At 46.1% G+C, this 72,089-nt stretch overlaps 1 protein-coding gene across 2 annotated transcripts; it reads right to left on the reverse strand.

The window, feature by feature from the left end:
• Window positions 1-19,121: 19,121 nt before the first annotated feature.
• On the reverse strand, window positions 19,122-51,904 carry PTHLH (parathyroid hormone like hormone). 2 transcript variants are annotated; one of them, XM_085652329.1, is made up of 4 exons: window positions 51,580-51,904; window positions 43,651-43,986; window positions 28,176-28,604; window positions 19,122-19,833 (listed from the first exon to the last, which is right to left on the reverse strand). In XM_085652329.1, the coding sequence occupies exons 2-4, from the start codon at window positions 43,749-43,751 to the stop codon at window positions 19,824-19,826; spliced, it is 540 nt and encodes a 179-aa protein (XP_085508455.1). In that variant the 5' UTR covers window positions 43,752-43,986; window positions 51,580-51,904; the 3' UTR covers window positions 19,122-19,823. The 2 variants fall into 2 exon arrangements, with proteins under 2 accessions (XP_085508455.1, XP_085508456.1); XM_085652330.1 differs by lacking the exon at window positions 51,580-51,904 and adding an exon at window positions 44,396-44,682.
• Between the last annotated feature and the right edge of the window lie 20,185 nt (window positions 51,905-72,089).

Here is a 72,089-nt window from a genome sequence, read left to right on the forward strand (position 1 = left end):
GCCACGGGAGGTGCAAGCAATACTTTTACGCCACCTAGAATAAATAAACTTGTTTTTCAAGAATCAGCGCATTCACGTACACCCAAATTCGTAAGTGAACGTACGCTTAAGGAACTCCTTATAGATTGTAGATATGACCCGGTGGTCGGTAAAGAGGACGAAATGGTCCTGGCATCATTACGTATCAGACGAGCCGCAGAGTATTTAGCGAGGTTACCAGGAATGACTACGCATCTAGATAACATATATCATTTTGTCCAAACAGGGCGAGACCCAGAATGTATTAACAGAGCTATGGAATTCCAGAAAGTAGAGATACAGGGGGAACTGTTACGTTTCCTCATAAACTGCGTGATCAGAAATCAAGACCGTCCGGGGGTAGACCCGAATACAATGCTTATTCTTACAAGATGGAGCCAGAATATATCAGAAGGGAGACACGATAAGAAAAACTGTATAATAGCCATGTGCCGAAAAATCCGTAGAGAAATAGAACGCATTCACGAAGAAAGATTGGAAACAGACGAGTTCGAGCAAGATGAAGTCTCCGAATCAGGGAATTCCGCAAGACAGTCAGAAACCATAGCATACGTAGGCAGAGGAAGATCCTGTGATAATACTAGATGCTTTTCTGATCCCATACACTCTGTATGTCCAAATAATAGCAGAACGTATCCGACGCCTGTAATAAATTTAAAGTCTCCTGAACATCTGTTCCAAGCCGCAGATAAACTACTACGAGAACGAAGGGGTTACCACCTCCTCGATTCCATGGATGAGCAAGAATTGGCCAGATCAGCCGTTCACTGGATTGACAGTCCTGAAAAATACGGTGATGAGACCGTAGCACACACGTTTTTTAACCTTAGTGCAGATGAACAACGTTTAGCTGGAATCTATATGATTCAGCAACTCCTTATATTATATAAGAGCCAACATGCTGACCCTGGTCCTTTACCTGATATATTAACGGAACTACTCACGAACAGATGGAGAGGTTCTAGTAACAAGTTGATTAAAGAAATATTAGTGTCACGTAAACAGTATGTCCTTTTTGTAAATCCGGATTCTTTCCCGCTGCCCCGCAGAGAAAGAACGCCGTATTATATGGATAGACAAAATCCCTTACGAGAAGTGCACCCAATAAAAGGCGAAGACAATGAGTTTCACCGTGTATTTGTATACACACCCATATCAAAAATTGAATTGTTAGAAATGAAGAAAATAGTACCAAGTCATGACAAAGACCCAGCGGGTTTCCACCGAGAAATTAAGGACATGTTGCTGATGGGAGAGTATACCTACCCTGATATTATGACGATATTAAAGGTGCTCTTACCTGCTGGTATTTATGAAAAACTGAAAGAAAAAGAGTGGGAAGTGGGAGACCAAAAGATAGATTGGACAGCATTAGAAACGGAAGAAAAGGCCCGAGCTGCAGGTTCAGGGCTCGGGGATAAAGTCAAAGCATTACCAGGTTTACTAGTACAAGTACTGCCACGTTTGTTAACTACGAAAAAGGAAGATTGGGGTGCAATCACGGCCTGTAAACAAAAGCATGATGAAGACACAAGTGACTATTATGCCCGATTTGAAAAATGTTTTGGAATAAATAGTGGTATAAAAACAAGTAGTGAGTCGTATCCACATTTATTTGTGACAAAATTAGTAGAAAATGCTTTACCTCCAGTAAAGAATAGAATATTGAAATTCGAGAGTACCTGGCAAAGTAACACTCCGTCACAAATGCTACAAATGTTACAGTATCATCACAATAGAATTAGAGATGAACAAGAACACGAACAAAGACGTATGAAAGATACAAAAATGAAAATGCTAGTGTCTCAGACAGTACCGGCTGAAGGACATAAAAAGGGTATGACACAGTCCGATTCAGCAGGACCGGTAAAAGGGACATGCAATTATTGCAAAAAGCCAGGTCATTACGTACACGATTGTCCAGTTTTAAAACACAATATCGCCATAGGTAAAACACAAGAAAGATCACGGCCACTCAGACAAGATCAGAATGAACAAGGAGCTATGCCACATTCCCAGGCCATGCCAGCCGCACAACAGCCAATACAGTTTGTGCCAGCTGCACCACCGTTGCCTGTTACTGCCACACAAACCACCACACGACAAATGTATCAGACTGCACAGTATGAATATCCTGAGTATCAGCGTTACGCATGAACCAGCCTAGAGAGGGAAGTTGACTTACCGCTTATCGAGATTCCTGTAGATCAAGAAGGACCTTATGTACATAGTGAATTATTAGGTCAAGATAGAAAATTCTTACTCGATACAGGGGCAAGTCGTACAACTATAAAACGTAGTGAAGTTCCAGGGGCACCCCTCTCAGGCTCTCAAAATGTTTCCCTTGGTTTTTCAGGAAAACCTATTGTTAACGAAGTATCACAGCCTCTTCCACTTACGATAGGACCTTTGACACGAACTACAGATTTATTGCTTACTAAATCATGCCCAGAAAATTTGTTAGGAATTAAAACTCTGAAAGCCCTAGGAGCCATAATATGTTGTTCTCCGGGAGGAATAAGGTTGTTTTTACGTGATTTTAAAGGTCACTATGTGTCTAGAGACATGGATCCCCGACTACAGACTTTACCAGCACATCTATGGGCACAAGGCCCTACTGATGTTGGTTGCATGAACATTACGCCATACCGAGTTACACTCAAGGCAGGAGTGGTATTACCACGAATGCGACAATACAAGTTACCGCAAGATGCTGTAGTGGCTTTGTTGAAAATCATTGATGAGCTAATTGCCCAAGGAGTAGTTGTAGAAACAGACTCCAATGTATGTAATTCGCCGATAATTCCGATTCTTAAACGAACTGACCCTACTGCTCCGCCAGTATACCGATTGGTTATTGATTTGCGTGAACTAAACAAGTGCATTGTGCCACAATTTCCTGTGGTCCCCGATATATCATCATTATTGACAGCAATTGATTCCGAAGCAACATTCTTTACTGTAATTGATCTCAAGAATGCCTTTTTTAGCGTCCCAATAGATCCGGAAAGCCAATATTTGTTCGGATTCAGTTTAAATGGGCGCAGCTTTAAATTCTCACGCGCTCCCCAAGGATTCACAGAAAGCCCCAGCATCTACAGCCAAGCACTGAAACGAGAACTTGACAGTATCCACATGCCAGTCAATACTGCACTGCTTCAATATGTCGATGATCTGCTGATCACCGCGAGAAGCGAACCTGAATGTGAAAAGGCTTCTCTGACAGTTTTACATTTTCTAGCCGACAAGGGGCACAAAGTGTCTCCCTCTAAGCTGCAATTCTGTGCCCAGCGAGTTATTTATCTTGGTCACTCGCTGTCCAAGGAGGGAAGGCAGCTTACACCAGATCGCATCCAGTTAATTGCTAACATGTCAATACCCCAGACACAAAAGGAGGTGCGGGCTTTCATAGGCCTCACTTCATATTGTAGGCAGTGGATCCCTCAGTACGCATTTCTAGCAAAACCACTCATTCAGTTAACCACACAGGAGGCAGCCACATCGACTGTTCTCCCTTGGACTCAGGAACATACACAAGCTTTTGAAAGCTTAAAGGAAGCTTTATGTCAAGCACCTGTTTTAGCAACACCATGTTATAGCAAACATTTTACACTCTTTGTCACAGAACGCGAAGGTACTGCTTTGTCAGTACTCACACAGGAACAAGCAGGATCACGCAAGCCATGTGCTTATTTTTCCAGTACATTAGATCCCGTAGCTCAGGCTTTGCCCGCATGCCTGAAATCAGTGGCAGCAACAGCTTTAACAATCAGACAAAGCGATGCCATAGTGTTAGGACATCCATTGACAGTACAAGTACCACATGCAGTAGAAGTTCTTGTGAACCGAACACAAACACAACACTTGACCATAGCAAGACTTACCGGTTATGAACTGACATTGTTTCAGCCACACATAGAGATCCGACGGTGTAATACATTGAATCCTGCTACACTATTACCCGTAATTGGAACAGACCCACTAGCTCATGATTGTGTTGAAATTATTGAAATAAAGACGAAACCTAGACAAGACTTGACAGACGTTCCATTGTTAGATCCAGACCTGACGTTGTATGTAGATGGATCGTGCATGAGAGCAAGTACAGGAGACTTAGTGGCCGCGTATGCAGTCACAACAGACACTGAAGTTATTGAGACAAATTGTATAGATACTTTGTCAGCCCAAGCAGCAGAACTTATTGCTCTAACACAAGCCTGTATTCAAGCCACAAATAAGAAAGTTAATGTATACACTGACTCACGTTATGCATTCGGAGTTGTACACGACTTCGGCGTGCTGTGGCGAGAGAGAGGTTATTTAACCTCCCATGGTGCCCACATTCAGCACGGAACCCTCATTCATGCCTTGTTAGACGCAATACATCTACCAACTGCCATATCGATTATGAAATGTAAAGCACACACGAAGGTTACTGATATCATTTCTCAAGGCAATGATTTAGCTGACAGAACAGCTAAACAGACTGCTCAGAATCGCACATTAGACATGACAAAGCCAATAGTTCAGACACCAACACAGTGTATGACAATTAAGGATCCCGCACTTGACGTAATTGACATACAGACACATGCTACTGCAGAGGAATTAAAGAAATGGACTGAACTAGGAGGGATCCAGACAGATCAGGGATGGATGACGAAGGAGAAATCTGTATGGTTTCTTCCTGACTCTATGGTCCAGGCCATTATAGCTACAATTCACAGCCCAGCGCATTTAGGAGAGAAAGCTATGCTAGATAGCATTCAACACATTTGGTTCAACAAACATTTACGAGCAGCAGCTAAACAAAAAGTCCGTACCTGTATGATATGTTGTCAGTTCAACCCAGGAAAAAGTGTTCCCGTAGAGCAGGGTGGATTCCAGACTCCTGATCATCCTTTTGAAGTGCTCCAAATGGATTATATCCAGATGGAACGATGTCGAGGATTCAAATATGTTCTGGTAGTTGTCTGCGCTCTCTCCCGATGGACTGAGGCGTACCCAGTATCAGATTACACGGCCCCGACTACTGCCAAACAGTTAGTTCGAGAATTCTTCCCGCGGTACGGTTTACCACGTGTTGTATATTCAGATAACGGCCAGCCTTTCTCATCCGAATTAATGAAACATGTCTCACTTTTGTTGGGATATCAGTGGAAATTCCACTGTGTCCGACACCCCGAGGCAGCAGGTCTCGTGGAACGACATAATCAAATTTTGAAAATCAGATTGTCTAAAATATGTAAGGAGAAAGGTGTTGACTGGATAGTAGCATTACCAGTTGCACTATTTTACATAAGAATGGTAGCACACTCTCGAACAGGGCTATCCCCGTATGAGGTGATCTTCGGAAGACCACCAAATATGTGGGGGACGCCTATACCACGTAAAATAACTGATGTTAATTTTAATATGCTGACAGATTACTTGGCTTCCTTGATGTCTGCACTACAATCTTGTCGTTCACAGGTAACTGCAGCTTTTCCTGACAACACTGAGGTGAAACCCCATGACGTTGCTCCGGGGGATCTGGTGTTTGTGAGAAATTTTGATCGGAAGACCCAGTTGGAGCCCAGGTGGAAAGCACCGAAGCTAGTCCTGCTGACCACAAGAACAGCCGTGAAAGTTGAGGGCCGCAAGGGCTGGATACATTCCAGCCACATTAAGAAATTTCATGGACTATCCTCGGATATAGACACTGTGCCCTGCACTCCCTCACAGACTGATTCAAAACTTCCTTTTGTTGAACAGAATGACTCTCAGTGCTATAAATTAAAGCTTAGGCCCAAATAGTCGAACAATTTGATTGTTTAAGTCCTCTCCAAGGTGAAGCGGTTGAATTGTCTCCGACATGTATCCCTTGGACCTGAGTAGAGAAAATACCCGAGAAATGTTGAAACGACAGGCGTATTGTAAATCACTGCGTAGCTACTGTATGAGGACATTATTAATTTTGTTTTTATTGAGTGTTTTAATAATTATTACGAGTGTGATTTTGCACATATATCATCCTATTTCTAGACATGTTTATAATGTTGCTGCTGAACATTCTTTTAGCGACCTACCGCCACATGAATTATCTTATAGACTTGCGCTGCGCAATAACACTTTCATTAGTATGTTACATCATTCCCATCAGACTAGTAATGCCACCAATTGTTGGGTGTTTGGCCGACTCCCTCCCTATCAGAATAACAAAGGAGTTCTGCCTTTCTTTCCACATCCGTTCACACACAATGGCTCCTGTGGAGCATGGCTTAGTTTACTAAATTCCATAGACCCAGACACAGCAGTTTATCAACAACATTGGATATGGGGAAATCTGAATCTAGTTTTATTCAAAGTCTGTCATCCTAATAAGGAGGGTCGCCCCAGTAGAACAGGAACTGATCTAGAAAATGAAGTGTATAAATTAGGTAATTTTACACCTAATCTTATGATTCTGAATGTCAAATCCGAAGTTGAACTAATTCTGCCCACTATGTCAGTATTTTCAGTTAAGGGTGAATTATGTGTAAGAAAAGTTGGTTCCATACATATGGGCCATAGCCAATGCGTTACTACAGTAGAATATAGTGATCAAGGTAAATCTTCATTTAGAGCTTCTCGCCATTCTTACTTTATATGTGGTCAGACGGCATATATGCGTCTGCCTCTAGATTGGGATGGTACCTGTTACATAGCATTCCTTCTGCCACCTGTTTTCCTAGCTCCACCTGATTATTATCGGAATGTTCATTTAGTACACAATAGAGAGCGAAGAGATCTCCCAGTTGTCGATTATACTGAGACGGCATGGGACAAGTATGTAGATTTCAATAAAGGTATCTTTCCCTATATAGGTACAATATCAAATAGTAAGCTGATACGTAAACTAACCAAGACTCTCGAAGCTGTAGTAAACGAGACTATAGCCGCCCTAGGCAATCTGACAGAGGAACAATCAGTGATGAGAATTGTTATTCTCCAGAATCGTCTTGTCCTTGACGTCATCCTGGCCGATAGGGGCGGAGCTTGCAGGGTCATCGGATCCAGCTGCTGCATATTCATACCAGAAAATTCGCCATCTCTATATAAAGCTATAACACGCCTTCATAAGATTGTGAGCCAGATACACGAGAATCCAGGCACTTGGACGTGGTCCGGGTGGTTTTGGAGTGTGATATCAGCCTGGGGATGGAGAGTTCTATCCTTCCTAGGTATTGGCCTTCTTATGCTCTTCAGTTGTTGTTTATGCCTGCAATGTGGACCAGCGATTTGTGGTCTGTGTGCCACATCATGCATCCCATATCAAAGTTCTCGTTCAGAATGCCGGAAGAAGAAGGAAGAAGAAATGATGCTCCATGAGCAAATCGATGGAATGATGAAGATTGATATCTCTTGAAGGGCAAGTAGGGGACAAGGAGGGAATGTGGAAATGTGGATTTTCCTGATCAGTTATGTCCCCTATCTTGGACCCCAACGGCTCTATGTGCATGTCACAAGTACATGTATGTTCCCTCCAGTTCCAGTTTCCAAAACGCAAACATATGTGCGTCCACCGTCAACATGTTCTCTGTCAGATCCGCCATCAATGGGCTGGATATTCGATTCCGAAGTATGAAAGGCCACCGACTTTATATGGCTAAGTTACTCCATTTTTACAGTTCAGGCAAGTAGGCCCGATTCTGTCCTCAAAGCCTTTCCCTGCTCTCTGTCTCTGACAGCTTCAGCTTGAACTCGCATCTGTATCCATGAACTTTGTCCTACTCCCTGTGCGGCTAACGGTGCCTGCCTCGGCCAGTTTCGCCTGCCTGCCAAGAAGCTGTATTTCACCTTCGAATTATCTGCTTCCCCCTCAGCCGATGCATTCCTGCCTAGTAGTTTAAGTAAACATTCTTCCAGTTGCCAAGCAAAAGGCCCGGCTTCTCCGTCCTCCTGCAAGTAATTCATAGCCCTGTTGCCATGGAAAGTTTTCTGCCCCTCACATCTCATATAGACACTTAGACGCTTGTACACGCACACAGTCAGTATAGAATAGATTCTGTCCGAGAGTCTTTTCTTGTGGATAACATAGTTCTCTAAACATAGGATGTTAGATATGATTTGGGATTAGGTTGACCTGACCCCCCAGACTTCTCGTCTCCACATGTAGAGCTAAATGTCAAGTCCCCTTCACCCCCTAGTTGCACGTCAATCACACGTCATGCTGCTGCGCGCGCATCTATGTTAAGTATTATCTTATAGATCCACCTATGCATGATAATCAGAGCCAATCATGTTTCTTTCTGCTCCTTATTACGCCTAGTTTCGATTACGTACCACTATGTCATTTCTCTTATCAATTGTTACGCCTTTTGCATTCATTTCATTGTAATGTATGAGCTATAAAAGATACTTCTTGTCAATAAAGTATTGTACTTCACTTCCTGAACCCTCGTGGTGACGGAACCTGAAGGCCGCCACTCGAGTCGGCCATTTTGGAATAAAGCCCATTCAGAAAATCTCTTATACCACGGATTCTGCCTCTTGTTATTCTGAGCTATTTTACTTTATTTTAGATTCCGCATGAAATTCAGTCAAGGTAAAAAGAATATTTACCACAGCAGGCTTATCAAGGGCAAGGCGGGCAGCTGTATTTTGCACCACCTGCAATCGAGAAAAGAGATCTTCCCTGATTCCGACCAGTAGGGAATTTCCATAATCCAGGCGACTCAATAACAGGGCCTGGATAAGAGTTTTTCTGGCACTCAGCGGGATCCAAGGGAAAATCTTCCTTAACATCCGCATAGTACCAAAACACGAAGAAGCCAAGGTTTTAACTTGGGTCTCCATTGAGAGCTGGTTGTCTAGAAAGATGCCCAGGTTTCTCGCACAACTTCTAGGAATGGGAGCTGGGCCCAATTTTAATGGCCACCAGTCGGGAGTCCAGAAGTCCGCAGCTTTGCCGAACAGGAGAATCTCAGTCTTAGATGAGTTCAGTTGTAAAAAATTACTTCTCATCCAGTCGGCGATGTTGATCATACAAGCTGCAAACTTGACTTTCGTAGCTGCGGGATCCTTTCCGAGGTTTACAATCAGCTGCGTGTCATCAGCGTAGGAGATGGCCTCAAAGCCACAGTTTCTAATGACAGACGCTAGGGGGGCCACATATAGATTGAATAATGTGGGGCTCAAAATAGAGCCCTGTGGAACCCCCTTGTCAACCCCTACTGAAGATGACACGCAGGACCCCAATTGGATAGATTGAGATCTATCGGATAGGTAGCTCTGAAACCACCTAAGAGCTAGGCCGCCGACCCCCACCTCCCGCAATATACTTAACAGTATAGAGTGGGAGATGGTGTCGAAAGCTGCAGACAGATCTAATAACACCAACATAACCGGAGAATCCTCATCGAGCAACAGCCTGATGGAGTCAGTGACTTCAAGCAGAGCAGCCTCGGTGCTATGGGATGTACGGAACCCTGACTACGTAGAATCCAAACACTTATTTTCTTCTAGGTAGTTGTACAAGTGACCATTTATGATGGATTCCATAACTTTAGACCAACCAGGAAGAAGAGAGATGGGTCTATAGTTAAGAACTTCCGTAGGGTCCGCTGATACCTTCTTAAGTAGCGGCTTGACACGAGATACCTTCTATTTTTTCGGGAAGGTGGCTGTCACTAGCGACAGGTTACAGATGGCAGCCAAGGAATCTGCAAGGATAGGAGACAACTCCTTCATAATCCTAGGTGGCATCGGATCCAGAGGGGATCCCGACTTGATTTTAGCCAACCGAGCCTCAACCTGGGCAGCTGTAATGATAGGAAAAACATCTAAACCAGATGAACATAATACTGGTCTAGGGACCTTGCTGTTATTTAAATTGTTATTCTCCTCAAAGGTACGATAAATCATGGAGATTTTGTCAGTGAAATGTGTCGCTAATGCGTTGCAGAAATCCTGAGTGGCTGGCGGGAGCACCTCATTATTCCGAGGGCATGTAAATTCTCTCAGAATCTTGAAGAGCTCCTGCGAGGAGTCCTTTGCCTCCAAGATCCGCGTACCCAGATGGGTTCTCCTAGCCATTTTACAGTTGTTTAGATAGATTCTGTGAGCTGCCCGACACCTATCTCTATCTGCCACTGCTTTTGTTTTCCTCCATCTTCTTTTCAAAGCTCTAATGCCGGTTTTCTCCTTTTTTAAGGCCTCAGTGAACCATAGCGCTGGAGCTATTCTTGGTGCGATTTGCATCAACCTTAATGGAGCAATCACATCGAGCGCCTCCATGATGGCGGCCTCGACTCTCTCTAAGGTGGCATCGCAATCAATCTCCCCAAAGCAAGGAGGAGAGTAGTTACGGCTGAAGGAGGCGGCCGTCACTCTTTTCCATGCTCTACGGGGTTCAATATGATGCTTAGGTCGTTTGGGGCACCCCAATGTATTCCAAGAAAAGCAAAGTGCGAAATGATCTGTCCAGTCCACCTCCATCGGAGTCTCTACTTTCAAATCCAACATATTAGAGAAAATAGTATCCAAAGTATGGCCAGCACGGTGAGTGGAGACGGTCACTCTGGAGGTAAGCTCTAACGATTTCATACTTGCGTGCAGACTTGCTGAATCCCTATTTGAGAGGACTTCCAAATGATAATTAAAGTCCCCCACCAATAGGAATCTAGTTGACCGCAGTATGAAAGGGGCCAATCTTTCAGAAAGATCAGTGCAGAAGCTATGTTTTTCACTATTTGGAGGATGGTATACTAAGGCTCCTGTCAGCTCTATAGTGTGAGCTTGTTGTATTCGAAAGATCAGTAACTCAAGGGAAGGGGAGGAAACCCTATCCAAAATAGTTATATGATAATGACAGCGAATTGCAATAGCCAGGCCTCCACCCCTTTTTCCAACTCTGTCCAGACGTGTGACAGAGTATTCATCTGGGAAAGCCGTTTTTAAAGTAGAAGTATTTTCGTCGTTAAGCCAAGTTTCTGTAAATAAACACAAATCCGGCTTGACGCTATCTAACAGGTCCCATATTTCCGTAGCATGTTTTGATAATGAACGTACATTTAGATAGAGGGCTTGAATGGCAGAGAATTCCCCCCCGGCTGCTTTTCCTCCGCCTCCCCCACAGAGGGTTCCATCCGCCGATCTAGCCGATCTATTTTAGGCGTACTGACATCTGGGAGAACAACGGTAGAGAGCCGGCTATAGCTCGTTAGGTCACTCTTCTGAGTGAGTATGGCTGTGCCATTTATAGATTTATCCCCCCGCCAATTCAGAACCCTCTTACCCAGGCGCAGCAGGTTTTCTCGAGAATAGACTAACCTCCGGACGGAAGATCCCTGAGCAGCAGTAACCTCCATACTTCCGGCAGCCGGCAGCGTACGAGGCGCGGACGAGCGCAGACGAGCTTGCCTTGGGCGCGCCTTTGGCGCGCCCGCTGTGCGGCCGCTTCTGCTCTAAGCTTTATAGCCCCCGAAAGCTGCACCGCTAACCGCAGTAATGGCGGTCTATCCTTTGCTGAAACGGCAATAAAGGGTTCCCCGCAAATAAGACAATGCGGCCGAAGGAATGACCCAAGTAAGCGCCGGATTGTTTGTTGTTTATTTTTGACGTTTTAGGGAAATAAAGCACCAGTTTCTGCAATTTACCCCTTCCCTCAATTCCCACAGTCAATTATACTTTCCAGTTAATTTGCACCATGTAGAATAGACACATCAGACAAAGGAAAGCAAAGTAAAAGAAATAATCAATTTTAAAAACAAAGTTCAGCATAAAACGGCAGAGGAGTGCTTTGCCTTTCTCTGACACTCTGATAGAAATGTTACCGCTGCGCCGCCGCTTCCGCTCTAAGCTTTATAGCCCCGGAAAGCTGCACCGCTAACCGCAGTAATGGCGGTCTATCCTTTGCCGAAACGGCAATAAAGGGTTCTCCGCAAATAAGACAATGCGGCCGAAGGAATGACCCAAGTAAGCGCCGGATTGTTTGTTTTTTATTTTTGACGTTTTAGGGAAATAAAGCACCAGTTTCTGCAATTTACCCCTTCCCTCAATTCCCACAGTCAATTATGCTTTCCAGTTAATTTGCACCATGTAGAATAGACACATCAGACAAAGGAAAGCAAAGTACAGTACAGTTATAAAGACAAACGAAATGAGGTAGTATACACGCATTTGATATTCGTCATTACTTAAAAAAGAGGTAAAAGGTATAAGATAACATAGGTATAGGATAACATAGGTGACCAGTGGACGAAAACATGATGATCCCAGAGGGCAACATCATATTACAGTCAATACAGTTATTGAGCCTTAGGTCTGAATTGTGGATATAAACCAACCTATAGTGTTCTCTTTCAATCCACACGAGGTAGCCAGTGATATGAGGATTGGATCGGTGACTCGATGCCAGCATAGGGTCGGGTCTTAGGATGTGAATTTGTTCATTAGGAGTATCTTTACCTCTTTTTTGAAGGCGGTAAAGGAGGAGATTCCCCGAACCACTGGAGGTAAGGAGTTCCAGATCTTTGGAGCGATCCCTTAAAAGGCTCTGCAACCAGTTCTCTTTTTATGAAAGGGTTGTTGTTTCAGAAGTAGAGAACTCGCGCTTTGTAATTGTCTGCATCCTCCGGATCATTCTAGCTTTAGAGCTAGGTAACTGGGTGTGTTGTTGTGAAGTGCTTTATGGGTCATGCAGGCAACCTTTAGTTGAATTCTTGCCTCATATGGCAGCCAGTTCAGCGTTTTCAAGGTCGGAGAAATGTAGCTATCTCTTTTAGCTCCTGATACCAATCTTGCTGCAGCATTAAGTGAAGCCCTCAGCGGACCCAGCTTGTATCTGGGGAGACCGCAGAGAGTGGTGCTTCCATAGTCTAATCTTGATAGCACGAAGGCTTGCACTTCCATTTTTAAGTCGCTCTGAGGTAGGAAGGGTTTAAGTTTCCTTAGTAAACTCATCTAGTGATTGGCTCCCTTGGTGGCCTTCCTGATGTGCGACTTCATATTCAGGTGTTTGTCTATGGTGACTCCCAGGGATTTCGCAGAATCGATGATGAGGGGAGCACAGTCAATGACGGTTAGGTGTTTCAACAATTGCTCTATCTTTGGAGTGTGATTAGGTGGGGAGATGAGAATGAATTCTGGTTTTTTTTGTATTGAGCATGAGGTGGTTGTTCGTGAGCCAGCTTTGCGTGTTCTGTAGAATGGCGTTGAGGGAGATGAAGTCTTCTGGCATGGAGATTTTCAAATATAGTTGGGAGTCGTCCGCATATAGGTAGTACAGGATATTCACTGATTTCAATGCGTTTGCTAGGGGTTCCATTAGTAAGTTGAAAAGGTGACAGGGCTGAGCTCTGGGGAACGCCTATGTCGACCATGGATGGTTAAGAGAATGTATTCTTCATCTTGATTCTTTGTGTCCTGTTATTAAGGAAGGAGGAGAACCATTGTAATACTGTGCCCGAGAGGCCCATCCTGCCTTCCAATAGGGACAGTAGGTTGTCATGTTTAACCGTGTCAAAGGCGAAGGATAGGTCAAGCAGTATCATTAGGCAAGATTTGTTGCGGTCAAGCATTTTTAGAATGTCATCAAATATGTGTATGAGTGCAGATTCTGTGCTGTGACCTTGACGGAAACCAGATTGGTGATTGTCTAGGAGGTTGTAGTTCTCAATATGGTTGCATAATTGTATTTGTACACATTTCTCCAGCAGTTTAGCCAAGGTGGGGATGTTATATATAGGGTGGTAATTGTTGAGATCTGATGGGATGGCGTCCGATTTATTTAGTATAGGCGTAACCTGCCCAATTTTAAGACAGTCTGGTATGGAGCCTTGCCTCAGAGAGGCGTTTACAATTTTTGCCCATAATGGAAGGATGGATGTTTTTATCATTTTGAATAGGGCAGGAGGAAGGGGGTCAGAGAAGTGATTGGAGGGATTGATTGCTAGAAGAGTGTTATAGATTTTTTGTTCAAATATTAGCTCGAAGGTGTTCCATGAGGCATTGTTTTATGTGACTTCCCCTGGAGAACTGAAAAGGTCCTTGAATTGTGAATAAGCTTTAGCATCCTGGGCAACAGGTTGTGGGAGAGCCTTCTTAGATTGGATGTCGAGTTCGATGGCCTTTTTCTTTTCATGGAAGAAGTTGGCAAGCTCATCGCAGGAAGGTGTAGCCAGGTCGTTTAGATCCGTAGAGTTAGCCGTGTTGCGAGCTTGTTGCTTGACGATTTCGAAGAGTTTTTTTGGACGGTTGATTTCTTGGTTCAGCTGGGTTCTGAAAAAGTCTGCCTTGGCCTTAAGAATCTTCCTGTTGTATGAGTTCCTTAACGTTAAAAGGGGATGCAGGTGAACGTCGGAGGGTGCAGATTTCAATAGTCGTTCAGCAGCTCTTAGTTTGCGTCGCTCCGAGTTCACGGAGTCATTGAACCACGTTTGGAAATTTTGATGGTAACATTGTTTTCTTGCAGGGGTGCTGTAGATTCCAAGATTTCAAGCATCGTGGAACTGTAAAAGGTTGTAAGGTCATGGACGTCCTCCATGTCCGTTGTGGGGGTCAGGGCGGAGTTGCATCGGTTTACCAGGGTGATGGGGTTGATATTCTGTAAGTTCCTTTTCTATTGTTTTGTCTTTGAAGGTTGACTCCTTTTTGGAATTACTTCGATATTGATGGAGAAGAAAATGCTGTGATGGTCAGTCCAGTCGCAAGGGGTGATGGATTCTAATGAGATGATGCTTGATTTATCTATGATGAGGTCCAGTGTCTCTCCCTTGTTGTGTGTTGGACTGTCACAGAATTGGGATAAGTCCTGGTCTGCGAGAAACATTTTAAGACATCCTACACCATGATCGTTTGCATTGTTCCAGTGGAGATTAAGTCACCCAGGAACATTTGTGATACTGGTGAATTGACATTTGAAGAAATGACTTCTATTAACTCGTCGATGAAAGTCAGATTATCCCTCGGGGATGGTAAAATAAATTAAGCTTGCTGGCGAGGCGCTTATCATCAGAGATATTGATACATAGATATTCGCAGGAGGTTAGATCGATGGCGTCTACTTGCTTGACTGAGATTGTGTTACGATAAATGCAGGCGGATTAGATCGTGACTAGGAGGAACCAATAGATCAAAGATGAGAGAGGAGGAACTGTTTAACCATGTTTCGGTGAGGAAGATAATGTCTAAATCATTCTCTATAATAAGGTCGAATATGTCGGGTGCATGTTTACTAGCGATCTGCAATTAGTGAGAGCACACTTCATCTTGTTAATAGAATGGGTTAGGGTAGTGTGCTCTATGTTGATATTAGTGAGATTATCTCTATTTACGAATCTGTTGTTGTGGGTAGTTCCCCTGAAGGGGTTGGTTTGAATGGATTGGATAGTGCCACATTGTGACTTTTATCTATTGCTAAGAGGAGGTCGTCTATGTCGCTGTCGGATAGTTCAATGTTCGTCCTCCTAGGCCAAGAGGGGGAAGGTAAGTTAATTTGAGTATTGTTGTCAGGGTTTAAGATCTTGGGGATGAAACTATTTTGCATACTTCCTCCCCAATTCAACATACTGAGGAAGGTTGGCTTATTCTCTCTAAGAATTCTTCAGACATTTTGACACTATTTACAGATAAGAATACACACGCCCATTAGAGAAATACAACATTCAGAGAAAGAATATTGTGTTAATGTGGGTTTCTCATTAGTCACTCAGAATGAGCTCTACGAGTCACATATACATTCATCCTACACTGAATATATTTAACCTAAGATATATACAAATATGCGTTTTCACATAGGTGCAATACATTTTACACAATTAAAAAAATATTAAATATAGCCGTATATATTTGACAACTGATTGAGATCTTTGTTTACCGTGAAGGGCTATTTGGCATGTGGGTCCACAATATTGAATGAACAAGATCCACTCTAAAGTTCCAATTAGAAGTCTTCTTCCATGATGTAATCTCAGGGGTGAAGGATGTGCACTGCACTGAAAGGACATCTTTGTTGGCATCATCCACGAAAGACCGTGGGTGAGCTGGTATTGGTCATTTCCATTACGATCTTTAATTATTTATGTTTTCACAGATCAAATGCTTCTATTGCTCTACTTTTTATTGTAATCTTTGATTATATCCTTTTGAATTCATTTATAGAACAACGGTTGTTAAATAGATTCAGTGACGTCATTTCACCACAATCATTCGGGTAGCTGGAGTGATATCAAATCCCACAGACACCGTAAGAAGTCACATCACAGAACTTTTAACCCATGAATGACAAAGTCGAAGCTAAAAAAAGGTTAGAAAATGTGATAAATGTTAGGCAGCGGCATCTGCGGTCCAAGTCCAGAAAATGCAAAGGGGCCTCTTTTAAAATATCAAGAGATTATATTATATAGTGCTTGGCTGGTATTCATGCATTAGTACTATAAAGGCACTGTTTAGACATAGAGCAGCATATTGCTGACCTGCTTTTGGACAGAGTTGATGGGTCCAAATTTATCATTCGAATGTTGTTGTCCAAGCGTCACACATAGTGTCGCAAGGGCAACACAATCTTTAGGTCAGATTTACCAAGCAACACAAGGCCACCTTGCACAGCCCTGCACGGCTTGGTAAATCTCTTAATTGGGAAAGCATTCCATCGGTGTAGCGTGGGTGTTCCCACGCATCCACCCATGGATTTTAGTACAGTCCCGGATTTACCAAAACTGGTAAACCTGTAAACATGTCAAAGTGATACGCATTCATAGTAGAGGCGCAACGAGGAGAGATGTCTTTATTTCGCCTTGTCATTTCCTCTTTCTAAGCGTGTTGCATTCAGCAGCACACTTAAAAAGAGGGAAAAGCCTCTAAGGATTATTTTTTAAAGGTGTCCCTTCTTGAACAAAAACAATCCTGCCTGCAAAGCAGGCACCCTTGCACCATGGCGCAAGGGTGCCTGCATTGGTGCTAGGCCGCACTGAGTGCGCCGGTGCAAGGCGAGAGCAGGAATGCACCACATCTTGACAGATAAGGAGCATTCCTGCAACCTACACTTGATGCAGCACAGCAAGTTGTCTTGCTGCATTGTTCTGCATCAAGGTTTAATAAATCTGCCCCTTGGTGGCCTTCTCGTATCTCAGAAAGCCCTGGGCATGTCCCTGCCCACGCTCGTGGAGGGCGCCTTCATCCATCTAGTGAGGTAGTTTTCATTTTACTGGAGTCCCGGGTCCATGTCACATGGCGAGTAGAAGAACTGCCCACCACAGCTGTGCTCTCTGAAGAGGAGATCTTTTGGGTTCTTAGACTCCTCTCTGGGCTGCAGCCATCAGGTTGTATTGAGTATGCATGGACAGACAATATATTATTGGTTAATTACAGTCTAGTAGTCAGATCGCACAAGTTGCAAAGAGACAATATTCACCATTAGCAACACCTTCATGATGCCCACATGCATAGTTATTCCTGTTTTGTAGGGCATCTCAAGTCTGTACAGCTGCTGATGTGCAGTAGTGCACAACATGAACCTCAATGAACTAAATTAAAAATGTGCAGATCATCCTACAGAGAAACTATATTTATCTAGGGGAAATAATGCTGTTACGTATCTGCTTGTGTTATTTGTGTAGCACAAATCTAGCCAAGAGCAGTGGAGCGCTGTGCAGAGTCTAAGGCAAGAATACAGTCAACGAGGGATTAAAGAGGAAGCTGGCTTCTGTGAGCAGAAGTGTATGTTACTGCATCATGAATGATATTGTGGGGGATATGTACAAGGAAGTGGCGGAGCGCAACGTTAGCCTCCTTGGCTCAACGCCGCGCTCAGCCACTTCTGAATCACAAGGCTGCACCATATTTACAAAAATGTGGGGCAGCCTTGAGTTTCCCCCTGCGATGGCGCTAAGTTTAGCAACTTAGGGCCAACGCAGGCACCCTTGCACCATAGTGCAAGGGTGTCTGCGTGCAGGGGAGATTGTTTATGTGTAGGAAGGTGTCCCTTCCTGCACATAAACAGTCCTAACATGGCATTCTGTCACTTTCATGTGTGCTGGCTCATGCTGCACACATTAAAGTGACAAAATAGCATTTTTTTAAAATGTTTGTTTATGTACAGGAAGGGCACCTTCCTGTACATAAACAATCCATGGCATTTTGCTTTTTCCATGGGTGCTGCACAAGGCAGCACAAATGGAAAAAGCTAAAATGAGGAGAAATAATGCATTTCTCCTCGTTTCGCCAACTTAAGACCAGGATTTTCCTGGCCTCAATTTTTGGCGCTTCCTCCTATGTACACCACCCTTACATAGGGGGCAGTGTCAAAATGAATGAGTGTTGCGGTGGAACAGCCACCGCAACACCCACTGACCACCCCTTTCACGCTAACCATAGCGTGAAAGGGGGCCCCATGTTAAGTGGCTTAACTCTGCCTTGTACATAAGAGGCGCAGCCCCTATCACAACCACGTTGGTAAAAGTGACATTGTGGCAGCGATAGAGGCTTGTACTTATGCCCCTGTGTTCTTTAAAAAGGCGAGTCTTCAAATCTATCCTAAACTGAAGCCAGGTAGCTGTGGTCCTGATGGATACAGGGATGTTGCTTCAGAACCTGGGTACTTAGGCAGCCGCGGCTCGTGCAGGTATGAGTGGTGGGGTGGTAGGGCGGGTGGGGGGTAATTTCGACAGGAAAATTAAGTAAATAATTAATTTTCCCTCGACGTCTGACGAAATCCCCCCTCACACACCCCGCCTCACTTGGCCCCACCGCCCCACCGCTCTTACCTGCACGAGCCACGGCTGTGTTTAGGTAAAATAGGCATCCTACCTTTTTTCCCTCTTTTTTACACATTTTGTCACATTGTACATGATATTATTAACCAGGGAGGAAATTTTCTTCCAGAGCACCATGCATTAATTTCAATTTTGTTGAGATTTAAGATGTCCGTTATTATTAATGCCACTGTATTTCTGCTCGTCGTTTAATCATGGTAGACTCTGTGAACATTCAGACATGTGGCTCGAACCCACACTGCCTCCTTCCCAGGCAATAATGCAACACATAGCCTCGTTTGTATTCCTGTTACATACTCAGCACTCTGAATGTTCGAATAATGAAATAAGTACAACAGGCAACGTATATATTCTAAAGGACTTTTAATATAAAGCTCAGTTGATCATGTTATAGTCCTGACCAATATTAACATTTTTTTCAATTTATAAACTTTTTTTCCAAATGCAGTAACAAAAAATACATAGCGTTCCATCTCCATGAAATCCTGAAGACAAATTTCTCGTACAGGGAGATGTCATCTAACAAGATTATACTTATCTGAACAATTCTTTACAAAAATTAAAATACTGCCATTTTTACAAGCACAGAGAGAAATTCAGTTGCACTGATGTATTAATTAAAAACCACAAAATAAGAACAAGGTATTCTGTCATCTGTCAAAAGGTACTTGATTGATATGTATATCTAAAGTGCATTATTTTACAACAAATTAACAAAAATAAAAATACAGACAAGTCAGCAGCACCAAGATACATTTACAAAATAAATACACCATCCAACAAAATAAATTATGGTAAAATGCAACAATAATAATTGGCTTAGCCTTTAGCAAAAAAATATTCACAATGACCAATGTGCAGTTTCATAGAGCAATTTACGGGTCCCGGGGAATGGGGCGATAGGGAATGAGAGCTGGGGCTGGGGAACAGGGTTCATTCTATTGCGTTTACAATATTTACAGACAATAAATATTTCTAATACTTTTCCATATGTTCACCATTCCAGAATATTGCAAGGCGTTTTTTTTGCCAGGTCTTGGCTGAGAAGTATCAACGCCTTCTGGAACGAGAAAGGAAAAAATGGAGAAAAACGTTAATACTTGTTTTCTTGGAGTTCGGGTGCATTTCAATTCATTTCACTCACTTCACGTTCTTTCTTTTATGATGTTTCGACATGAAATTAAAGCATTTTTAAAACAATCGAATACAACCTGCGGCCCATATAGTTGCAGAAGGCCTCTCTGAGACAGAGAATGCCATTGGTGCGTTTCTAGAAGTGTCTTAATGACGTCACACGGGGTCTGAAACCCAACTAAACCTCCTCCAAGGAAGGGACATTCTGAAGTTCGCAGCTGATTGTAATAATGGATACCAAGGACTGCCCGCTAAATGACCCCTTTTCAAATGTACATTGATTACTGTAAAAGAAAGGTACGTAGCACCAAATAGCGGATGTAATCAGCATTACAATAACTTCTTCACAGGCTCCTAAAAGGTGTACTGTTTTGCTCTTAATAGTTGAGATCAAAGATTGATGCATGGAGTATGTCTCTAAGAAATATTTGTTTGTCTGTCTGTCTTCAGTTCACACTCATGCCAACGATTTGTTATACCCTGTGCTATCGAAAAGCTGCCAGTTGTGATGAAAGTGGGCAATGATATACACCTCAGGGAGCACATTTTCCTAAATTCCACCAATTTAATAAAGAGCGCCAGAGGAAAAAAACCTAAAAAATACTCCAAATTACACTAAATACCATCGGTCACAGTATATTTAAAACTGAGAAATTGCACTAAGGCCTCATAGAGCAAACCAAGGCTCTATCATTACGCCAGTGTTTGGTGGCCACATATAATCCAAGATTCCCCGTGCAGCAGCAGCTTGAGTTGTTTTGGGGAAATAGAATGACTAACAATTACTGCAGATCACACAGTCAAGGATATTCTCTTCCACACAGTGGTGACCTGCCTTGAAGCAGAAGGGAGGAGGCATGGTTTGTGTTGGTGAGGAAGCGAAGATCTCATGGGATCTTGAGGTAAATGAATGAATGAATGAATAAATGAATGTTGGTTTTATACAGCGCAAACTTTGCCCAAAGGTGTCAAGGCGCTAGGAAGAGAACCAACGTTCGTAGGAAACAAGAAAAAGAGTTTAGATGTTAAAGAGCCATGTTTTTAAGGTCTGATGAAAATGAAGGTGAGAGTCTTGACCAGAGATTAATAGAGGGAGAGAATTCCAGAGCTTAGAGGCAGCAACAGAAAATGCTCTTTTCCCTCCACCTGGCCATCCTGAACCTGGGAACTACCAATCAGTTTTTGCTGGCAAACCGCAGTTGTTTAGTAGGGACATACCGTTGGAAGAGTCTTTTAATATCTTCGGAACCCTAATTATGAAGAGCCTTATGGACAAGGCATATGGCCTTGAACAGAATTCTCTTATCTAGAGGAAGCCAGTGCAGCTTGCAAATAGATTCCAAAACCGGGTGGAATTTAGGAAGATCCATTACAAGTCTTGCCACTGCATTCTGTACTAGCTGCAGTTTATGGATGGATCCCTTATTAATGTCCAAGTAAAGAACATTACAATAATCCAATCTGGACAGAACCAGAGCTTGCTTTCGAGAGGAGAGAGAAAGACACGGAAAGATCTTCCTCAGGATCCTGATAATACCAAAACAGGTGCAAACTGTTCTGTTGATCTGAGGGTCAAAAGAGAGAGCTATCAACTATGACACCAAGAGTCTTAGTTGATACGGCTGGATAGGGGCATGGGCAGAGGTGCATTTGTATCCCAACCTTGAAACTGATTGATCCACGTAAAAGATGTGATGAACATATTTCTAGTCCATCCTTGGTCTCTGAGACTGATGTATAACTTTCTAAGTGAGGGAACCTGTGCCTCACGAGGGTGGGGGATCTCCCTCAACTTCATGTCAGTAACGAGTGATTACGTATCGGTAATCACTAATCGGGATAGTTGAAAAGAGTGCCTATCTGCTAGTAAATACCCACTCTACGCGAATCAACAGCTAGATACAGGAGGAACAACCTGGATGGGGTTTAAACCCAAATCCTGGTGAAAATGTTCCGTGAATTAAAGTAAAGACATTCATAAATTTCTGGGCAATAAGTGCAACTTGAACGAATCAGTGTTTTACAAATAAACATACATGAGCACAATTTGTGCAAAAATGTGTGTATAATATATCATACTTATAAGAAGCTTTGGTAATCGCATATAGTGTTTGTTTATAACCATTTTCCTAACATTTTGATCATGTATGGTTGTGGAAATATGAAACATGTCCACAAGTATTTGATTTTTCTGAATTATGTGCACAGTATGCACTTGGCCTGCATGGTATGCTTCCTTGGGCACAACTTTCTGTTCAAAACTAGCTGCAGAGCAGATGTCTCATTTGGATTGGTGAGAGCTCAAAACCTATTGACTAATCGTGTTTTCTGGCACGGTGTCATCACCAGTCCTAAATCTCCCGCACATTGGGGAATTGAGGGGTTTGTTTTTGGCTTAAGGAAAATAATACTCATTTTGCTTCTATCTTGATTTTGAATTTCCTGGCGCAAGGTCTAACCTTGGTGTCCCATAGAGCCCCATCTCTTTGATTGAAACATTTCATTTTTTTGGTGGAGGAGGGGCGCAAAGTCTGCAGTTTTGTATTTTGCACCATTGGTTCTGAAAGTGGCCCAACTCTTAGGTTCAACCACTGCTTAAGGCGAATTGTAAGGGGGCTGGATGGGAAACTGCTGCCAGCGACATAACGCAACGTGTTTACTATCCAGCTCCGCGCAGGTTATCAGCACATCAAAGCGCTAGCATGAAGGAGATCTGGATCCCAACAACAGAAGAAAGGAACCTCAGCTGCACTTGATTGGCAAGGGAGCGCTCTCACTCAGGCTGCGAGACCGGAGGCGCGTCCCCTGCCCTGGCTTGCAGGAGAGATAAAAGAGGAACTGCACATAATTCATTTCATACACAACCTGCTGGAAGTGTCAACCATTTCGTAAAAGTTCAAAATCAGAAAAAAAGTGTCTAATGTTCTTTCCGCTGGCTGCTTTTGGCAGGAACATTGGCTTGGACGTGCCATCTAAACTCTTGGGGGAATGATTATAATCCTGGAGTTTGGGCTCTATTCCAGCCATTTTAGCATCAACATAGCACCACTGGCATGGAGCAGTGGGATGAACCGGTCATTCATACCTACTGAGGAGGCCAATAAACAATCAGAGTCAAAGCCCCAGCCAATCATTAGCGATATCAATAAACCAAGTGGGCTCTGAATGGCCTTTACACAATTTGTTTTTTTCTGGGCAAAACTTTAACCAATGAAGAAAGGGACAAAGTTACTTTTTTCCAAGTTCAATGGCAGAAAAGATCTTGTAGAAGGTTCTACAGATTTATAGGTTTCTGAAAATAAATCATGCGCTCGATACTGAAAAGACAAGAAGCTGTCAAACTCCTGCAGAGAAGAATAGGATTGCAGCAAAAGAGTACTAGGACCTCATGAAATGTTAGTATGGCAGCACTACAAGAGTTTTAAAAAACAGGAACACCATAAAAACCGAGCATGGCAAAACCACAAGAGTCAAATATAGGAAAACTAGGAAAAGAGTATGGCAGCGACAAAAGAATCAAATAAAGGAACACCAAAAAACCTGAGTATAGCAGCACCACATGAATCAAATAAAGGCACGCCATAACACCTGAGTGTGGCAATGCATAAGAATCAAACACTGGAACACCATGAAAACTAAGTACGGGAGTACCCCAAGAGTCAAACACAGGAACACCATAAACACTGAGAATGGCCGCGCCACAGGAGTCAAATACAGGAAAACCAGGAACAGAGCATATGGCAGCAACAAAAGAGTCAAATAAAGGAACACCATAAAACCTGAGTATAGCAGCACCACAAGAATCAAATAAAGGCGCGCCATAAAACCTGAGTATGGCAACGCACAAGAATCAAACACTGGAACACCATGAAAACTAAGTACGGGAGTACCCCAAGAGTCAAACACAGGAACACCATAAACACTGAGAATGGCCGCGCCACAGGAGTCAAATACAGGAAAACCAGGAACAGAGCATATGGCAGCAACAAAAGAGTCAAATAAAGGAACACCATAAAACCTGAGTATAGCAGCACCACAAGAATCAAATAAAGGCGCACCATAAAACCTGAGTATGGCAGCACCACAAGAATCGAATAAAGGAGCACCATAAAACCTGAGTATGGCAGCACCACAAGAATCAAATAAAGGAGCACCATAAAACCTGAGTATGGCAGCACCACAAGAATCGAATAAAGGAGCACCATAAAACCTGAGTATGGCAGCACCACAAGAATCAAATAAAGGAACACCATAAAACCTGAGTATGGCAGCACCACAAGAATCAAATAAAGGAGCACCATAAAACCTGAGTATAGCAGCACCACAAGAATCAAATAAAGGCACACCATAACAACTGAGTACTGCAGCACCACAAGAGTCACATACTGGACACCATGAAAGTGAAGCACAGCAACACCCAAGACTCAGTACTGGAACACCATGAAAGCAGAATACTGCAGCCCCAGAAGAGTGAAATACTGGAGCACCATCAAGACTGAGTATGGTCACACCTCAAGAGTCACATATGGGAACATTTGGAATATGGAGGATGGCGGACCTTCGAGACTCAAATACTGGGAAACCATGAAAGTGGCGCACGGCAGCACCACAGACGTCAAATACTGGAGCACCATCAAGACTGAGTATGGTCACACCACAAGAGTCACATACGGGAACATTTGGAATATGGAGGATGGCGGACCTTCGAGACTCAAATACTGGAGAATCATGAAAGTGGCGCACGGCAGCACCACAGACGTCAAATACTGGAGCACCATCAAGACTGAGTATGGTCACACCACAAGAGTCACATACGGGAACATTTGGAATATGGAGGATGGCGGACCTTCGAGACTCAAATACTGGAGAACCATGAAAGTGGCGCACGGCAACACCACAGACGTCAAATACTGGAGCACCATCAAGACTGAGTATGGTCTCACCACAAGAGTCACATACGGGAACATTTGGAATATGGAGGATGGCGGACCTTCGAGACTCAAATACTGGGAAACCATGAAAGTGGCGCACGGCAGCACCACAGACGTCAAATACTGGAGCACCATCAAGACTGAGTATGGTCTCACCACAAGAGTCACATACGGGAACATTTGGAATATGGAGGATGGCGGACCTTCGAGACTCAAATACTCGAGAACCATGAAAGTGGCGCACGGCAGCACCACAGACGTCAAATAATGGAGCACTATGAAAACTGACTACTGCAACAACACAAGAGTCAAATACTGGAGCACAATTGACAACAATGATAGTGAAGTATGGGTGCACCGCTAGAGACAAATGCCGGAAGACCACAATAGCCAAGCATGCTGACACCTGAACAGATGAACTTTCGAAGAGCGCAAATGCTGCGTCTGGAGAACCCACTGGAGCCAAGAAGACTATGTAAGATGAGCAAGTGCACACAGGAGAGCCAAATGTTGGAAATGAGTGACTGCTAGCTATGGTGACATCACAAGAGCTGAGACTCTAGAAGACCATTACAGCAGAATACAGTGGCAGCTCAGAGGCAGCGTTTTGGAATACTAGAATCCCGCGTGAGTGTGTATCGGACCTTGACAGGAGCGAATGAAAGCGCATTAGAACCATGAGCTTTGGAATTAGGGTGACCACCTCACTCCAGGCCATTGCGGACGCTGTTTCCAGTTTCTAAACTTCTTCTACAAATCATTGATTCCAGGTGTGTCCGTTTAATTAGTTCAATGAAGCAAGACAGGACTACAACTCCCAGAATGCATTACGCTGTCACATAACAGTCCAGGACCTGAAACAGTGTCCATAGTGACCCAGGGGAAGGTAGTCATTCAGATTGGAACACCACAATAGATGTTTATATTATCATCACCTCAATAATAGTTTATAAATGACAGTACGGGTGGTATATAAAAACAACAATCTCCATGGTTAGGCAGGTCATACAGACCAAAATGGGAACGAACTAAAAAGACATCTCAATTGCTACGTGTGGGGGAACCTCCATACAAGAGCATTACAGCCACTGGAGCGGTGCATTGGTTTGTGAATGAAAGTCGCCCCCATCACTGCCATGAAACGTGTTCTACCAGTGTGAAGTTCTAAATTCATGTCAGTGGCTGTCAGAATAGAACCGTCGCGCGCAGGAGGCGCATAGTGAAACCGGAGCAGGCCAAAGCCGCGACAGCGAGGCCTCCTTTTCCTGAATGTGTGTGTGAACATGTAATATATATAAATACAACTCCTAAAATACTCTGGAGATGTGAGCTGTCGTTCAGACGCCCGAGTGCTTTGTGGCAATCCCCGCCGCCGCTAGAGGTCTGAAGCATGTGATGACAGACGGCCTGGAGCAGGCCCTGGCGGGGCTACCGAGCCAGACACCGTGAAACCGGCTTCTGTGCCTTGTCAGAACCACGGCGTCCAGAGCAGAAGGGAAACCCCCTTTCGGGACGAGGCGCGAAATAATGGTATACCCCAGTGCTGGTGGTGGGCCGGAAGGAAATGACGGAGTTGTGTCAGCGCTTCCATCCAGACACCTCGGATTTCGGGTGGAATCGGCAAACAGATGCGTTTTGAAAACGTGGACTTCCTGATTGGATGAACAGTCTAGACGAGCACTTTCCATAATAAACTTGGAGATATAGGCCAGTAAACTACCTCAATGGGTTGAGCTGGCGCTGCTAATTTACAGTTCCCATGTTTCAGCCCCAGCAAATCACACTCTTTTTTTAAGTTGATTAATGGGTAGAAAAGTGAACTATATTTAAGCACCCAAGAGACAAATGTGTTTACGGTGTTGAATATTTTTAAGAATTAAAAATATAATCGTGGAATCTTTCAGAGAAGTTTATAACAGTGCTGCTGTCCGGGCATTACTATGGGAGTTTGGGAACAATCTTGTAAGTTCATTGTCACAAGATGTTCTGATATTGGCTGATAGCTCACTTTGGCTTGTCAAGCGGGGAAATCTTACAGTATATGTTAAAACAGCCTCGCCCGAATCCGTCCTTTCACACACCAGTTTATCTCAGGGTCACTTTGTGAGCTTGCCCTGGGATCCGCTGCAGTCGGTCCATAATGCCCAGCTTCCTTTACATGAGGTCATTTGTCACGAGGCATGAAGGACAGGGTCACGAAAGCATACTCTGGTTGGACAGGTAACCTTGGTGGAAATTCCAGCTGCAAGTTGCTGTTAAATATATATATATAGATCTACTGTGTAGAACATGTGATTCCACTTCCATGCTGGGACAAGTGCATTGTGTTTGATCATATCTTTTGGCTGCAGGTGGTATTTTTTTATTTAACCATAGAACTTTCCTTGTTTTTTTTCTCACGGTCGTATGGTGAACATATGATGTCCAGTGTAGAAAAAAACTCACATGCTGCATCTAGATCCATTAGAAACCATGTGTAATTAGTCATGTGGAATTTCTACCAATGAATGCACATGTTGGAGTGTACCTCCGTGTAAATCTACGTTGCACATCAATGGCCACCCATCACTTGTTTTTAAATTAGAGGTCATGAGGAGCCCAATATTCCTATCCTAGACTTTCCTTTCCAAGCATATGTTAAGATGAGTTAGTCTGATGGGGCTAATTAAATTGAACCAAGACTACAACTCCCATAATGCTCTGGATGTTAAATGTGAGCCTGTGCTCCATTCACCAGTAGTCTACATAGCATTCCAGAATCACTCTTGTCCGGGGCTTTGATTTTGCAAATGATTGTTCCTAGTCACGTTAGTCCACTTGTTTCATTTAAAACATGCGGGTCTTCGGGGCAATAAGGGCTTGTCACTCTAGATCAAAGCAATGTGAAATATTAACATAGACACAAAACATAGCTTTCAACAGAGGACATGTCAGAAGAGAGACCATCAATCAGTCGTATTTTTCAGCTTTAAGCGATGAGCAGGCTGCGACTTGCGGCCTAGCTTTCCCCGTTCTAAGTACACATATTCCATTGACCTTAGCTGAAAACCCAACAAGACTGACTAAAGGCCACCCTCGTGACACTGGGCCTGTGGCTGCCATGATGAAAGTGACCGACCTCCGGGTTCAACCCAGCAATCAGGGTTTTAAAGAGCGGACAATGTTAGATCCGTTATACCTGCATTTCCTGCAATTGTTGCCAGTTGGCACACTGGCACTTCGTAGCAAAGCTGACATATTTTTAAAGGGACAGTACACGAAGTCTCAATCTTACATTGTTTCTGTCAGGAAGTGAGGACTTGTACCTCTACTATTTCAACCATTAAGACCAATTTACCTTAAATGCAAGTCCTGCCACGTGTCCAAGAAGTCCGAAAAGGGCAGGTCTTCTGCGCCACTGGCAGACTCTATGGAGTGAGGCCAGGCCGAGCGGGTCCGCCTCTTCTTTTTCTCCTGCTCCTTGCGCTTCCCGGGCTTCACCTTCTTCTTCTTTCCTGGTGTCTTCAGTGCGGGCTCCTTGTAGGGCTGGGCCTTGTTGGTCTCTTGCGTCAGGTAGCCACCCTCGTCGCAGTTGCCACAGCGCACATGGTTGTTGTAGTTCTTGGTGTTGGTGGAGGGCTTGGGGTTCGGCGACACCTCCGAAGTGGCCCGGATTTCAGCCGTGTTCACCCCCTCGATTAGGTTCTGGAGGAAGATCCTTCTCCTTAGCTCTTGGATCGACCTCCCCTTGTCATGCAGCAGCTGGTGCTCCGACACTGCTCTTTTCCTGAAAAAGAAGGAGAAAGGGAGACCTATGAGATGAGTGCTTTAAAAAAAAAAAGTACAAATAATCAAATCTTCAATCAGGAAAAATAATTTCTAGGGTAAATAAACTTTATTTGCTTTCATTATGTCGGTTAGAAAATTTAAATATCAGCCTAATTGAGGACTTTGCACCACTAGTGAGCTCAGCTTTTGGACTCCCGTGTTCCCCTTTCAGAAGATATTGTGCCATTCCAGACAATAGATTGACTAAAAAGTGCTTCTTAGTGATCTTTCTGCGCTTATATGCACGATACAGAAAGCCAGTGGTTTTAAATTAGTCAAAACTCCCATATTTCTATCCTGCTTCTGTGCACTATTTTTAGACTTGGCTCGGTGCTCCTGTGATGGACACACCTGTGCCTAGATTGCCTGAAGTAGAGATGTATTCATTTTATATGTACTGTATTGATGATTATGGTGTGGCTTTTTTGTATGCTAATGGTTTCTATTAACTAATAAACTACATTTTGATTGATTGACTAAAAAGTGCTTTAGAAAGCATTCGTCCAATTATATGTTGACATCCATTTTAATTTAAAAAAATAGCTTTCCTCTCCATTGTTTTAATGGGACACAAAACACTTTTAAACCAGATACTCTAGCCTGCTTCACTCATTTGCATTCAAGTCTTTGAATTCAGTTGGGAACCTATGGATCAATCAATCGCAGACAAAGACAACGAGGAGGCTGCAGGGTTGTCAAAATGTTGGGCTTCAAGTGGCTGCACCTTAGAGTTATGACATATTTACATCTGCAGACGCAAATCACTGAGGTACCCTTGTGTATCTAGTGCCTAACCTCCAGGAAGCTACCTCAAAGCTGACAGTGTGCCAACACAGAAGTGGCTCCATCTTCTCCCCTCCTCCCTACTTCATGCACAAGATCTCATATCTCTACCCTAGCACTTTTGATGTATAGAGCTCCCTTGCTCTCCAGGTGGGTTAACGCTAAAGAAATGCCATTGGGGACTTCCATTACTGCCCTAAGATGGCCGCCACGTGATACTTGACAAGGTACAACAATCAGTGGCAGTATCAGATAACTGTGATAACAACTGTTTTTGCAAGTTTAATAGCAAGATACAGTGTTTGGCCCCTCGATCCTCTGTCTCTTGATGGACCAGCAGCCACTCTATCACATACAAAAATATATCCCAGCTATCCTTTGGGTTAAATTCGCACTTCATTCTCTGTCAGTCTATTTTCTGCCACTGCGATGCGGGCTTCACTGTCTTAGGTTCCATTAGGGAATTTCACTTAATATCATTTCATGTCTCCTCTGATGTAGGCATGTAGGAGTGGTGTAGTGAAATCTTACGGCAGTACAGACTCCTACTGTGGTGACCAGTTCTGCTCTGCAGCAGTAAGTTAAAATCACTATATTCCCATGAGCAGTTCTAAGCAAGATGGTTTAGTACAAACAAACCTGGTTTCACTGACTGTGAACACAGTAATTTTCTGGCCCCATCTGCTTGACTATTAATGTAGTTAAAATAACAGACATACTGTAAAAAGCAGCATTCTGTGCTGCAGACGCCCAGGGGCGCGGCTTTTTGGTGCGCTCACATAAGCATGCAGTAACCAGCACGCTGTCTGACATCAGCCTCATAAGTCATATGTAAGGTGGCGGAGCAGGGGGGCAGGGAGGAGGACGTCAGACCCCCTCTATTAAAGGAACTGAGGTTCAGTACCGGTGTGACATCACTCCATGCCACACCTTGCCCTGTCTGATGCACAGCTTTTCCTGGCACTGGAATTTCCAGTCTCCAACCCCCTGATTTCCTTCATCGGTCTCCACTAGGAACAGGATAAATTACCGGTACCACCCACTTAGATATCTTACTCACAGGAAGTGACTAACCTGCCGCGCCCTTCCAGGCAAAAGGTGTGCCATAGCCCGGACTGCCTGGTTTTTCGTAAGGCTTGGGTGAAGGCGTCACTTCCGTTGAGTCTCATTCTGCTCTTAGCTGTGCTGCGCGTGCCTGAGTTCGGATGAGTCAAAGTGACACAGTTCCTGCTTGGGTGCCCAATCTCCTAGGGTGGGGGTAGATTAGGCTGCAGGCTCTTCCTGCCCCCTGCGAGGTTGCAGGCCGAAATTCCCTTTTCTTGGCTTGCATTGAGAATGACTTCATTATTTCAGTGATGTCACCTCGGGCATGCTAATGCGTCTCCTTAGGCCTGGCTGAGCTATTAAAGAATGATGGGATACGCATTTGGCGTGACAAGGGGAATCTGAACGCAAGATTTGAACTCCTCTCCAGGTATAGCTTCCTATCACATCACAGAGGTGTCGTAATCTTTGCCTGCGATAACAGTTTATCTGGTGGATGGCAGGGATGTACCTTCTCAGCTTCTGTAGCCAGACCAGGGGATGGGAGGCTAGACAGCCAACTCCGTCCAGTCATGGCACCGATAAACAATAAACACAAATACAAACTTAGGAAGAGAATGCATTCATTGTATGACATGCGTGATAACTTTGGGGCATGCTCACCCTTGTGTTTTGTCTATAAAGATATGCCACATCACTCCAATAGCATATCTCAAATGTTCTAAGGCCTTAGTTCCTTGAAACTGATAGTGCATTAGTGAATGCATAGGTCTGTCCTTGAGATGTCAATCACGGCCTGAAGTATGGGCGCTGTTTCTCTGATCAATCGTGTGAAAGCATCTACACCCCACCATGTTATCACACATATTATGGTTGCTGCCAGGGAGTATCCGGATTCCACATGCAAGCGAATGGGAAGGAACTCTTGAAGCACTAGGCAGCCTTTGTCACAGTCAGGCATATGAGCCTTGGAGCTAGCCGATACTTTACCGAGCTAGCATCTCATAAAGAAATACAGAAATTAAGTTGTCGGTGTTCATCTTGTTTACACAGGACAATATTTGTTTTAAAATGACTGCCCAACTATACATAAAAATACCCTGGCTACATCTTACTTTGCATGCATGTCCTGCTGTTAATAACAAAACAAAATGCTGTGGCTATTCCTATGTGAAATGCAGAATTCAGCAACCTGTGGGCATGAACCTTTAGCTTTTACCAGTTTTTGACTAACTCAATATGGCGCTCAGAAGGTGTTTGTTCCCGTAGGTTGTAAGCGTGCAGCACTACAAATATGACAGCAGCCTTGCCTGCGCGCTCTGCCAGTGGCACCCTTCCATCACGTTCGTCACTTCATCGACTCCAGTGACTCACAGCACATTCCTGGCTCTAAGTGGCTTCCCAGGATGCCTTCATGGGAAATAAGGTTATCATTCCATTCCCTGGGTTTATAAAAAGCTGACAGGAACCTCGGTGCTTGACTGGGTTTAAAATAGAAGGCCCCCGGAGGAGAGCAAAGCGCGCGCCGTCGGCCGCCAGCTGGTTATCGGGTGGTAATTGCTAGTATCAGGCAGGAGTTGAAAGCCCCTTAATCCAGTGATGAGCACCTAGGCGCACAAGCGCTCTCTGAGAGGGCTGCCACTAAACAGATTCACTTTTGTGCGCCCTCTCAGAGCGAGAGTCGGAGGGCTGCATGCCCGCTTCCAGGAGCTCTGAGTAACCTGCAGGCCACAAGTTCAAACCCCATCAGATAAAAGAGCCCCATTGAGTCGAGGAGGGATGGCGCCAAGAAATTATTCGCTTTGTTGTGGGTGAAGTGTAAAGGGTCCATGCAAGATGGCTGCCTCTTGGTAGACACCCTATCAATGTTGTCATAAGTTGCGTTAAATGGGGGTTAAGCTGAACACCAGACCAGACAAAGTAGGCCCAAACTAGGAGTGAGAGGTGACAATGACACACTGACACCAAAGAGTGCTGCTTTGATGCAAAGTTTGAAAAACGCACTGCAAAGTGATTAGGAAGTAGCTTTTGCCCAACATTGATGGTCAGTTTCTATATGACAGGCTTCCTTTGATACACACGCGGAGCTGGCCAAATCATGTCAGGCTAAGCGCTTGTGACTGTACTGTGCACTTGTACTATTTCACTTTTCTTTGCACCTGTGGCAAAATGCATAAGCTTCTCTGACAACTGATTATAGACTGAAATGAATACTTCCCATGTGGCACTGAAACCACACGCTCCTGCCCACACATAATGGTGTAGCTCTTTGAGTACGGTGTGATTGATACAGTTTTTACTTCGACTTTACGGTAAACGAACACCACGTATTTGTCTACAACAGTTCTGTAAGTTGTAATAATGCACGAGGCATACTCTCTTTCCTGAATGTCTAAGAGATTTCTCCTGTCCCTGACCGGGGCTTCATATTGTTGCCATTCACTGATGCCACCTGCCAATCAAAAGTTGTTAAGTATCAGAAAACATTCAAAGAGGAAATGGCATTTGTTGCCTCAAGAGTGAACTGAGAATTAAATATCTCGCCGAGGACTTAGGGTGGTGTAGGTTTTTCACCAGCCTACACTTGCAAAATATTCACTTTGGGTCGACAGGTTTACAGTTGGTTCCATTTACAAGTAGTTCAGTTGAAAAGGGGGGAAAAACATGTGTCGTATGTGTTTGTGACTAGCCATTTTCACAGTGTTTCTAAACATAACAGACAGTGTTGTCAAAGTTTAGAACCAAACCTTGGCCTCTAGCTGTTTAAGGTCACACAATGTGTGTAAGTCAAGTTTGCATGCACCAAAACGAGGCTGACAATGTATGTTAAATGAAGAGCGTCGCCTTCCACACAGTGTAGTGAGCCACCCGGCTACATGACGTCCAGATGACGTATCACGCACCCAGAGGGCTGGGCGCAACCCGAGGGAGATAGAGAGCCTCGGACCGCTCGAGGTCAGAGTGCAGTAGAAAGTGGAAAGTGCGCGTGCGCGTGCGCCTGGTCTGTGGGCCAGCCCAGGGAGGGCTAGGTCTAAGTCGTGGGGCCCTCACCACAACCAGGACTTTCTCATTCAATACATTAATAACGTGTGTAGCAGCGTAGGCAAGCTTCTCGTGTTGGCAAGGGCCCAGTGGAGAAACGAGACGAGCCAGACTCCGCCCTATACAAAGAGTTTTTCACTAATTCATTGAAGCCCAACAAAGAACAGCAGGTGGGACTTTCAGACCGAATGCAATCAATGAGTGGGCGCCTGAATAGAAAATACTCCCTTGACAGGACATTGACACAACGAACGGCCAACCCAGTGGCGTAACGGAAGTTGAAGGGGCCCCCCTGCAAGGTACACAGAGGGGCCCCCGCTCCGGATTTAGTCTGGAGCTCTTTGGTGTGAGTACAGTGCCGAGGGGGCCTCCTGCAGCCCCCCCCCACCCCCCACTGCGGGGAATGCGGGGGGGGCTGTGTTACACCCCTGAGCCAACCACTCCCAGTGCTTAATCGAGATTTTCCAAGTTGTAGTGCGGAGGAAATCTATAAATTGATATCTACTTGACATCGAACTTTGGGCCTAAGCCACTATGAAAACGTCAATCTCGTCCCTTAAAACAGCAAACGTCCCCAGAGGTGGCACAAGTAGCACACGTTGTATCTGTTTAGCAAGTTGTTTCTAAAAGTGACACTGTTAACTGTGGCCACTAGGTGGCGCGCGTCACAACTGAAAGATTTTTAAACGGAGATGTGACGCTTCAGGCTGCTGTGCAGTGCAGTGGCTGTCCTGCGCTGAATTACACACACAGCTCTGCTTCCTATCTAAAGCCAGGGGTCAGAGATAACAAGGAACAGTAAGTCAGAGGCGAACCCTGAGCCCCGCATGCTGCCAGGGAACGCCCCTTCTCGATGACGTGAGGACAACCGAGTGAAAAGTTGCCTTTCTTATCGCAGCTGGGCCTTGGGCCTTCAGAGTGGATTGTTCTGCGCGCGATAAGATCAGGCGGATTTCCTCAATGCGCTTTCTCTAAGGTGGGATAGCGGAAACGCCGTTACCAGCACGCGCTTTTTTGGGATTCAGCATCACTTCCCCGGGCCCTAATCCAAAAGCCTGTCCTAGTCTGCCGGTGTATACGATGCTCCACACCCTGTAGATTGTTAACTAAAAATCACGTGGCACCCCCCTCCCCACCCCCACCCCTTGACTTAGTGTTGGATAAATACTTGCATTAGATCTATTTAGAAGCCTGTGCAGTGTGCACCCTTAGTAGGACTGGGCGACAGAAAACAAGGACGCGGTTCCACAGGCTCCAGCTATGAAAGGGCTTGGGCAGGGTCAGCCTGAGTTGGCGGTTTCCCTGTCCCGACCGGCCTTTCGAAGCCGGGTTTGTGTGGACATCACCCTGTTTTCCCACAGGCACTGTTTGCATCCAAATAGACTTATGTAGGCGACAGTTACCATAAACAATGCTACTGCGCAGGCACTTTCTTTTGAAGACTATCTGCACATGGAAACACAGCTCTATTCTGTGATGCCCAGCAGGCGTTTCAACCCGAACTCTTCGGGTGTTGAAGTAACTTTATCTGACGACGCAAAGACAGTCCGTGCCCTGCCAAGAATCACAAACCATGCCCTTTGAGATTGTGTATGAACTCAGACTGCACCCCACACATCTGAGCGACGTTTAATTTAGGAACTTTTTTATTCCGCTCCCGCTTCGTTTAAAGGCAGCTCAGTGTGAGAGGGGTCTGTTAATTCCGCCACTTGACACAATGTTTGACCTTGGGCTAACTAATCTGTCTCTCTGTACTTTGACACCCGAACTTAAAATTTGTGGGGTTTTGTTCTGCTTCTCTTGATGCATTATGAAATATACAAAGACAGCCATTCATTCATTCACACCATAGCTTCACATACCGGATTTTGGGGGGCGGCCTGCTGCTCTCTTACTGCGACTGCTCAGGATCCTGGCGCCATGTGTGGCGGCCGTTACCGAGGGAAAGTGATATTCAGCCCTGACATACATAATAAATGTTGCAGAGAGGCCCTTAAACTCCTCAATGGGGAAAACAGAAATGCATTTGGAAGGCCTGCTGCGCTGCATGGACAAGGTGGAGCGGTGCCAAGTCACATCTCTGCAGTAGGAGTGGAGAGAGCACACGGATTGGCCGAGGGGGGCATTGGTTGGTTTCAGATCCTGGGGGAACCTCCCCCCCCCCCACACTGTGCCGAAAGGCTGGGGATGTTATATGTTTAGCCACGAAGGCCGGTGCCCCCGGCACAGTTTTGCGTACTACTCGTTATGTGACTGTATCCCATGTACATGCAATCTCTATATGTAATTGCATCTTTGGTGGATGTCCTGAAAATCTGGCATGGATCCAGCCGCTGTGGACCGGCGTTGGACACCGTTGGGAGTGGATACGCCCCTCCGATTCGGTGCTGGGCTCAACGCCGAGGTACCCTGTCACCTCTCAGCAGTTTGCTTCTGCAGTAACTGAGCTGTGTGGAGCAAGTGTCAAAGTGAGGGCGCCTCGAGGCCGTTGGAGGCGCCTCCGGAAACAAAGGCTCCGCCGATGAAGACAGTGTGGTATTATCTGTGAACAAAGATCTACACAGATGAGCCAGGGCATTTCACACTGATGCATTCAGCCTGTTGCCAGAGCTCTGGCATGTCTCACAAATTCTTGAAATAGGAATCCTTTTTTTTCATAACACATTTAATGTATTATAACACAGCACAGGAAAATATCCGAGACGTCTTTTCATTGCCTGTAACCTTAAACAGCTACAGGTAATCTCTTGAACTTTTGTGGCACCGCAAGCATTTGATCGAGGCGCTTTTTCCCGAATGTCGCTTCCAATGTTCACTTTGTCTTTGTGGGGATGGCTCAAGGTGCAGTTTCTTTCCCAAGGGCGCCCTGATCTTTGCCAACTTGACTTCATTTAGCAGTTCGATGTCTCCAGTCACATGCTAGCTTGGAGGCAGAGCAGGTAAAGATAGCTCGTGCGGTTAGCGCACTTGTTGCAGAAACGAGAGTGCAATTTGCAAGTTATTGTTCTGGAATGCAAGGGTGTTTTTGATTGGCTAAAGCATCGAGGAGAGTTGCAGCTCACGAGTCTCTAACTTGTGCCAACTTAAGTGCTTTAAGTTATCAAGTGCCCTGCGCATGCACTCCAAATCTCTGTGGGACAGAGGGCAGACGGTTCCGCAACGCCTCGTGGTGCTGCCGGGTGCAGACGACATCTGGCTGACTCTTGACAGTCATTGCTCAAGGCGCGCGAGGCAAACGGACCCCAGTCACTGGGTCTCGTGAACCCTGCAATAAGGCCTTGAAGAGAAACCGGAAGTGCCAGTGAACTCAAGGCACTGCGGTGTACACCTTCTTCAGACTAAGCAGAGGCCACTGGGAGTGACCAGGGTCACAATAACCCACAAGTCTCACCAGTGCTGCACCTTCTCCAGAGTAAGCAGAGGCCTCAGTGTGTACCCAGGGTCACACGAAGCCACTGTCTCAAGAGACACAGCAGTGCTGGGACTCGTCCAGAGTGAGCAGAGGCCGCAGCGTGTACCCAGGGGCACAAGAAGCCACTGTCTCAAGAGACACAGCAGTGCTGGGACTCGTCCAGAGTGAGCAGAGGCCGCAGTGTGTACCCAGGGTCACACGAAGCCACTGTCTCAAGAGACACAGCAGTGCTGGGACTCGTCCAGAGTGAGCAGAGGCCGCAGTGTGTACCCAGGGTCACACGAAGCCACTGTCTCAAGAGACACAGCAGTGCTGGGACTCGTCCAGAGTGAGCAGAGGCCGCAGTGTGTACCCAGGGTCACACGAAGCCACAGACCTCAAGACTCAGCAGTGCTGGGACTCGTCCAGAGTGAGCAGAGGCCGCAGCGTGTACCCAGGGGCACAAGAAGCCACTGTCTCAAGAGACACAGCAGTGCTGGGACTCGTCCAGAGTGAGCAGAGGCCGCAGCGTGTACCCAGGGGCACAAGAAGCCACTGTCTCAAGAGACACAGCAGTGCTGGGACTCGTCCAGAGTGAGCAGAGGCCGCAGTGTGTACCCAGGGTCACACGAAGCCACTGTCTCAAGAGACACAGCAGTGCTGGGACTCGTCCAGAGTGAGCAGAGGCCGCAGTGTGTACCCAGGGTCACACGAAGCCACTGTCTCAAGAGACACAGCAGTGCTGGGACTCGTCCAGAGTGAGCAGAGGCCGCAGTGTGTACCCAGGGTCACACGAAGCCACTGTCTCAAGAGACACAGCAGTGCTGGGACTCGTCCAGAGTGAGCAGAGGCCGCAGTGTGTACCCAGGGTCACACGAAGCCACAGACCTCAAGACTCAGCAGTGCTGGGACTCGTCCAGAGTGAGCAGAGGCCGCAGCGTGTACCCAGGGGCACAAGAAGCCACTGTCTCAAGAGACACAGCAGTGCTGGGACTCGTCCAGAGTGAGCAGAGGCCGCAGTGTGTACCCAGGGTCACACGAAGCCACTGTCTCAAGAGACACAGCAGTGCTGGGACTCGTCCAGAGTGAGCAGAGGCCGCAGTGTGTACCCAGGGTCACACGAAGCCACAGACCTCAAGACTCAGCAGTGCTGGGACTCGTCCAGAGTGAGCAGAGGCCGCAGCGTGTACCCAGGGGCACACGAAGCCACAGTCTCAAGACACAGCACTGCGGCGCCTTCTCCAGTGAGCAGAGGCCGCAGTGCGTGGCCATGGATACAGGAAGCCATTGCCACAGCAGGTCCGCTCTGTCCAGACTGACCCTGAGTGTGTGGTCAGGGCATGCCAAGCACAGCAGTAGCCCCCCTACTCCAGAACGAGCATGTAGCTGGTGTGCGCGTGAGGCCAGGTGTCACAAGCCCCTGCTGCAGGGCCGGTCCTGGCAGGAAGCCAGCGGGCAGTACCTGGGGCCAGATGTGCGGCGCTACACAACTGTTCACGGTGTCCAGGACAACGCCCTGCTTTTATGAGGCGCCTCCCAGTGCCGTGCACACAGTAGACCAAAGCAGTATCTCTATATACCATACTAGCTATTGACCAGTGTGTACACAATGCACTAGCACTTTCACAAGAGACATCCGTGCCAGGTCTATGGATGTGACCCCTGACCCCGATAGCCCCTGCCACACACACCCTGCGGAGTCTCCGGCTTTACTCTCCCTTGTTCAGTCAACCGCTGGCGCGTGACTACCGATAGTTCATCTTTGCATCATGACTGAAGTAACTGTGCAAGACACGTTTTACACGACGTCATAAACGTGGATGTCTGCACACAGCTGATAGATGTTCAGAAACCCTGCGGCGCTCGCCTTCATATCACAAAAACGCACCCTTGCATTTTCCAAGTGTTTTGGGGCTTTTAATGTTTCATGACGTTTCACTAGCCCTATATGTTGCATGCTCTATTGATGTTATCGATGTGAGTCTCTGCCAATCACAGCTCTCCATGAACACTCACGTTCTGCAAAGGTATCTGACCTTCGAGTGAAACCCTCACCAAACGCACCAAAGGTACCTCAAATTGAAGTACTTCTCTCAAAACACAAGGACCCGGTCGCATGCTCATTAAACCAGTGCTTTGAATCAGTCGAAGTGGCCCGCAGTGCTAAGCAAATTCCAGCACATAAAGAAGATTTTACACTTGCACGCATCTGAGGCTTTTTACTTGTACTTCCATTCGGTTGCAATAGACAGTGAAACACTTGATGGCGCTTTGTACAGCGGACAATGAACGCCCCAAGGCACTATGTCGTGATCAGGTCCCGAGGAGCTTTTTATAGCCATCAGGGATAGGACCTGGAACAGGAAATGGGGAAAGACCACGCCCAGCTCTGCCACCTGATGTACTGTGTGATCCTGAGCAGATGGCCTCCCTCAGTCTCTCGTCTTTAAACAGCGATGTATTTTCCTCGTGTAGATTTTTCTCTTCAGAAACAAAGTCATTCAGGGCCTAAGACTCTCTGACCTCCCTTTAAAACTTTACACCAATCCCACCGATAGCTGAATTCCATATCAGGTCGCCTTTGGTTAATATGTATTTTTCTCTCCGAGGGCAGCTTTAAGCTAGATATTATGTCGGGCTGGCTTCTATATTCCCCATTTACACTCGGGCGGCAGTGGTTTGGGATATAGACGGGACTAGGTCCTGTCCTAAATAAGTGAACTATGTGCGTGCTTGGTGTCTCAGCTTCATGCCATGCTTATCATGCTCTCACAGCGGGAGAGTGAAGAAAAATGAGAATCAGGGAGAAAAGTTATGTTCACGGGATCAGCCAATGTATGCAGAATTCGGGCAGGTTTTATACATACAGGAGGCAGTGTTCATTCAAGAATATTTTAAGATACTGGCACGAAACGCGCAATATTGCCACATCGCTGGCACAAGCAAGGTGATAACATTAAAAGATATGTTACACCATGTCTGCCACTTCCAACCTGCCTTAAGCAAGCCAGGAACCTTCAAAGGATGTTGCACGTGCCAAAAAAGGAGAAAAAAAAGACATTTGCATACTGAATGTGTCAGAATTGTAATTAAAAAAGACCAATTCCTACCACATGATACCTGGAATGCACTGCCTTTTTTGAAACTACGTTTACATTAAAAACGCATATTTTCTAGAAAGTACAATTTCTGCTGGCAAGTCAAATATTGCTCTTGTTTATGTAAATGTGCAGCTTTTAATGGCATTCCTCCACTGACAACTCCTCCCCACGCCTTAAAAAGTTGATCTTAATTCTGCTTTACCCCATTGGACTCCAGCTGAGATTTTCCTGAAGGCGTTATCATGAAATATCCGAGTTATATTGGCCAGTCGGCACATGCCTCCCTTCCTGAGAGCTCCCTGTTTAACCATGAGCCATGTCACCTGCATCTCCATTACGGAAATGTGTCGGTTTCCACATACTCTAGGCCAGTCCACCTGTTTCTCTATTTAGGAAAAGTTCCAATTTCACCGTGGGCGGCTATGCCTTTGTTTTCATTCCAGGAACCGCCCAGTTTCCTCCCAGGCCTGTCTTGCTTGTATCTATCTCCCTTTGGCGAATTTCCCAGGTTGCCTGCAGGCCAGTGCTTCTATGACTCGATTTGGTATCTCTTCCAGTCTCCCTACAGGCCATTTGGCCCTAATCTCTATTCGAGAAAGCTTCCAGTTTTGCTGCTGCGAAGTCTGCCTGAATCTCAAATCGGCCGCTCTCTAAATTTCCCTAAAGACTAGAGCTCCCAACTTCAATTTAGGCCGGTCCAGGGTTATCTGCATATGAGAAAACTTAAAATGTCTCTGATGGCCAGTCCGTCTCTGTCTCCATTGAAGGAGTCTCCATATTTCCCCATAAGCCAGACCCCTTATGTGGGAAATCCCTCAGGTTCCCTAGAGGCCATTCCCACTCCGCCCCCCCCCCCCCCACGCCTCCCACGCTGTCAACAATGTACCGAGCGTGCCCAGAAGATGCCAGGTGCCCACAGACTATAACACCCCTTCTGTCTCCAAATCAAACAAGGGCCCGTAGTTTACAAGTGCGGTGTTTGCAGGGCGGCCCTGCTCCAAAACCAATCTGCTCACTTAAGGCTCATTAAAGCCGCCGCCACCGACGCCTCGCGCCTCACCTGTGTCAGCAACGCGCGAGCCCTCATTGCGCTACAGGGGCTCGTGCAGTGGCGTCACGAAACTTGAGGGGGCGCCCCACGCACCGTGCCCAGTCCTGATCGGCCAGTGCGGGAGGGGGCCCCGGAGCGGGGGGCGCACTGTGGGGGCTGCTGGGGCTTTTGTTACACCACTGGGCTCGTGCAACCATGGGCATGGGAACGTGGGGTCCGTTGTAACCGGAGACCCCTGCAGACGTGGGTGCAGGAATGCGGAGGGTGTCGAGGGTAGGGGCTTCGTAACACAAACCCCTGAATCGTGGTTGTGGGTGTGTGGGGGGGGGGGGGAGTTAAACCTTCAGGGCGACCAATTTCTTTAGGGTGGGGGGGGGCTCCTCTGTGACATATGGGAGTCTCGGGGCTGCTGTTCACATTCTGCAGGTGGGGGTCATCATGTTAAGACACTGGTCGTGGGGGGCGTTCTAGCCCCCTCCAGGAGTGTGGACTGTCAAAACAGGGTGTGTCTCGTGCAAATCCGGGTAGGGGGACGTGGGTTTTCGAAACTGGAGGGGGTACGTGCAAACATATGTGTATTGTGACTCCAGGGGCTCGTGCACAGGGACGGGAGCTCGTGCATATGCAGGCGCAGGGACGCGGGCCTTCATAGCAGAGGGCAGGAAGGTGGAATTGTGTGCACCACTAGTAGCCAGAGAAACGCACTCAGCGGCACCGATCAATGGCCTAGCCCTTCACCCAATACCTCTTTCTCTTATCAATATATATATATCTATATATACAAATATATCTATTTCACATTCACCTAACAGGGCTAAAGTTGATAGCAAAGTAAACAAGCCATTTTCTATGAAACCATATCAACAGCTGCTGTGCCCGATTCCAGTTTCGTCCTATATACACTGCTCTTGCCAATCCTCTTTATTTCAGTCTCTGCATATCCATCAGTTCTTTCCATGGAAAGAGGGAAATGTGTCGGCCTGCTTCATTTGAGCCGGTGGTTGGAGGTGGGGCGCACAAAGGGGAGGGCACGACAAAAAGACGTAAAAACAGAGATAAAGCCGGAATGAAACAGAGTCTGCAATGGTGGAATACAGGCGCAGAGAGTGTCTGGTGGTGACTGAAAGAGGCTGAAGGTGGAATCAAGACTGTGCCCTCTTGGTATTCAGCACCTCTGGTGTTCGCGGCTCCACCCCGGGCTTCTGAGCTAAGCTTTGCCCCCCCTGCACTGACTGCTTTACAAATTAAGCACTTATTGTTTTGCAAAACAAGCACGGAATGGGAGCAGATAGACAACAGGTGGATAGACAGACTGGCAGATCGATATGCACGTGCATGCTACCAGCTTGGTGCCATAGGTTCTGCACTACCACTAGTTGTAAGTACTCGAAAGGCCGGTGGGAGTGGAGGATGTGTGGCCAGCTTGTGGCTAGCTGTATCTTGTAAACACTGGCCCCGCCCCACTGAACAGTGAATAAAGTGTGATAGTGCACACTTTACTGATATGTACAGTTACGTCATGTTAAATATGTTATCAATGTGGATTCAGAAGCAAGGTAATGCGCTTCTGCCTCGACCGAGCCTTGTTCATGAGTGTGTATTCACGTCTACAGATTACTGGGTACATCCGTCCCTTTGCGTTTAAATCTTGTAGGCTCTTCCCTCTACACTCTCCGATTTTCTATGACTTGTTCTCGTTTTATCCGCAAACCTCGTGTTCCACCTTGAACATGTGTTCGCCATGTGTGTCTCATTACATCACCGGCTGTCCACCTGTGTCTCGATATCCACGCTCTTTTTGCTTCAATGCCATCGCTGCATACTCCTGTCTGTGCCCTCAGCCCCCTCTCTGCCAGGCCCACACACAGGTGTCCACGCGACTGGCCACGGAGCAGAACAAGCCTGCTCACAGCCTGCTCCCCGAAGCCAAGTGACGCCGTGCAGAGGCGCTGCAACTCTGCCTTCGTCGGGACTGGGCAAGGCAGGTACCGCCAACACCCGGAGCACAAGCGCTGCGCTCACCAATCGCTTAGATACCCAACACCCAGCGCTTGAATGGAAATATAGAAGTGCAGGTACTCCTTGGCCCAGGGTACCCGTCTGCTGCTGAAAAGTGCTGGCACTTTCCCATTAAAGGCATTTCAACAACGCTAAAAGGTGCCGGTATACTGAGTCCCTGCTCAAACATTGGACCCGACACGGTATAAGTTTCAGGCGCTGTTGATTTACCCCTGAAGAGTGTGTGGCATCCCTCGCCGACTCTCCCTGACCAAAGCACTAAGGACAGTGGAAGTTCAAATTCAGAAACACCGCCGCCACCATCAAACACTTCGCACCAGTGTACAAGCCGCGGGCTGCGGCTGCGGCCGCTGCTGGGGTTTCCTTAGAGGCCGTTCCATGACAGGCCGTCCTTCAACCACATGTACACTGGGAAAAGCAAAGCCACAGGTCCCAAAATGCAAAGAGAAAAGCCACAGTGAGCAACTCACACCTGGAAGGAGACAACGTGAGAAAAGCTGAGACACCACACAGCGCACACACACGCAGGCAGCACACAGCCTGGAGAAGTTACGCTTAAAGTTGTGGGACTTACAGTCTGCGGCTGAGTCCTGGCACGGCTCTCCCGTGGGAGGGCGCCGAGCAGCTGAGCAGGAACACGGCGAGGCACCACTGCTGCAGGAAGACCCTGAACATTGTCTCCGCCTGGCCGGCGACCTGCGTTCAAGGAAGACCCCAAGCGCAGCCCGGGTCACTGCGGTCCGTCCGGGCGCTCCTCGGGCTGGCGGTGCGGGCTCTCGTCCCCCTCACGTGCAGTCGAGGTCCGCCGCGGGACTTACTGTTGACAGCCGGTCTGGAAGCGCCGAGGGCTCAGTCTCCTCCCGTCCGTCCTTGTCTCAGACCAGAATAGCGAGCAAAAGTACGCGAAGCACTGCAAGAAAGCGGAATGGGCAACAGGTTAGAAATGCGTGTGGCGCAGCAGATTGGACGTTCACAACATCTGGGTAGATACTGTCCTCAATGGGGCTTGCTTTTTCAATGCAGGTTCCTTGAATCTAAACAACACTGAAAAAAAGTTCTAAAGCTACAAACCTATCCAAATTTTAGAAGTTTCCAAATACATAAAAACTTTAGTAAAACTTTTCAAACATTGAAAGAAGCCTACGAAATGTAACAATAAAAATGTATAGAGATAAAGAAAAAGTTTGCAAAAAGTTATAATCCGCCCCTCTGCTGCTCAGAGGAGTTTGGGGTACAGGGTGCTGTGGAGACAGACACGCAGTCTGTGTGGGCGGGTAGGGGCGAGGGGCGAGGGGTGCGGAGAGGTGTCTGTGCTGTACCTTTTCTGCCGCAGGGCTCGGCTCTGTCCCCCCTTAGATGTCTGGACCACCACTGGGCGCAGCCCGCGCTGGGCAGGGTGATGGGAGAGCGAGGGGTGTGCGAGGCTTTGCTGGGGAGGCCAGCCTGGCTGCAGGTTGGAGCAGAGTTTCTGGGGCTGGACTGGGCTGGCCTCTTCTTTTTTTTTCACCTCTTCTGGGGGGCTCTGCCGGGCTGGGAAGTTTTCACACGCTCTCTAGCAGCGGGACCAGCAGTAGCTCGCGCTGCAGGAGAAGGCTGCTGCTAGTGCGCATAGGTGGAGTCAAAGGAGCAGGAGAGCGCCCCCCAGGGGTGAGACCGAGAGGGGGAGAGACCCACAGGGATTACAGAGGAGACGGTCTCTCAGTGGGCTCGGGGCAGACTCAGCTATTTACCCCTCAATGCTGTTGCCTCCGGCGCACTGAGCTCTGGCCATCTCAGAGGCAGCCTCACCCCGTCTCTCCCGTCGCACTAAGCTGGCCCGTGCCAGCCGCACACTGAACACTGTGCTGGCCCTCACTTACACCGAGCGTAGAGCGAGACCTCTCAAATTCCGACACAAACACTACACCCTTAGGCTCAGTCATGCACACATTCGCATCATACCTTGTTTCCCTCACACCAGTGGTACTGGTACCCTCTCTAACCGCGCACTCAGCCCTAGAGCTCTCCTAAGCTAAACTCAGAACTAGACCCACCTAATCTTAGATTCCTCATTAGCTAAACTCAGAACTAGACTCGTTTACTCCTATATCACTCAAAAGACAGTCAGAACTAAACTCACACACCCTTAGATCACTAATAAACCAAACTCAGAACTAAACTCACATACTCTTAGATCACTAATAAGCCAAACTCAGAAGTAAACTCGCATACTCTTAGAGCACTCATTACCAAAACTTAGAACTAGTCACACCTACTCATAGAGCACTCATTAGGTAAACTCAGAACAGAACCACCTACTCTTAGAACACTCATTAGCTGATCTCAGAACTAGACCCGCCTACTCTTGGAACACTCAATAGCTAACCTCAGAACTAGACTCATCCACTCATAGAACACCTTTTAGTTAAACTCAGAACTAGACTCATCTACTCATAGAGCACCTTTTAGTTGAACTTAGAACTAGACCCACCTACTCTTGGAACATTCATTAGCTAAACTCAGAACTAGACACACCTACTTTTAGATCACTAATTAGCTAAACTCAGAACTAGACCCACCTACCCACAGAACACTCATTAGCTGATCTCAGAACTAGACCCACCTACTCATAGAACACATTTTAGCTAAACTCAGAAATAGACCCACCTACTCTTAGAACACTCATTAGCTAAACTCAGAACTAGTCCGACCTACTCTTAGAACACCTTTTAGTTAAACTCAGAACTAGACTCATCTACTCATAGAGCACCTTTTAGTTGAACTTATAACTAGACCCACCTACTCTGAGAACACTCATTAGCTAAACTCAGAACTAGACCCACCTACTCTTAGAACACTCATTAGCTAAACTCAGAACTAGACACACCTCCTTTTAGATCACTAATTAGCTAAACTCAGAACTAGACCCACCTACTCTTGGAGACCCTTTTAGCTTAACTCAAACTAGACCCACCTACTCACAGAACACCTTTTAGCTGAACTCAGAACTAGACCCACCTACTCTTAGAGTCCCTTTTAGCTAGACTCAAACTAGACCCACCTACTCACAGAACACCTTTAAGCTGAACTCAGAACTAGACCCGCCTACTCTTAGAGCACTCATTAGCTAAACTCAAAACTAGACCCATCTACTCATAGATCACGTGTAAGCTAAACTCAGAACTAGACCCACCTACTCATAGAACACCTTTTAGTTAAACTCAGAACTAGACCCACCTACTCTTAGAGCACTCATTAGCTAAACTCAGAACTAGACCCATCTACTAATAGACCACCTTTTAGCTAAACTCGGAACTAGACCCACCTACTCAGAGAACACCTTTTAGCTAAACTCAGAACAAGACCCACCTACTCTTAGAGCACTCATTTGCTAAACTCAGAACTAGGCCCATCTACTCATAGACCACCTTTTAGCTAAACTCGGAACTAGACCCACATACTCATAGACCACCTTTTAGCTAAACTCGGAACTAGACCCACCTACTCAGAGAACACCTTTTAGCTAAACTCAGAACTAGACCCACCTACTTTTAGATCACTCATTTGGTAAACTCAGTACTAAAGCCACCTACTTTTAGAGCACTCATTAGCTGAACTCAGAACTAGACCCACCTATTCTTAGATCACACAATAAGCTAAACTCAGAACTAGACACACCTACTCATAGAACACCTTTTAGCTAAACAACTCAGAACTAGATCCACCTACTCTTAGATCACTCAATAAGTTAAACTCAGAACTAGATCCACCTACTCTTAGATCACTCAATAAGTTAAACTCAGAACCTGACCTACCTAATTAGAGTACTCATTAGCTAAAATCAGAACTAGAACCACCGACTCTTAGATCACTCATTAGCTAAACTCAGAACTAGACCCACCGACTCTTAGATAACTCATTAGATAAACTCAGAGCTAGACCCACCTACTCTTAGATCACTCATTAGCTAAACTCCAAACTTAATCCGCCTGCACACAGCTCAGTCTCAGATTTGTCATAAACTGAACCAGTGCTTAATTTGAGACGGTGGTTTCCGGTGCTCAGCAACGGCACTTAATTGGCAGCACCAGCACTCATGACAGTCTGCCACATGGTGGGCTGTTTGTCTGATTCACTGTGAGAACCACAGCAGTTGTTTTATAATTCAATATTTGTAAAACATGACTAATACCTGCCACCCAAGCTATTCTTATAGTTTTGGGGGCCTGGAATATTCTCAATGGCCACACTTGTAGGAGTGTGATGGTTAGTAGGAGGTTTGGCATTGTCATTGGTAGTTCTAGAAGGGGCATTGAGTGGTGTAGGCTGCAGTGGACTCCTGATGAGGGCCCTGGCACCTCATTATTTACAAATTAAGCACTGGACTGAACTCAGAAGTAGACGAACATTCATTGAGTTCAGTCTTAGCTCGCTCATAAGCTAAACTCAGAACAAAACCCACTTACACTGAGCTCAGGCCTCGAATAATCAGTACCTAAACTAGAACTAGTCCACTAGCACTGAGCTCCGCCCCAAATCACTCATAGGCTAAACTCACAACGATACCCACAGTTCCGTCCCAGATGACTCATAAACTAGTGTCAGAACTAGTCCGACTTACATTGTATTCAGTCCTAGGTCTGTCATAAGCTTCATTCAGAAGTACACTCACTCACACACACTCAGTCCAAGATCTCTCACAGACTAAACTCAGAACTAGTCCCACTTGCACATAGCTCAGTGCTAAACTTAAATCTAGTCCCATCTACATTGTACTCAGTCTTAGATCGCTCATAAGCTAACCTCAAGATTACACCTACTTATGCTGCACTCAGTCTAAACTTAGTGGTATTCCCACATAGATTGTACTCAGTCCAAGATCTATCCTAAGCTAAAACAGAACTAGACCCACGTTTACTAAATCCAGTCATACCCCTTCAAGAACATTCATTTGTGCGTATTTCCACTCAAGCACTAAATTACACGCTAGGCTTCTGCCACTAAACCCAGGCTTTCCGTCGCCTAGCCAGGGTTCAATCCCAATCCATATGATATGTCAATCATATTCCTCCTCTAGCACTGAACATATTCCTTTACCACTACAGGCACCAACCAAAGTCCTATTGGTAAATAAACTCAGTCTCACCTGCCCCTCTCAGGTGCAAAACTCAACCCATTCTCAAATAAAAGAATGACCTGACCCCTTCCCCTCATTATAGCGAGACCGGGCTCTCCATCTTCCCATGCACTAAACGTAATTAAATATTTTGTGTTCTCACTTAACTGAAATGGCCCCCACTTGCCCATATCCATGTAATCCATATTCATACTGGACAGTCAATGCGGCCATATTGCCATACACAGACTAAACTGAATCAGAAATACCCCTTCTTAAGCATAACACACAATCCTAGCGCCTTAGTACTCGAGATTCAGTCCTGCCCCTCTCTTGCATCGACTCAATCAACCTCCACCCCTATCATTCACTCGACACCAGTGTGTGATCACCTCCTGGTCATTAAAGACAACCCTCACCAACCTATATGCTAGATTCCCTTCGATCTCCTATTGTGCTCTTCACTCAGTCCTATCCCTCTCTTACATCAGACTCAATCATCCACCCTACTGTTCACCGGACAACATTCTCCTACCACCTCTAGGTCAAAAAACATAAACCTCCCCACTTACACACTAGAATCCCCTCAATCTCCTGTTATGCTGTACACTCAATCCTAGCCCTCTCTTACATCAGACTCAATCATACCCCCTACTGTTCACCGGACAACATTCTCCTACCACCTCTAGGTCAAAAAACACAAACCTCCCCACTTACACACTAGAATCCCCTCAATCCCCTGTTATGCTCTACACTCAATCCTAGCCCTCTCTTACATCAGACTCAATCATACCCCCTACTGTTCACCGGACAACATTCTCCTACCACCTCTAGGTCAAAAAACACAAACCTCCCCACTTACACACTAGAATCCCCTCAATCCCCTGTTATGCTCTACACTCAATCCTAGCCCTCTCTTACATCAGACTCAATCATACCCCCTACTGTTCACCGGACAACATTCTCCTACCACCTGTAGGTCAAAGAACACAAATCTCCCCACTTACACACTAGAATCCCCTCAATCCCCTGTTATGCTCTACACTCAATCCTATCCCTCTCTTACATCAGACTCAATCATACCCCCTACTGTTCACCGGACAACATTCTCCTACCACCTCTAGGTCAAAAAACACAAATCTCCCCACTTACACACTAGAATCCCCTCAATCCCCTGTTATGCTCTACACTCAATCCTATCCCTCTCTTACATCAGACTCAATCATATCCCCCTACTGTTCACCGGACAACATTCTCCTACCACCCCCAGCTCAATAAACACAAACCTCCCTCCCCACATGAGAACTAGAATCCCTTCAATCCCCTATTATGCACTACAATCGGTCCTGCCCCCTCCATGAAACTCTTTCACCACTGCATTGTGCCCTAGACACCCTTCCACTACCACCTCTTGCTGATGAAGCACAATCCTGCCCCAGTTGTGTGCTAGCTCAGCGTGTATGCCCTATTGTGGACTACAGTCAATGCCACCCACCTGTTGTACGCCAGATTCAAACCCGCTTCCTCTGGGTGCACTCGGGTCAGTCCTGTTCATCACTTGTTTACTGGACTCGCTCCTTTCTCCCTATCCCACTCCCCACCCCCCCCTGTTCACTAGGCTCACCCCCACCCCATCTTCTGTATTAGGCACAATCCCCTTCTTTTTAGGACTTCTACCCCTTCCAGGCACTAAAACCAGCACCTCCCCTGTTCTGGGACTTAGGTCAGCTTATTCCATCTCAGGGACTTAGTTAAGCCTTGTCCCTTCTCGGGCACTCGAGTGGACTTTAGCACCGCTTTTCCAATTACCTGTTTCTGGTGTTTTGGCCACTTGGTCATCGGGCGGCCGCGTACCGGTCACATGCGCGCGCGCCACCTCCAGAACGCGCCAAGATAAACCTATCCCCTAGAAGCGCCAGTGAAAGAGCCCCTAACTTTATGCATTTCAAAATTATGTTATTGTCGCCCTCTTGCCCGCCGGCCCACGTTGAGAATCCATTCATAACTGCTGGCCTAGAAACGCGTGACGCCCTCCAATCAGATTGGAAATAAAACTCATAGCGTATTGCTGGCCTGCAATAGAGGGGGAGTCGGCAAGCCTTCGCTCTAATGCTCTGTTTGGGGGACAGGACGCGGCCCAGCGAGGATAATATTTCTTCATTTTTTAGCATCAAGAACACGCTGGAAAAGTGGAAACTTTCCAGAGCAGAAAAAGGGCTGTGAATGTTTCCCTGCCCTCGGACGATTGCCGGGCAGGCACCCCTGGGGGCATCATTAAGTACAGGCATATGTTTTCTTAGCTCCCAAATCTCGCTCCGGAACATTAGGCGCTACGATTGAGAACTGCGCGTGTGTGTTGTTTCTGGATCAGAGTTTACCGATGCACAAAAGAGAGCAGGATAGCAAATACAGAAAGATATGCAGCGCGCCCTCATCCCATCTATGAAACGCAACTACCTGTTGCTGGAAAGCCAGCAGGGGGGCTGGACGCTCGCGTTGACAGCATGATAATAGGTCGATCAATAACAGATATTGACAGCGCTCATTTCACGTATCTGTAGATATCTGTCTAATTCACGAAGAGGTTCTTACGATCCGTGTTTTAAAATGGCACAAGCAGCGTCTGAACAAGTGTGATGCAGGCACTGTGTTTCTGTTTTGCTTATACGGATTCTAACACAAACCCGCCTCGTGTGGCCCCTTTAGAATACATTCTGTAAGCAATTTTCTTAAATGAGACATACAATGTTTCGATTCAAACGCGTTTTGCATAAAATCACACAGAGCGTCAGCGCAGCCGGGAGTCTGTGTTCCAGTAGCACTGCACAGACGGTCAGCGGTACCCAGGACAACGAAACTAAAGTTGCTGGCTCAGCACTGGAGCGGATCAGCCCCACGCCGTCTCCCATTATTCATTCCCACCGCCCTCCGCACACGGACTGCAAAGCGTTAATAACTTGTTTTAATAATAGATTATCGGAAGCACATCTGGTCGCCACATCAATGGCCGGGTGCCACACAAATCAGTTTCCGCGCTAGATTCATGTGCATCAAAGGCACTGTTAACCAAAGTTACAAAAACAAACTTATCGCACTGGGTGAGTTCTACAAGCAAGTTAAAACAACGTTTTCTGCCCAGATTGCAATCGACAATCAACCACCAGTCCTCCCTGGTGCTCGCCTGGCACCTGCAGGTACGAGAGACTGGCAGGCAACGAACAGACCCCGTTAAACTCTATGCCAGGCAGCTCTCCTACAAGACACAGGTGAACATATCCAAGCTTTGCAGTGTGAACTGTTCATTTTTAAACACTTCTCTAAGATTCCTACACACCTTCTCCACACCAACACAGGTAGCCACACAAAAGTTCTCAAATACTTGTAAACACCGTAGACAACTTTACTTACATTGGCAGCTGTCTGCAATCTGCTTTCCTGGGACTTGGCTGCCTGGAGCTGAAACCAATCAGCGCTGGTAGGCTATCTCTCCTCAAGGTGAATATTGGAGCAAAAGACAGTAGCACTTCGGATGCCGCTGGAGTTTGTAAGAACTGGATAGAAGCGGTAAAAGTTTCGCTCGGGACGGCCGCACTCGCCTCCTCTCTCCTAATAAATAAGGCGCTTCCTCGTGGGGCTGCCCTTAATAAAGAGCGCCCTTTCTGACATCATAATCCGCATTCCCTCCTGGGCTGACAATCACCTCCGCTCTGCCGATGATGCTGCGCACATGACTGTTCAGCCCTCTTTTTTTCCTCTCGCCTGGAGTAGCGGACATGTGCCAGCAGGGCTGGATGTTTGCAGTTTTTTTTTTCTCCCCGCCGTGATTTACTGTATTCTCGAGTGAGGTGAATGGGCAGCGCGAGGAGGCGGAGGGAGCTGCGTCCTTATCTGAGTTATGTGTCTGTCCAGAAAAGTCTGGTTAAGTGCGCCCTCCCACCAGCAAACATACCACGAACGTGACACTTCAAAGGGATTCCTGGACTGTCTGTGAAGTGCAATCACCCCAGGCCCACCCGTCCCACCCACAAGTCACCCTTCCATGGGCACAACAGAGGGAACCTGACATTCACCTGCACCCATGGGTGCTGCGAAAACCTAGGAGGATGAAGGGTTTACATATTCACATGGGGCTTGAAAACATTTATTGGCACCCTTAAAACAGCCCATTGAGGAGGCCCTGTCTTCTGGCCTAAATTCACTCCACGCGGACCCCGCCCCATCTTCTGCACATGTGGGTCACTGTCCTGCGTGCATTCACATTAGAACCACCCAGCCATCCTCCTGTCAAGCCGCCCGGCAGCGTCTAGATGCAGTTTTTACACTTTGATTGCAACAGACCTTTCTCTGTCTCTGTCTCTCACCCACGCACACAAACATAACATACCTGTTATTTTGAGGACTGGATATTGACCGTAATGAAGTCTGCAATTACTATTCTAACTCCATGCGTGCTTTCATAGGACGGTAGGTTGAAGCAAGTCTAATTGCACTTAGTTGGTTGGATAGATGGATGAATGCATAAATGATGGATGTGTTAATGGAATGACCAATAGACATTGATTGGAATGGTGAAAGTCTGAATAATGGATGAAAAAATGAATGGATGATAGAATGCAAAGGTGAAATCATGGATTTCAGCAGGTAGATGGTAGAGTGAAAGGATGAATGGAGAGATGTTTCAGAAGAGACAAGGGAGCTCTTCTAGGGAGGGTCGGGCTCACTTGTTTCTGTTCCTCGGTGCCATCAAACTAGGGGATTGAGTATGAGGTGCAAGCTCACCTGTGACCTTTGTTTCCTTCCAGTTAGGTACCTTTTTACCAGCGTAACCATTGTCACCTACACAGCCCTATGGAGTTGGAGATGTGTACCAACTTGTATCTTGCACCTTCTACACACCAACACAGGTAGCGCTTGAACCTATCTGCAAAGCAACAGAACGCTGTACACCAGAGACTTTGACAAAACTGCCACATTTTAAAAAGTCACCCTCATACCTGCCAACTTGAAGAACAATCTCACCTGTGAGGAGGGGTGCAGGGCTTTGAAGAGGGCGGGGCCTCATGCCGAGAGCTACCTACAAGGCACTTTTGCACCCCACCCCACCCCACCTCCAAACTCCCTCCCACCCCCCAAAAAAAAGCTTACTGAGGCTGGTGTCGAGGCCCTGGAGTCTTTTCACACCCCTTAATGGACGTCTACAGTTGAAACCCTCGGAAAACATGCTGGAAAACCACTATTTAGAGTGGTGTTCAGCTCGTTTCCCTGCCGTGTGTGATATTGGCTCCTCACTGGGGAGCCCGTGTGATGGGAGCTGATATCGTGTGTCACACGGTGGCACTGTGTGAGTTGGCAGGTATGTACACTTCTGCTCCCCCCGCCTGCTAACAGTGGCGTAGTGTGGGGGGGTCCACAGGGGCGGTTAACCTGGGCGCAAAATTCTTAGGGGGTGCAAAATTTTAAAATAAATTGTTGCACCCCCTAACCCGTGGACCACTAGCACTTCCTCAAGTAATGGTTCACAGGTTAGGGAGCACAAGAATTTCCCCAGGCACTTGCAACCCACGCTACGCCACTGCCTGCTAACTACCCCCTCTCCAAAGAAAAACAAGCATTGGCATAGCCAATAGGTCTCGCCTTTGGGACCTTATAAGTGTTTAGCCATACAACAGTTGCATAACTAAATACTTATAAGGTCCCAAAAGCGAGACCTAGTGGCTATGCCAAGCGGCCGTGCGGCAGCGAAAGTGATCGCGATCAAACATCAAAGCGGCCGCAAAAGTGATAGTAACCGCGGTAAAAGCGGTGCGCGCGCCCGTGCACATGCACTGTAGCTCTAGGCTGGCCTGGTAGCACTTTTTGGAGCCCTCTCAATAAGTCTCGCCAGACCAGCGCATGCACTGGGTCAGGCGAGACCTAACAAAAGTTCTTCGAGGCTGGTGCCGGTGCTCTGGGGTGTTTTCACGCCACACAATTGACATTGGCTACTTGCGGCCTCCAAAGACGAGCTGGAAACCTACCAAGTGCAGGGGTTTCCAGCCCGCCTTCCCTGCCACCATGTGATATTTGAATGACGGTACGATGTAACAGGTGTTCGTTTGCACTAGATTACATTCTTCACAAAAACCACACATCTTTAATTGTCACGTCAGACATTTCGCTCAGATTCACATTGAGATGCTGTATTTTCGTGACACTTCCTCGAGAACAGGTGTCCTTTATATGCCTAGTCCCAATGAGACCGCTGAATTCGCTGTAGAGGTAAGCCCTTGACATTTTTGACAGGCTAAGTTGGTCTTTAAGCATATTCAGGCAGAGATGATAATTGAAAAAGTTCTGTTTTCCAAACCTCCCGTCTTTTTGTTTATACAACCTTGTTTTATGGTCACAATTTCTCCTTCCTGGGTATAATTATGGGGACGCAATGCACCTTTTTGCTCTAGTTGCCTTTGTGTTTTTAATACCTATTTCTATATTTTGTGTAACTAAACCGAATCATCATTTGCTCATAGAGAGGCCAGTGAGGCAATTTCCTGTGTTTTCATATTTTTTTTGTGTTTCAACATGTGATTGTTTATGGTAATTCATTTTTTATTTAGTATATTGGATTCTCGTGCTGAAGGAGTCCTCGTGAACCATTGTTTCCTATACTCTAACCGTCTGACATCTGCTCTTCACTGGGTGACCATCTGAAGGGAGTCAATATCTTGTACACACAGTGGCACAGTGTGAGCTGGAAGGTCTGCGTTCACAGTGGGTAGTGCAGAGATGGGTGAAACAACAGGGGGCAATAGGAACACAGTAGTAGACCAGGGGTGAGCTGGCAGCTGCCAGTCCGCACCAGACCACTTGCCAGCACAAAGGCCTGCTAAATTGAACGCTTTTTAGAAACCAGTTAAAGAACAGGCATGGAGTCATTATTCCGTGCACATCTCCAGCGACGTCCCCTTTGCACATCTATGCGATAAGAATACTCAGTGCTTTAAATGGGGAAAAATAAGTGCAGGTACTCATTAAAATAGAGGTGTGGCAAGTGGGCGGGGCTAAGGGGAAAATATGATCATACATAATTACTTCTGTACCAGTTGCAGCACATTTTAAAACACGAGAAATGTGTTTCTGTAAAAAAAAACAAAAAAAACTCACTACACGAAATGAAAGTCACGATGGCACTTTCACCCGAATGGTCGCTGCGCACCTGATTGACAGTGCAGGGTCTGTCTAGAGACCCTGTCCTGTTAATCACAGCGTGGCACAAACCCTCTCACCCCCTACAGTTTGGGGACATTCACATGGGCGCTGCTGGAATCTTTTCCAGCAAATCTGCAAAGGCTGCTTCAGCCGAGTCAATTACTGCCCTGCACTGGTGGAGAAAACTAACCTGAGCCTGCGATGCCGCCGATCAGGGTACCGGTACTCTCCCTGGCTACAGAGAAGTGCCGGTACTGACGTTAGAAAAATTCGAAAGTGCCGGTACTCAGTACCGGCGAGTACCGGTCCATTTAAAGCACTGAGAATACTTCATTTGAGTCATTTCATGAGCTTAGTTACCATATGCTACAAGTTTCAAATCCAGAATCACACTTTTCTGAAAGGTAGTTTATTTTGGTTTATAAGAAATCATTCGCTGAGGAGAGGAATGTTTTTGATCTGCACAGGATCTATATGTTCCCCTTAACCTGCTTCCGTTCTATTCAAAGGAAGACACATCTGGGGTAATCACCATGTCACATCGGGTCATTGAGCACAGCAACCCTACTTTGCATCCTGGTGGTTGGGCTGGTTAAGTTTGTATGCAGGTCGGTGCTGCCTTGCGTCTTTAGTGTTCAGAAGTAGTTAAAGACATGCTTAAGTGGTGAACTCCATAGCTGCTATCCTACATATATCCAGAAAACACATTGTATTTGCAGCGCCGAGATGCCTACTGGTGATTCGAGCGCGATATCAAGTGTAATTAACATAACATATAATAACATATTGGTAGGATTAGAGGAGATGTGCAGAGCAGCACCCTTCACGTGAGATTATAATTAGAATTTAAATTCCTGATTGTGTAATTTCTTTTAATCTTTCTTTTTTTGTTGCTGTTTTATATAGCGCAGTCTGGCACCAAGGGCAGTGCAGCGCTTTACATGAGCACCAGTGACATTACACAAGCTCAGATTCTTTTTTTTCTCTAGGGCATGGAAGAGTAAGGGATTTGTCCAGAATCACAGGGTGTTGAGCTAGTGCAGAGACTTAAACCTGGTTCTCCAGTTCCAAAGTCTGCAGCTCTGACCGTAACACCATAAAAAATTTAGATAATATTGATCATATAAAGACTCTGCATTATATATTTAATCCTGATTCAACCTGTATATTATGAACAAGATGAAACGTGTTTCGCTCCCAGACTGTGGAACAGTCACATTTTTCTTGGCGAGCAGTATAAGCACCAGTTTAGTTCCTAGTGGTTAAAAGGCAGCCTATTTATTACTTCAGGACTGTCTTGGTATGAACTATATGATCTTCATTTGCCTGCTATTGCAACAATAAACACATGTAATACAATCAGCAAATGGACCTTTGATTAAAATTTAACATGAAGAGTGGTGCTGTGCAAAGCTCCTCCAATTCTACATTTACTTTGCATCCGTTCAAATGAGTTCCATGCAAAAGCGCGTACTATAAGGAAGCGCGCCATTAGGACTCAGGACCACGGGATCCCGGCCACGCCCTCGTGACTCCTGGCTGAGGGATTGGTCATCGCACGGCAGGAATTACTTCCGGGGCGAGACTAACGTCACTTCCTGCCGGAGACGGTAATGGGGGACGAGATGGTGGAGGGCCTATTTAGGGCACCTTGCCTAAGGCCTCGTCCTCTCTTCCTTACAGCGCTGGCCCCATGTGCAGGGGACTTCGTGAATCTCCCACCCACCCATCCCTAGAGCTAGAGCTTAAGAAGGTGTAGGAAGTTGAACTAAGAGTGGTGGTAAGGAGGCCACATAAAGTGCCTTACATTGTTAAGGGGAGTCCTCCTGCATACTCCTTAGGCCAGCACTGAGGGAGAGAGACGGTAATCTCACCCCAGAGAGATTGGAGACACCGGCTGGGGGCAAGGGTGCCAGCTCACAAACTGGGGCATGGGGCACCAGCCCCTGGTTATTCCCTACAAGCCTTGGTGGGCCGCCTATTGGTGGAGGGGTGGGCCCCTAGGGTGGTGGACAAGGACCATATGGCAGGGGCTCACCTCTGAAGGATGCAGGTGGGTTGTGCCTTGCTTGGTTCTCAGTTGGGGGACGCGGGCCTGAAGGCCCCTTAGTGCTGGAGCGATAGAGAACATTCTTTGTCGATAAATTAAGTTCTGTCATTTCTGCTGATATATTATGATGTTATGATCAATAAAAATGTAAATATTGTGCAGTGATTTAATTTGACAAATCTATATCGCATGAAATTTGAATCTATTGGTTATATATTATTATGTTTTTATGTGATGGTTTATAATCAACATGGCCTCTTTTACCCACAGCTCTGGTCATCAAGTCTTGACTTGTGGTTTCTGATGGGGCAGGGCCGAGAACAACCTGGGGGTCCGAGTACTATCACAGTGCGCTACATTTGCCCAACTGTAATTGACAAAAGAAGGTGTGCAACCTGTATAATGAACTCAAAATATAATTGGTACACGATATCAAGGAAAACATTTTGAAAACATTATCAATAGATAAGTAGGTTCAGGCTTTCTATACCTAAATGCACTTATATCTACCTACGCGGTACACATATCTTCAAGGTAAGTAGATGTGGAGTTAGGCATAAAGTCACATATATCTACCTACGCGGTACACATATCTTCAAGGTACGTAGATGTGGAGTTAGGCATAAAGTCACATGTATCTACCTACGCGGTACACATATCTTCAAGGTACGTAGATGTGGAGTTAGGCATAAATTCACATATCTGTACCTTAGCGGTACACATATCTTCAAGGTAGGGAGGTGTGGAGTTAGGCATAGTAAATCTATACATCCGTATATGTACTTACCTTTCAATAATCTATTATCGATATTCTAGTAGCACGATATTCTGAGGGTCGAGATTCAGTAGTACAATCACATCAGAAGGGCCTTAACCAGTGCTTGAAATGGAAAAATAGAAGTGCAGGTACCCTGTAACAGAGTACCTCCTTGTTTCTGAGAAGTGCTGGTACTCTCCAATTAAAAGTATCATGTCACTCTTGAAAAGTGCAGGTACTCTCCCTCTCACAATAAAAAAGTGCCGGTACTCAGTACCTGACAGTACTGGCCCATTTAAAGCACTGAACCTCGCCTCAGTTCTATACCAAGGAAGTAGCATGTTAAAAGACCCACAACCCACATTTAAAGACGATTCCTCCAGTGCTTGCGGGAGCTTAAGTGTCAGGGCTGACTTTGAGTGCATATGTGTGTTTTATATGTGTATATGCATGTGCCCTTCAGTTATCTCGTTTTTATGCATTCGAGTTTCGTAGGGAGGTATTTCCTATGGAGTTGCAGCGCCAAACAAACACCCTTCTGTTCAAAGTGATAAAGTGGTTTTAGCAGGATCATTCAAAATTGATGTATTAATGGTGAAAGGGCGGAAAGTGTGCAGTGGGTAGGAATGCTCTTATCAGTCTGTGTTTCCCAACCTGCCTCCCGCACTCATCCGAGGCTCACAGCAGGACCTCCTTCAATAACCGGAAGTGGGCCCAGTGTACAAAACAGCAGGTTGAGAACCGAGTAGTTTCCCGCGCATTTACACCAGAAACCCTACGAGTTTCCTGGAGCTAGTTTTTACTTAACCTTAGAAAATAATTTGAAAAAAGCAATTTCTGTTTCTAGGTCAGCCAAACCCACTGAGGTTACTTTGTCAAGAGAATCAAAAATGCAGTTCCAGAGCAAGAGGGAAGCTCTGCTGCGGGTAAAATAACTACGTTTCTGACGCAAAAAACCTATTAGTGAGCCCATGAAACAGATGCTTCCTAATCCCAGAGGGTGTTTCGGATATTACACCCCCGAAAAAGTATATTCCATAGTAAATAGTTGGGTACAGGTGCTGTCAGTCGGGCATGGTGAGGTGTCTGTCGGAATTTACCCTGGATATGTACATGCCCACACTGACACAAACACACACACTCTCCTTTTTCTCTGCATTAAAACGTGGTTATTTTGAAAACTATTGTGTTTTAAGCAGTGGCGTAGCAAGGGGGGGGGGGGCGGTCCACCCCGTGTGACATGAGTTTGGGGGGCAGTGGTCCCCCGCTGTTACCTGCGGCCATTGCGGCAAACACAGGGATCGCCACCCCCTCCTACCTGTGGCCCTCGTGCTGCCAGCAGCCCCCGCTCTTCCCTGCAGGTCGCTGGGTGGCAAACGCAGGGGCCGCCGCGGGTAGGCAGAGTCTAGCTACACCACTGGTTTTAAGTACCCTTAAAAATCGATCTTCTCTTTCCACTGCCTCTTAAGACCCCTCAGGTTCTGTTTCTCATAATGTATTTTAACAAGAAATGCCAGCGAGATTGTTTGGAACTGTGAAGCTTACACTATCCCAGTCTTATTGACCAAACTACACCCCTGAATCTGAATCCGGTATCACAATAAGATGCTAATGACGCAGCATTAAAGCAAGAGATCTGGGGGCAGATTTATGTTCCCTGGCGCATCCCTGCAAATCAGCAGGGATGCGCCAGGGAAGATGCGTCACGCAAGTTTGCCCTTGCGCCACCGCAGATGCGCCGCATTTACAATGCGGTGCATCGTGGCGCAAGGACAAGCAGATGCGTGACGCATCTGCCAGCGTAAGGTTGGCGCATTGTTGGAGTTGCGTCGCAACCGCGACGCAGCTCCAATAAGGCTCGGGGTGCCCCTATCCCTAACATGCTGAGTCAATCCTTACGCCTGCTTCAAGCAGGCGCAGGGATTTGACGCAGCATGGCCGGAAAAGTGACTGAGTGAAATCTTGTAGATTTCACACAGCCACTTTTCGGAGGCGTTCCTGCGCTGGAACACCCCCCCCTGTGCAGGTACGTCCACATGTGGCACAAGCTTTACAACGTGACGCATCTCCCTAGATGCGTCACGTTGTAAATCTGCCGCAGCATGGCGCTGGCTTTGCGCCGCCGCAGCGTCACAAAAGTGACGCAACGGCGGCACAAAAGTGACGCACAGGGCTTATAAATCTGCCCCCTTGTATCCCGGTATAGCCTATAGCACCTAGGAAGCAACGTCACAGCCTATCAGATTTTATTGAAGGTGCTTCATTAGAGGTGCACAGGTTTTACATTTATCATAATGAAATGGATTGGCTAATGCTTCTATTATTTGATTTTATATTTATACCATTGTATATTCTTTTTATCTATCCTACAGTTTTTATCCCATGTTGATTGTGATTCTATCCTGTTTTTAATGGCAAATTGCCGAAATAAAGATTTGATGATTCTTGGACTTTGTCGCTGAAATACTGCTTCAAAGCTATGATTGGATAAAAGAGATAAAGCAACATTAGAAAAGCTGTGGATTTAGTGAATGCTGTTGACTGTTCCAGTTTCCCATCTCCAAATGCTTTTTATCTGATCCAATCGGAATTATGAGGGGTCTTTAGGCCTGTAGTGAAACTCTGAAAACAAAAGTTTCAGTTGATTTTAGTTGTGTCTTGGGACGGGTCGCTGATGCTTACCTTACTTATCAGTTCCGTTGATAATTTTAACTAGTAGAAATGTCCATGTTTTTTTCTTTAAGACGCATAAAATCCAATATACAAAAGCTCTTAGGCTGTAGATGGTTTGTCTACAAACCATTAGCAACTGGCTAAGTAGAAAGTCTGAGAGGGTGAACAGAGAAGTACCATAGGAGCCGACCAAAGGAATTATTGAGTGTTTCTGCTATTTGTAACTTGTCACAATATATAATTCCAAATAATTGTAAGTTGCCAGTCACTGTTTTGACTTGCAAGAACTCACTTTCCAGGAAGCGAGGCAGATATAAATCCGCTGCCCTTAGCAGAGGGTGTTGACATACCAGGGTGGTAGGGAAGGAGGTCTCTCTGAAAACCAAACTATGTTTTCAATTTGATCACTTAATTGCCAAGAAGTGGAGTGGGCATGCGGTTTTCTAGACGCACTGAAAACACACACCTTTTCTTTCTTCTTTTAACACTAACAGAAAGAAAACAGACCTGGCTTTACTCAAGCATGAGAGAGTTGAAAAGGTGAGGTGTGTGTGCTTTGTGTGTGTGTTGTGTGTGTGTGTGTTGTGTGTGTGTGTTTCGCCCACAATACAGAGACGGTTTACGTCTAGGTAGTACTGGAATTTGTAACAGAATCTGGCAGAAAGTATGGGTCCGATTTACAAAAACAGTCAGACATATACACTTGCACACATACTCCCATGCACAGGTGTAAATGTACGACTTTCGGGAACTCACAAACATCTGCTGTAGTACTGCACAAAACTTGGGTCAGCTTTTCAAACGTACCACTGGAAATGTCTTGTGACAACTCTTATTTTTATGAACTCTCAATAAAAAGAATTAAAAGAAAAAAAAAAAACTCTTATTTTCTCAAAGCAGAGCTGTATGCAGGGCGCAACTCTGCGCTGGAGAAATTCAGCCCACTGTGCAAATGCTTGTTTTTTTTCCTTTTCATTTTTCTCCACAGGGAAATCATTTTCAACTGTGGAGAAAGCCTTTCCCCTGCATCTTAACAAAGATTGGGGGGCTATTCTGTTCCCCTTCGCAACATGGAAGGGGGAGTATTCTAATAATTTGCTTTAGTAAATCTTTGACCCTGTCTAGGATGGGAAAGGGTCTAACAAGAGTTTGTAAATGTAAAAAAAAACATGATTTTGGGCGTCCAGAAACTCCCAATTCACACCACGCCTTCATCTGACCACTTCCCACTGCTTGCTCAGGTTTTCCTGCTTGGTAGGTATTCTCTGTAATAGGGTAATTACTCAGTACTAGCACTATTTGTACCTGCCAGGAATCATTTTGTTGAAGTTGTATGTCAATCAAACAACCAATCAATTAATCAATCAATTAATCAGTATTTATAAAGCATGCTAATCACCGATAGGGTATCCAAGAGCTTGCAGGCCCGAGAGGCTTATTTGAAAAGCCAGATCTTGAAGGTCATTCGGAATTCCGGAAGTGAGGTGATGGTCCGGAGGTGTGTGGGGAGGCTGTTCCAAGTCTTTGCTGCGATGTGTGAGAATGAGCATCCTCCACTTTGGCTTCGGTAGATGCGGGGAATATGGACAAGTGAAAGGGAGGAGGAGTGTAGTCTTCTCGATGGTAGGTGATAGTTCAGACGGTGGATAATGTAGGAGGGTCCTTGGTTGTGTAGAGTCTTGTGTGCTTGAATTGGCATCATTTCTGTACGGGGAGCCACTGGCGTTCCTGAGGTGGGGTGTGAGGTGGGTTCATCGGGGAAGGCAGAGGATGAGTTTGGTTGCGTTCTGTATGGTCTGAAGTCTCTGTAGATGGTGTGCAGCAAAGGTGTCAAATTATGGAGCAATAACATTGTGCTAGTAAATGTCACATCCAAAATATTTACTGCAACCGGTCTAGGGAGGGAATAGGCTTATTACACAACACCTTGACCAAGTTTACCCCTCAGCACGAACAGCAGACATTGTTGGTATGGGCAGGAGATTTCAGTATCACTTTTTGTAAGTTCAGAAGAAACCCAGTCTGTGGCTTTGTAGATGCAAATGGGGAGCATATCACCCATTTTAAACTTACTCCTTATAGGTATGCCCTAAATGGGCTTGAGGCAAAGAACGACGTAGTGGCAGTAAGCAACTTAGCTCCAGAAGGTGATATGCATATTCCGTCTGCAGTCTCTAGCCAGGGCAATATCATCTATTTTATGTTAAACTCCTCGGATTTAAGCACTCTGTTCATTGATTTTAAGAGCATCACTCACTGCATTGGTGATCACAATTCCCTCCACTTGGCCCTTAATTTACAACTTAGGGCTGACTGTGAAGGCATGAAGTTGCGGGAGCTGGCATTTAGGGGATCATTATGATGGCGGTGAACCCGGCACTCATGATGGCGGGTTCACCGTCATCATGAGGACATTTCCCACCTGCCATATTATAATGGCAGGAGGGACAGTGGCGGTTGGAAAATCCGACCTCCATGCGTACAACGGGCTGCTTGAGCCTGCCGGTGCAGCGGAGGCCTTCCCATCCCCAAAATAGTGGCAGTGCATGCCAGGCACCGCCGTAGGCATTAGGATGTGCCTCCCTGCCAGCCTTTCCATGGCGATTCACCCGCCATGAAAAGGCTGGCGGGGATGGACTTTGGGGGCCTGTTGCGGGCCCTCCTTGAGCAGGGGCAGTTCAGTTTTGCACTTGGGGGGCATCTATGGTGCCCCCCTACATTTCCCTGCACCATGTGGAAGGCACTGCGTGAGGCCTGCCATGTAGTACAGGGAAATGCAAAACTTGCATTTTTTCCATTGCAGCGGGTGCTGCAGCCAGAAACAACTTTTGCAATGAAAAACATGACACCTACGGCTGCCGTGGTGGCAGACGCGTTGTAATGCCATATGTGGGACTGCCGCCTTATAGGCGGGCAGTCCCCATCCCCGGGACGATGGCGGACGTACAGAAGTTCGTCCGCCATCGTAATCAGACCCTTAGTGACGCAAAAAAGATAAGCCGCTGCACAAATCGTTTAACTCAGCAACCTTTGCAGTCCACAAACAACTTTTAGCAGCCCTCCAACCGGCTCTGTGCGACACGATTTGGGTCTGACAAGCACGTTCAACATATAAAACCGTTTTAGAGACTCATAAAGAGGAGATTAGGGAGGTAGCATGGGCAGACCTTGAAGGAGCGGAAATTATTAGGGATAGCAAGAGTTCTTGAGATATTATAAATTGTCCATATCTGGCTGATCACACTAGTCCTAGAATTGAGAATCACATTTCAGCTGAAGTGTGGATGGCTCACTTTGCCGAGGTTTTTAACACAAGTAGCAAAGAGGGAAATCTAATAGATGAGTACAGAAAATCTAAAAATCAATCCTGTGGCCTTCTACATTTTAGTAGATCTATTGATATTAATGGATTAACCCGTGCAATCATGATATCCCCCCAGGGAACGTGTCAGTTCCTGATGGTGTACCAGTGGATATTTTTTAAAGCAACCTTGCACTCTGGGCCTCAATTATCACTGCCCTGTTACACACAGTGATTCAAGGTATTCAGATTGTGACTGGACAGAGGCAGTCATAGTCCCTATCTATGAAAAAGAGGACAGAAACAAACCAAATTCTTATAGGCCAATCTCCCTCCTAGATTCAACCTCTAAAATATTCGTATGGGGCCACCTTTAAGATTGGAGGTTTGGGCTGAAAGAAATACTGTTCTTTCAGATCTCTAATACGGTTTCCGTGCAGACAGTGGTACAGATGAACAGTCCTCAAAACCTTCTTTAATAATAGGGAAGTATGTTAGGGCCAAGGGAGACACCTTAGATATGACCTTCATGGACTTCTTCTGTGACCATGACAATGTGAACCGATCCAAATTGTGGGACATGTAAGAAAATATGGGAGGGAAACAGGCACTGGTCACTTTACTCAAAAGATTACATATGGACTCCTCAGTTAGGATTAGGTATGGACCATATGGAGAGTACACGTCCCCTGTGAGCTCTAAGCTCGGTGTTCTGCTGGGATGGATTTTAGTTCCCATTTAGTTTTTATTTTACATGAATGGGCTGGAAACTCTCCCCTTGTACAGCAAGGTGCGGACGTGCCATATGTTGGTAAAAATCCTATGCCAACTCTGTTTTATGCAGACGATGCAGTTCTTCTTGCGAGAACTGCCAACGCCCTTCAAATTTTATTAGAAGCACTTACTGCCTTTATGAGTAATTTAGATCTAAAGGTACATTTTTGTAAACTTTATTCATGATTAGTGGTCCAAGAAATGCTAAATCTAACTCACACTTTATTGGCTAGGCGGAGGTTGGTACGGTTAAAGTTTTATTTACCTGGGCATTACTGACAATACTTCATTGCACTGGGGACACTTGATAAATATCAGATCGCAACAATTTTCGAGGACGACTGAAGCAATTGTCTGCTTTGCGAGCAGGCATACACCAGTGATGGGGATACTACAGTTGTATAGAAGTAAATGCAGCCCGGTAGGACTGTTAAGGGCGGACATGTGGGGACAGGTCCACCTCGAAGCTCTTCAAAGAGTAGAACATTCCTTTCTACGTAGACTTGTCCCTGTGCCTAGGAGCACTGCTACATATGCTCGCCATTGTGAATTAGAGGTGAACTCCTTGTCAGATACCATGCAAATACCCCTCCTGCTATAATGACTCAAGATCTGGCTTTCCCCAGAGGAGGCCTTTTCTAGATTAATACTGAAAGACTGTCTAGAGCTGAATAACTCATTAAAAATCTATCCCATGGCTCACTCACATTAAGCAGAACATGTTAGAGCTGGGATTGCCAAAATGTTTTATATCGCTGAGCCTAGTGACTTACTGAACACAACAGTGGAGGACCGTGTCGTGTATCGAGTTCCTCGGGGCGTTACATAGCCCAAGCAGGTATCCCGAATATGGATGCAATTTTTGAGAAATACGGGATTTGAGAGTGGCTTGTATATTTCCAAGTACCACACACGGAGACGTATAGCACTTCACGGTAACGAATGGACATTGGAGTGGAAATGAATTTGGGTCTACCCTAATGAAACACGTTTCTCTTTGGACACCATTTACATGGACTTACTATGATACCTTTCCTTTAAACGACATTCCGACCTCATAAATTAAGAAGCAGGACTGGATTTAGTCATAAAAATCAGTATTTGTCTTGAAAGCCTTGAGAAAGTCACTGGATGTGACGAAACACGTGTCGGCTGTTCTCGTGCATCTCGATTGGAGCTACGAAATTGAGAACTTATGGAGCAAGCCTTCTCCCTCTGATATATCTCTCACAATAGCGGTCTTTGTGTAATTTTGAATCGTATTATTGTGTACCTTTTGTACGAAATTTCTCTTTCCAAAAGAACGTTTCTTGTAATAGAAGTCTGTTTGCAAGTTGGATGCAATTATCCTTGTCTCAGCAGTAAAATATTAAAAAATGTATTCACGTTGTCTGACCATATTAATGATTGAGTATACTGTGGTAAAAGCTTATTAAAGCAATACATAAGAAGAGATCTAACGTTTTGAGTGCCGGGATATGTTCGGTTTCCTAGTGACAAGAATGGCAAATTTTAGGATTCAAAAGTTGTTTTTAAATCAGTGTGCAAAGGAGAGAGCAGAAGAACCTCAAGCCATGCAGTTGCTAGTTATGCATAGTCCCCTATTCATCATTCGTAGCCTGGAACCTTATTTGGTTATCATTAGAAATTTACAATACAGTTTTTACCTTACTCGCTTCCGCTTATTCACTTTGCACTTTTCGGTAGCCTTCCCTCCAAGGATGATCGTTTGCAAATTTGCCAAATTGTCCTTGCGACAACATGCCCCATTAAAGCACTACCCGCTTTACACTATTCTGGACTTTACATAGTGCTCAAGGGAAGTGCTTTTAGCACTCATTTTGTGCACTTCTTCTATTAGATGCCACATGCTACGCATATTACATTTACATCGCCTTGAGACGCATGCGGTATTTAATTTTATTTATGCATTTTATAAGTGTGAAGATGATAATGATAATAGCAAGGCTAGGAAACGAGCAAGGAACAACCCAAGGGAAGCACTTTTGGAGGACATAACAAAGGAGAACACCAAAAGAACAGTATGTGTTACAACATTTACCCCTGCCTCTAATGCCATACAAAAAATAATCAAGAAAAGATGGAATATTCTAAACAGCGCGGGAAAGCAGTGGGATCTCCCACTTTTTGCTTTCAAACGGAACAAAAATCTGCGAGATCAACTTGTCCACGCCACTATGCCAAATACAGAGGGTACGTTACAACAGAGGCTTTGGGATCAACCACGAGTGGTGGGACACTTCACGTGCGGTGAGTGCGTTTCCTGCAAACTCACTTCTAACACCAAAGAAGTCGACATTGGCACAGATAGACCATGGCAACTCCGCAAGTTTAGCAATTGTAACACTGAGAATGTGGTTTACCTATTAACATGCCCCTGCCAACTCCAGTACGTTGGCATGACAACCAGAAAGGTCAGGGTACGCATCAACGAACATTGCAGCACCATAAGATGCAAAAAAACAAACACTAAGCTCACACGCCATTTCTTAGAGCAACACCACAAAGACACTGATCTTCGATGGACAGTCCTTGAAGTCATGAACAAAAGCAGGGCTGATCTCTCCAGAGCTCTTCATATCAGAGAACAACGTTGGGTGTTCCGCTGCGGTCCCACGAAAACGGACTTAACGACGATATCCCATGGCTCCATCTACATAGATGACCCTTCCACCGACAATGAACACCTGGACAGCCCTCCTGCCCTGTGCCATTTGCCCTAATACATCGAACACCTCCTGTTGCGCAACCTGCCTACCCTTTGGGTCTTGAAATAATCACCTCAGGGATCTCCAGTACATGATCCCAGTTACAGGGGTGTCCCGGCAGTACATTGCACTCCACGTAGAGTTTTGTGACCCCTTGGCCCCTCCATGAGCGGCCTGATTCTCCTTTTGCCCTGGGATACAAGCCATTCCAGCCCAGAGTGATATAGAGGGCATGTTGTTGACCTTCACTGTTGCCGTCAGCAACCGTCACACCCCCTCACGAACTCTCTTAGTCAACGCACCCCACGGACGTTGCATGCAAGCCCTCGCACCCTCCTCCAGGGTCTCAGCAGCATGCGGTTTTAATATCCCCCTTTACGTACCCCTTACAACTCGGGGCGCGCACACGTGACTCTGAACTTCCACAACACCCTCCGGGGCACCATAGCACGTGATGTTATTATCCACCGGCACGTTCCCCTAACAACCTAGGACGCGCATGCCCACACGTGACCTCCACCTTGGGCGGCTCCTCCCCCCCTTGCTGGGCCCAGTACTTAGCTTGTACGCCGAATGCGTGCCCCCGCGTTCCCCTGACAACCCCAGACGCGCACGCCCACACGGGACCGCCTCCCTTGGGCGGGTTCCCTGACTCGCTTTCCTTATTTGGGCACAGGACTCAGCCTGGACGCTCTGATAGGCCCGCTCCATCGGCCATTGCACAACCAGGCACTGCACTGCATGCAACGCCGCCACGATAGCTCCGGACTCCGGATGCACCGCACCAGGAACTGCCGCACAGCCGTAATCACCCCAGGCTGATTCCAATTTTATTATTAAGCACGCTCTTTAAACCCGCCTTTGCGGTGTCACTCCCATGTTCGGGCGGACGAGGAGCAACACCTTAGGCTGAATACGGGACACTCTGCCTCAGACAGTAAGAGTATGAATGGTGGTTTCGCGTTGTTTTAAAACCCCTTCGTCGGTTTAATTGTGGAATGATTGTGGTTCCATCCTGATTGCAGGCTTGCAAGGGTCCACGTTCTTGATACCTTCAGTTCGTTGACTATCACATTCTTCTTCTCTCCCTTTAGACTGAACAGAAGTGTCTCCTCCCTTCCCTCCATGTGGCAAGTAGTTTGTCCAACTAGGGTAAGCCTCATGAGAGCACTTTTTACTCTCAACATGTTTGTGTACTCACGTAGATTGGCACATGTCACGTGATTAGTCACTCACCTTAAGGTATTTACGCATGTGTATATCTTGACATTAATGTTATTTATGTTTTCACTTTTGACCTTTCTTCTACAGTTGTATATATATATATTTGTTTGTTTGATCTTTCCTATAGGCTTGACAGTTGGAAGCCATCTAGGTAGTGGAGTGTGGCCTACGCCACACCCGCGCAGTGGTATTCTCTTGCTACCAGTTGGTAAGAACGGAGCCCTCTCTTTGTAACTCTAGGTCCTGATGAATGCCCTGGACCCGCTCGGGCCAAGAAGGCAGAAACATGTCGACCTTACACTAGACGGCTAGGGGACACCTAAATACCCCACCTGCCGCTACTTTGTTTTTAGCATCATATAGTTACTGATCACATTAAAAATATCTTGGTAACTATAATGATTTTTAACTTCACGTTCTACCCCATGGGCCCCCACTCTTTAGTTTAGAAGTGCATCCCTGTCTCCAGGTGTATGCCCGCCCTCCATCAAACGAAGGTTTTGGAGGGCGAGGACTGGCCGATGATGAAGCATGACACCAGGTGGTGTGTGAGGCCAGTCTGTCACTTTTTGTGAGATGTCCACACTCACAACCAATTCACAACTGTAGTAAGGTCACATCACTCTAGGAGCAGCTTCTTGTGGTCAATAGTATTAATGGAGGCCGCTAGCTCCTAGCACCCCGTGCCTCCCGTTCCCCCCTCCACACTCTGTGGAGTTCTTCTAGTGATTGCTAAGATGATAATACAACCTTTTTAGGTCTCGTGACGTAAGCAGCGCATGCGCTGCTATCGTCTTACGAGGCTTCTTGGAATCGATACGATTCCAGATTACGAGGCTTCTTGGAATCAATACGATTCCAGAAGCCTCGTCCCAGCTCTGCCTTCAGCTTTCATTTGTGCGCGTCGTTTGGCGTCATGAATTATGCCAAAGGCAGTGCAATGATTGCACTGAAGGCATGACAATCATTCCTTGTTGCAACCCTGTATCTTTTTGGTCACGCCCACCGGGATTCGATCTTTTACCAGCGGCGTGACACTCTCTCCTCCATTAGTCCCCACACACTTTTTTCTTCTCAGTCAGCTTTGGTAAAGTCAGCTGCGCGGCTGACTTTGCAGGTATCGCGCTTGTTGTCCTGGTGGGAGCCCATTTAATTAGCACATAACGGTTTGGATTTTAGCTTAGCATCACTTTAATATTGTGGGCGTAGTCTGTGTAACTTTGAGGTGACAACACTATCAAAGATGGTTGGCTGCCGGCATAGAAGAGAGACGCCATGGCTGTTTCTTTTTCCATGTGAAAGTGTCCCCGAGGGCAACGGTGGGCTACGTGAGTATTTCATTTTTTTTGCTCCCTCAACTGTGTCAAGGAGTTTTTAGGTCTCACCTGACCCAGCGCATGCACTGGTCTGGCTAGACTTTTTGTGAGGGCTCAAAAAAATGCTACCATGACCAGCTTAGAGCTACAGTGCATGTGCGCGGGCGCGCGCTTAGGAGCAGAGGCTGGCAAACCACTTCATGCTCATTAAGCGCCCGTGATCACTTTCACTTTCGTCCGCGATCCCTTTCGCGGTGCCCCTTTGATGTTCTCGTTCAAAGAACATCAAACACCAAAGAACAAGTTGTGTTAATGCTTTGCTGCACCCGTTTAACTTACAATGTGCTTTCTCTTTCCACAAACTCGATGTTTGTGTTCCTTTATTTTGAGATGCTTTTAGTATTACTGTTTTGTGACTTAAAGAACATTAAGGAAATGTTACTGTGAAACTGGACAACGTTCACAGTGTTTATTTCTGATGGCAGCGTCTGCTTCATGTCCGTTGCACCTTTCAGGGAGTCCTTTCGTTGGCGCTTTCATGAGGACATGATGAGGAAGCTGGAAACTTTTGGCACATTCTCTTTAAAAGCACAGCATGTTGGCGACTGGTTAATCGATCAGACCTATGTAGCGCTTTTGATCTCAAAGCACTATGGTGGGTGCAGCAGTTACAACTCATGAAATATGGGGTGCAACTCACAAGGAGGGGGCAGGTTTGAGTGCACATTGACTGCAATCGAACTCTTAAGATGATGGGCTGTGTGTATCCATTATCAGCACTCAGTCGTCGCTAAGTGATCTTGTTTGTTTTGTTGTTGTGTTAATGCTTTGCTGCGCCCGTTGACTTACAACATGCTTTCACTTTCCACAAACTCGATGTTCGTTTTCCTTTATTTTGAGATGCTTTTAGTATTACTGTCACACACACAACCACACACACAGCCACAACCACACACACAACCACAACCACACGCACAACCACACACACAACCACACAACCACACACACACACACAACCACACATGCACAACCACACCCACACACATGACCACGCATACAACCACACACACACAACCACATACACAACCACACACATACACACAACCACACACACACACAACCACACCCACACCCACACAAAACCACACCCACAACCAAACACACACAACAACCACACAACAACCACACAACCACACACACACAACCACACACACGTACAACCACACAACCACACCCACAACCACACACACACAACCCCAACCACACACACAACCACAACCACACACACAACCACACACACACACACAAACACACACACAACGACACACAACCACACACACAAACACACACAAATACACACAACCACACACACACAACCACACCCAAAACCACACCCACAACCACACACACACAACCACAACCACACCCAACCACACCCACAACCACACACACACACAACCCCACACACAACCACACACACACAACCACACACATACAACCACAACCACACACACAACCACACACAACCACACCCACCCACCCCCACACACAACCACAACCACACACAACCACACACAACCACAACCACACACACCACCACACACACAACCACCCACACACAAACACACACACACAAACACACACACACACAACAACACACACAACCACAACCACACACAACCACACACACAACCACACACACACAACCACACACACAACCACACACACAACCACACACACAACCACACACACAACCACAAATACAACCACACACACAACCATACACACACAACACACACACAACCACACACACACAACCACACACACAACCACACACACAACCACCCACCCACACCCACAACCACACACACAACCACACACACAACCACACACACACCCACACACA

The sequence above is a fragment of the Triturus cristatus genome, chromosome 4_1, assembly GCF_964204655.1.
Source record: "Triturus cristatus chromosome 4_1, aTriCri1.1, whole genome shotgun sequence".
NCBI lineage: Eukaryota > Metazoa > Chordata > Amphibia > Caudata > Salamandridae > Triturus > Triturus cristatus.

What these genes read in the sequence shown, in the direction of transcription:
- PTHLH (XM_085652329.1), bottom strand. Translation starts at nt 43,751, where the DNA reads ATGTTCAGGGTCTTCCTGCAGCAGTGGTGCCTCGCCGTGTTCCTGCTC. An exon ending in CCAGGACTCAGCCGCAGACT is followed by an intron (nt 28,605 to 43,650) that starts GTAAGTCCCACA and finishes CTTCTTTTTCAG; the next exon opens with GAAAAGAGCAGTGTCGGAGC.